The sequence below is a fragment of the Aegilops tauschii genome, chromosome 7 (assembly GCF_002575655.3).
Source record: "Aegilops tauschii subsp. strangulata cultivar AL8/78 chromosome 7, Aet v6.0, whole genome shotgun sequence".
Classification (NCBI taxonomy): Eukaryota; Viridiplantae; Streptophyta; class Magnoliopsida; order Poales; family Poaceae; genus Aegilops; species Aegilops tauschii.
Window position 1 is genome coordinate 21,161,668 of NC_053041.3, and position 71,155 is coordinate 21,232,822.

Below are 71,155 nucleotides of genomic sequence, written 5' to 3' on the forward strand. Positions count from 1 at the left end.
TTTTCAACCAACTTTGGTGCATGGGAGCATGTGCTTGTAGTTCAAATTTGAATTATGCACATTAAATGACCAAAAACTCAATTAATGAGTAAATAAGGCCAAACGAAGCCGGAATAATTCCAAAATTTAACAGGGCACTCATGTAGTTCTATGTTGCCTTTGTAAATAAACTCAAGAGGGACAACGTATATCGTTTCGCACTCAAAGGTGGCACGTTCCCTCTCAGAACCACGAGCCTTCTTGAGAGAAGCTTCGGTTTGCAAGAAGCTTATACCAAAATTTGTTCCTATTCGGCCAATTTTTTTACCACAACATGGTAGTACCATGACATGACATCCATGCCAAGTTTCATGATTTTCAGACGTGTTTTGGATTTACAAGAATTTTAAAACCAAGTTTCTCAATGTTCTCGGCCGAGCCACGATGCCCAGATGTTTTAATTTTATTCTCATTTCTTGCATGGGACCTAGAAATTCACCCGAGGACACAAATGTGATTTTTCAACCAACTTTGGTGCACGAGAGCATGTGCTTGTAGTTCAAATTTGACTTATGCACATTAAATGACCAGAAACTCAATTAATGTATAAAAACAACAAACGAACCCGGAATAATTCCAAAATTTAACAGGGCACTAATGTAGTTCTATGTTGCCTTTGTTAAGAAACTCAAGGGGGGGCAGCGTATATCGTTTCACACTCAAAGGTGGCATGTTCCCTCTTAGAACCACGAGCTTCCAAATCGGCCCAATTTTTTACCACAACATGTTAGTGTCATGACATGACACCATGCCAAGTTTCATGATTTCCAGGCGAGGTTTGGATTTACATGAATTTAAAATCAAAGTTTCTCGATGTTCTCGGCCGAGTCATGACGCCCAGATGTTTGAATTTCATTCTCATTTCTTCCATGGGACCTAGAAATTCAACCAAGGACACACATGTGATTTTTCAACCCACTTTGGTGCACCGGAGCATGTGCATGCAATTCATATTTAGATTATGCACATTAAAAGTCCAGAAACTCAATTAATGTATAAAAAGGCCAAATGAACCCGAAATAATTCCAAAATTTAACAGGGCACTCATATAGTTCTATGTTGCCTCTGTAAATAAAATCAGGGGGGAGGCAGCGTATATCGTTTCGCACACAAAGGTGACACGTTCCCTCTCGGAACCACGAGGTTTGTTGAGAGAATCTCCGGTTTTGCAAGAGGCTTATACCAAAACTGGTCCCAATTCAGCCAAAAATTATACGTATGAAAACAGGGTTTTGATTATCCCAAACATCTTGCTACCTAGACCAATAATGTACTATGATTTGAATTCAACATAAAATGGATACAAATATTTGAATTGGAGAGCGTATGGTACATGTAGTTCATAGTGAAATATGATTACTGCTATATGTATGTTTTTTGTTATCAAGATAATATTTAAATTATTGTATAACTTGACAACAATCATATTCAAATAAGGAAAATTGATTCAAATTTAGTCCATATGGTAGACGACAATATATATGTTCACATGGTGGAGTAAAATGTTCATATATGATGGAAGATCAAAATGTATGACTACATCAACTATAAACCGCAAGGTCACCTAACGATATATTCGAATTCAACATAACGTGGATTAAAAAATTGAAACTCGAGATCATGGCATCTGTAATCATATAAAAAGGGACATTACTCTTTCTTTGGTGGGAATTGATTTGTTTTTTGTTGTTGTTGAGCGAAGTGCGAATCGATTTGGTACTGTGCAGGGTAATCTTGTTCTCCCGATTTTTTTACATTTTTCTTGTAGTTTTTTCAATGGAATCTATAGCAATATAGTAAAAGGGGACATGACTCTCTTGTGTCTTGTATGAATTGTTTTTTTACACGTTAAGTTTGTTCTGCCGAACAAGGAATCCGCACCTTGTTATCCCGAAATTTTCAAGCTCGAGTATCTTTTGTCTCACCTGCTTTGAAACTCCCGCTTCTTCAACCCGCGCCGCGCCTTGTTATCCCGAAATTTGGATGCGCGCGAGAACTCCCTCCTCATCCGAAATCGCTCCCGCAGCCCAGACACGTGAAATCCCCCTTCTACCCCTCAGCCGGAAATGAAGCTCCACGTCGCGGTGTCTAAACCGGTGGGGGTACGCTGGTAACTTACCCTACATTTCGGACAAGCGCGTCCCTAAGCTTGGCTCCCCCTTCCCTCTTGCCCCCCCCATTCGTACACCGAGGCCGCCAAAACCCGCGAAACCCCACGCTCCTCCGTCGGCCTCCCGACCGCCGCCCAGCCGGAGACTCTTCCCCGACTACGGTCCACCGCAACAGCTCGCCGTCCCTCATCCACCGCACCGGATGAGGATCTGTTGTCGATCTCGTCGTCCCGCCGGATCAGCCGCCCCCTCCACCACCTCCAAGGAGCTTCCCCGACGTTCGCCTCGTCTATCATGCCACCTCAATCCCCACAGCGCCGTCTTGACCTGCCCCACCGGAACCGCAGCACCCTCACCAATTCCTCCAATGAAGCCGAGGCCAACTCGGCGCCACCAAGGAGGTTCTGCACTCACCGCTGCATTTTATCTTTTATTCGATCTCACGGGGCTGCCGGTGCTCGATACCGAGCAGACATGGCGTGTCTCCATCGACGGCGCCGTCGTCGGCCACATCATCCACGGCGTCTCTCCCCCATGTCGTTGCTTCCTCGGCGGCGACTTCCACAACGTCACTAGCTGCAGCTGCTCCGGCTCTCGCTCGCGTTGCGGCTCTGTTCTTGCTGTCGGTCGCGCTGCTGCACTGCTCCTGCTTTCGTTCGTGCTGCTGCTCTGCTCTTGCTCTCGCTTGCGCTGCTGCTGCTGCACGACCTCCGGCAGCTACAGGAGTTGCTGCTTTAGCACTCGCTCATGGTGCTACTGCACGACTTGCTCTCTGCTAGTGCGTTCCCTGCTCGAGCGTCTGCTGATTTAGATCACTGCTTCTCTGCTACTAGTGCTCGAACGCCCTAAACATCTATTGCAATGCTCTGTTACTAGTTCAATCAGTTTCGACAGTAAAATTCAGTTTCGACTGTGAAGTTCATTTTCTTCAGTTAAGTTCAGAGTGAACAGTACTTACAGCATCTGTCGGAGCGGCCGTGGCGCGGCTGATGCGTTTTACATCTAGCACCTTTTGGTGATGTATTTTACATCATCTATTGCAGATGATATTAGGGTCCCACTTCAGATTAACGTTGTCTGTCTTATCATGCTTCAGCCTTGTCACCGTACACCTTAGCGGAGCTGCTCCAACGACGGAACCGTCCATCACAGCGGAGCAGTACCCTCGGCACCGTTTCCAGAGGCCTCGGATCTTCTTCCCCGCCTCCGACAGTCACACCAGCATCATCACCATCCTCCACGTCCAACCCAATGATGCTGAGGTCCACAAGGTTATGCCAAAGAGGTTGTACACTCGTCGCATTAGTTTGTTTCTCCATTCCTCTGTTCTTCCAATTCATGTGAGCCAAACACCCAGGTTGACTGAAATCCTATGTTTCCAAATGCTCTGTTTTGCACGTGCATTCCTATCCTATTCCTGTGTTTTTCCTGTCCCTGCGTTTATAGAATCCTCCAATTCTAAAGAGCCCTTACAGATTTACTTCATTTTCAGATAGGCGTCAAAGAAAACTCTGTGTGTTATGTCCTGCTCCTGCCGTGCCGTCATCCACCCCACCTGAGGTGCACCATCGACAGAAGCGTTCACTGCAGCAGAGATCCCCCCTACAGACTTCCTTTCGCCGCCTCAGATCATCTTCCCCGTTGCCGACAGCCACGCCAACTGCATTACCATCATCGACTGAGCAGATGAACCTGAGGACTACACAGTTCCGGAAGAGAGGTCGCAGTCTTTCGTGTTTGCTTACGTTATACATCGGTTATTATTACCTGCTACTTTATCGTTCAATCTTGAGTTTTGAATTGCCCATGGGTCTCATATCAAGCCAGCAACGAATAGTATCTGTCTACTATCTGGTTCATCTGGGGTCTTCTATGTGGTTCATGTTGGGTGGGCAACAAACAATAGATGATCCATTGCGTATCTTTTTAAACTGAAGCTATATTCTACCTGCTATCATTAGTTTTGGATCCATCCACTCGTTTGCTACCATCAGTCTTGATTTTTGCATGCACCCCTTAGGCCTTACAAAATCTAACTTTTTTTTATTATGCATGTCAGATATTGTACACAATCGTACTAAACATGTAGAGAAAAAGAGAAGACCGTTGCGTGCGAATATAATGTCATGCAGACGCCGCTCCATGGTGGGCGAAGTGCCCCCCCCCCTCCTGCATTTCCAGATTGTATTCCAGAGGAAGATAACTGTTCAGATGGAGATTCAGAAGGAGCCGACCACGCCTGTTTACCACCTGAGGTGTTTGCTCTAACCTGGCATGCTGATGTTGGTCATATCATGCATATGGCGCCTTGCATTGCTTACATTATACATCTTATATGTCATCAGCTTAGTTTAGATTTGCTTTGTGTGAATACCACCTGTTTGGTTTCTATATCATACTCCCACCATTCCTAAATATTTGTCTTTTTAGAGATTTCAACAAGTGACTACATACGGAACAAAATGAGTGAATCTACACTCTAAAATATGTCTATATACATCCGTATGTGGTAGTCCATTTGAAATCTCTAAAAAGACAAATATTTAGGAACGGAGGGAGTATATGGGGATTATGCAATGCCATCTTCTTTAGCCAGGCATCATATACGTGAATCATGCAATGCCATCCTGTTTAGCCAGTCATCGTATATGTTAATTGTATTGTGCCATATTTTTTCCATAATGTATTCCATTTGTCAACAATGTTTATACATTCATCTACTCTTCCTATGCATCAGCCATTTGAGTCGGTCATGGGAAAATCTGGAGTGAAAACAAGGTCTTCTGAGCAGTTAGTGCTACCTGTCGATGCAGATTTCTTGCTGGTTACAGATAGCTCCTCAGAGGAGGATTCAGAGAGAGATGACCAGTCGTACCCCCCCCCCCCGAGGTGCATGCTGTAACTTGGCTGGGTTATATTTCTCATATCATGCATATGGTGTCTTGCATTGTCATGCCATCTACTTAGATTAGACATGCTTTGTGTGAATGCCTCATGTTTGCTTTCTATATCAGATATGTGAATTATGCAATGCCATGTTTTTCAGCCAGTTATCATATATGTGAATTATGCACCGCCATGGAGCCAGGCATCATATATGTGAATTATCTCATGCCATCTTTTTTTTCATTACGTATTCCATTTGTCGACAATATGTGTATATTGAACTACTCTTCATGTGTATCAGCCATTTGAGCCGGTTATGGAAAAATCTGGAGTGAAAACAAGGTCTTCGGAGCAGGCAATGGTACCTGTTGAAGCATATATCTCGATGGTTACAGGGAGCTCCTCAGAGGAGGATTCAGAGACAGATGACCAGTCCTATATCCCACCTTAGGTGTATGCTCTAAGTTGCAATGTTTATATTTCTCATATGATGCATATGGTGTCTTGCATTGCTTAGTTTAGACATCATATGCACAATATTGAATTCTATCTGCTTAGTTTAGAGATCATACATGCGAGTGCCAGCTGCTTAGTATATGAATCAATTATGTCAATTATATCATGCCATCATGTATACTTAGACAACAAGTATGTGAATTATTTCATCCCAACCTATTTTAGAAAGACATCATATAGTTTTGTCATGTCATCCTGTTTAGGTACTCATCATATGTTGAATTATGCCATTATATCCTGTTAAGTTATCCATCATATATCTGAAACTGTGTCATGCTATCCTGTTTAGTTAGGCATCATATATGTGAAATTGTGTCATGTTGTCCTGTTTGGTTAGACAACATATATGTGAATTACCACATCTGTCTATCATACAATGTCTGTACGTTCAATTTCTTTTCTTGTTTATCAGCCATTTGAATTGGAGGGGGTGATGGCAGTATCTAAGGGAGCAAAAACCCGTTCTTCACAAAAGACAGTGCTACCCCTCGATGCAAATAGAACCATGGTTGTACTGGCCCACAAACTAGCCCCACCACACATAATCGAGACTCTTCCAGATTGCACACTTACACCGTTGGGCAGAGAACCGGCTACAACCCATCTAACCGCAACCCCAGCGGATAGTAACCCACTTATAGTTGACAAAGCACCATGTCCACCACAGAGTACCCCCACACGAGCAGTTTGTAAAGCTACTGCAGTGCCCAAAGCATGAAGACCACCACAGCTAACCCAAACTCCACGTTTAAAGCAGAAGAGCAATTGTTCTCAGGTCAGATTCCGTAGCTATGGTCCATACTCCTTTGTTGTTGCATCACTGTATTTACTCATACCAACTACTTTCGAATTTGAAGGATCCAAATGAAACTTCAATGGCGCAACAGGTATGTTTTAAACCTATTTCTTTAACTGGATTGCTGTTCTAACTTCTTGCTCTATGTTGATTTCAGTTTAAGTTGTATAAACAGTTATGTTCTCATGTGATGCACATTACAAGTGCTGCCAATGCTGTGTAGTTTCTCACACTTATATTCTGTCTATGCTGCTGTGTCTTAAAAATATATGAGTTGAACTGTGTCTCTATCTTGATTAGGGAACATAAACTAGAATGATATGGACAATACAGTGACCATAGTACATAGATATATGTTTGTTTCATGTTGTTATCCTGTCCACCTTACTACTGAACCGGTTTACCAAAATGAGTTTCGTATACTACAAGTTAAACCTGTGATGTGTCTGCTTGTTTCTCTTGTAGTATGCAAACAGAATATTGGAGAAGAGCACCCCACTATGCAATGGTAGAGAAAGTAATGCAGATAAGGTTCAAGATAGTGAGATAACACTGTTGGTCTCCAAGAAAGGTGATAAAAACGATCTTGTAGACAGTGAGAAAACCCCACAGTCCTGCGTTGATGTAGTGTTCGAGTTACTGGCCAGTACCGCTGGCACAAGCTCTTCGAACTCGCTGCCTGAATCACTTCGGCTTCTTCAGTCTCAGCTACAAGCTGAAAGGCATCAGTCAGCTGTGCTGCGGCAAGAAGCCGAAGGACTGAGGAAGTCCCTGCAGAATTCAGATGCGTACTTTCTTGTGCAACAGCAAGCGCTGGAGGATTTAAGCGCCAAACAAGAGAAAGTTAATAAGCTTGCTAAGCATCTTGCCAGCATTATGGGTACCCAGGATATTGTTTCTTGAACTCTTCTGAAGTGGTTTCAGTTCTGGACTTGTTTTGCTGCGGCGTTTATATGCTGCTTTGTTCCCTATATTTGCACTGGTGGCGAACTTTGATGCCCAGTGGATGTAATATGTGTAATAGCCGTGATAGCCTAGCATAAGTTGCTTGCTTATTTATTTCTTTGTTGTCTTGTTTATTTGTTTGCTTGTAGTCAGTGCAGTTCTTTTTCCACGGTTTGCTGGTGGCTGCAATAACCTATTTTTTAAAACTAGGCCACAATAACCATGGGCTAATATTTACTGTAGTGACACTGGGCCTCCTACGGGCCGTAGAAACAGTGGGCCTTCTACGGGCCGTAGAAACAGTAGGCCTTCTACGGGTCGTAGAAACAATGGGCCTTCTACGGGCCGTAGAAACAATGGGCTTCTACGGGCCGTATCATCAATGGGCCTTATACGGGCCGTATGATCGATTGGTCAAACATGGGCCAATAACAGGCCGCATTATGGCCGTAAACGGGCTAGAGTTGGAATCGTCCGTTCATGGGCCGACCATCACGGGCCATCGTTAATAGGCCGTATTTGATGACGCTATGAAAACGGCCCAACGTATTAACGGACCACAAACGGGCCGACTGTAACCACGGGCTGAATTTGGCCCACAAGCAGAAAATGACAGTAACGGGCCGTAAGTAAACGAATGCTGGAAATGAGCCCAAGAATAAATGGGCTCTGAGAAGGCCGAAAGATAACATGGGCTGGAAACGGCCCAACGGAATAACGGGCCGTTAATGGGTATAAAGTGATACACTGTTCATTACGGGTCAGTTTCACCATGGGCCGTTAACAGGTATAAAGTGATACAATGTTCATTACGGGCCAGTTTCACCACGGGTCATTAATGGGTGTAAAGTGATACACTGTTCATTACGGGCCAGTTTCACCACGGGCCGTTAATAGGCCAAGAGTTACATAGGGCCTCATATGGGCCGAAAGACGTCATGGGCCATACATGGGCCAGAAGTGAAAACGGGCTGGAATCATATTGGATGGCCCAGATGACGCTACTGGGCCTAATTCGGATAGGGCGTAACGGGCCTTGGGTTAGCGGGCTGTAAATGGGCTATATGCGAACAGGCCGTTAACAGGCTTTCCATGGGCCGGCCCGCCACCTTTTGACCAAGTCAAACGGGGCGGCCTTTTCACAGGAATGGGCCTCTGTTGGGCCATGCCACGTGTCGACGTATCATAGGCGCCTTCCGTCCAATGAGTGGATGACATCTGTCCCAACTCCCAATGATGAGCCGACACGTGTTTCCTCCAGCCAATGATGATTTTACACGTGGAAAATCTCCATTGGTCGGGGCTGTTAACGGGTTATCGGATCCAAAACCCGACCCGATAGCTTAACGGCGTTCCGTTACGGTGGATGCCACGTGTCGGTCATCCTTGACGAAAGCACTTCTATGACGCGCGATTTATCGTCATGGAAGTGGACACTTCTGTGATGATAATTTTGGCAATGTTATGGAACACTTCTACGACAGCACAGGTATGACTATCTTGATTCTAACATAAATTTGTCATGATGTACATGCATGACAGAAAACGCGACCTACTGTGACAAACATGTATCATCACGGAAGTGTATTTTTTGTAGTGCATGTTTAATTTCTTGGGATTAACTCACCGATCCAGGTCCATGCCGATGCCAGGTAGCAATCCTCGTTTGGGTACGGTCACGAGGTCGAAAACGGCCGGGATTAACGAGGTCAGGGTACTTATTTCAAGGATTTAGACATGAGGATCCTTTTTTCGTCGAGCTCCACAATCTCAGGGTTTAAATCAAACTTCGCTCCATATCGGCTCGTGCCTGAGAGACCGGGACAGGCACGGCGTACCACGTGCGTACGTGGCTCTTCCATCTTGAGTGACTAAACATACGCCGACTAAATTATGCCAACTTTGATCTCTTGCACTACATTAGCACCATCTTCTTGCTGTACTTATGCTACTAATCAGAATATTTTTGAACCGGCCAGCTCTCAGATCGCCTACCTACCTTTTCGTTCGACCAATGGGATCCTAGCTAGCAGCTCATCACCACGATATCAGTTAATGTGCTCCAAAAGACAGTGGTTACGAGTTTATATTAGTATGGCATGTACACACACGCGTATACTCACTTTTATGAGCACATGCACGCACGTTCTTATCCCTGCGAGCTTATCTAAAAGCAGTGGCGGACCCAGAAAAAAATGAAGGGTGTGCACACTTTAAAAAAATCTGCCTAATCTAAGTGTCATATCATATATGGCAAAAGAATAACACAAATAGCTCAATAAATTAGAAAAAGCTCAATCAAATTTCGCAATATTATGTTTCAGAAAAATAATTACAAATTTGCGAAATTACAATACAAATAGTCGTACATGAAAGATACACAAGAATAACTTCGGTTTGCCCTTCAGCTGCAGCCTTCTTTATTTTGACCTCATGTTCTCAACAAAATGGACATAATATTACTAATCCTCTTTGTCTGTGAACGGATGCAGGAGAAAATTTGTGGGTCAGCGTTGAGAATATGACGTGGTAGATCGAAGTTGTCTCAAAAAATAACGTGGTAGATAGAAGAGTTCTTTTTTCTTTTTCTGTTTGCAATCCACGCGAGTTGCCGCTAGAGTTTCCGTCGAGTTGATCGATGGAATTGGTCTAGCTAGCTTCTACCGGGCTCATGTATATACTGGAGTCTTGGCTGGACACACACGTAGTGCTGCTAGTAGAAAAATCAGTCAAGCTACTTCTATGGTTTGCTAGGTTTGCATGCACGTGTACAGCTTCAGGTGACTGAGTTCTAGTACTGTAAAACCAACAAAATCAGAAGAAGATGACATGTAGTGAAAGAAATCTGCAAAATGCTGGGTGTGCCACGGCACACCCGGCACACCCTCTAGATCCGCCAATGTCTAAAAGAGTGAACCAGCGGGTCTTATAAGGTTGATAGGGTCATCACAGACGCTTCGCTCTAATATACTCTTATATATTCATTGTAATAACACCATATATTATGAGACGGAGGAAACAAAGTAGGTGCTTGCTATCAACTACTCGGATTATTTAGTCGTTTTTTATCTCGACTTGCCTCTCGCACTGGCTGGCCTCTCTTTTTTAGCAACTAAAACAAAAGATTTAACGTACGGACAGGGGCCGGTGTATGTACGTGTTGCTTCTTTCAGCAGTATATATACAGTAATAGTACAAAAAGCAGCAGTTCAATCTCGTCCTCCCGTTTGGTGGCCGCTTCGGTGGTGTCGAAAAAAAGGAACATGCGCTGGTATTTTGTTCCTATCTTTTTAGTCATGTATGATCGGTGATCTTTACTCTATATAAATGAGACACGCATTCTCGCCCGAGTGCACAATGAGACCAGGGCAGCCATGCACGTATGGCTACGGGTCAGGTATTGTCAACTTCTGCTGGCGGGATGACATCAAGCAACACGCGTGGCCATATGCATTGGTTGAGTAGTGAAGTTTTCTCTTGCTTGCTTGAGGGTATAGCCACTTTTGATTCCAAAGTGTTCCTCTTTATTCAAACGCAAAAATGCAGCACCTTTTCTGTAAAGATAGAGCAACTCGGAGTGCTGGTGGAACTGATTTCTCGGTAGTGCCCCACAAAACACAGCAGTTGCTAGAATGAGAAATCCCGCAGAAAAGAGCTAAGTCACGGCTCAGAAGTTTCGGGCGAAAGGAAGATGGAGGTACCGACCTTATGTTGTGACCAACAGAGAAGCAAACCGAGACGGTTGCCAAGTGCCGAATGAAATGTTATGCTCGGAAGTGCCGATGCAAAGAGGAGGTATGTCAAAGTGGAATATGTGGGTCGGCAACTCCGGAACAAATGGTGGTTCCGAACAGTTGAATTTGGTTTCGTCTCTGGATATGAATAACCCTAAGTAGCTCATTAGTACCGGTAGAAAATCATCAAAAGTACTGGGGCTTAGAAGATTTGGCTAGGCAGCAGATTTTTTTTTACAACTTTTACAAAAAGGAAAACCTTTTTTCGCACGGTGCAAAATTGCTAGTGCTCTGCAAATCTGTATTTTGTACGAGTGGTGGCATGGTTGTGGTGGTTCTATGCAATTGACTAGAGCCAGTAGAGGTTTTATTTAGAGGAGTTTCTTTGCAAGACATGCGACGTGGGAATAAATCTGCCTTGATTGAAGCCGTATAGTGCTCATCTAACATTTCAAAATGCAAGATCCCAAAAAATGGATTGGGTTCCACTATCAAACGATAATGAAACAGAAAAACAAAAGCATAGTGTCTTGTGATCACCTCACCATAAGCCGCTGCATCTAATGCTAACGACAAAAACTAGAGAAGCAACCATAAATAATAGTACATACTACATGAGGGGAAACAACACCCCAAAAAAACCAGCAGAACAAATGCCCCGGGGAAAAAGCATGTCTGCAGCAAAACATGGCTAGAGCAATTCCTATATAATTCGGAACTTAGTTCAATTAATGTGTAAATTAAATATTTGTGATGAATAACTAATGAACAGTTTAATGAAACTTAATATATAGATAGATAGATTCATTACATCAAGTATAACATTACTTCGAGATAACATTGGATAGGAGTGGAAAAGTCGATTAGCAACAGAGAGGCGACAGGGAGCACGTGGTGCTTGATATGAGCTGCGTGGGCGAGCCCTCGGCTGCTCATATGGGATATGCATCTACCTTTGCTAGATATCCCAAATAATGGAGTGTATACTGGGATTCCAATCCGGGCACATATCGAGGGAAGGATCCGCATGTGTAGTCTTCAGCGCATTATGACGATCCTCCTCCTTATTCTTGGTGATGAGGGAGGCCTCCTCCTCTTGCTCCTGGTCCACCATTCTCTCCTCCTCTGAGAGCGGAACCCAGTCCGACCAGAGGGGAAGCGACATGGCAACCTGGAGGGATAAAGTGGCTATGGGCAGCGGTGCTGGAAGTGGTTGTTGTGAGCTATTTGGCCATGGTGACGCCATTTCTATAGCCGCAGACGATGAATAATATGTGACAGGCACCAAGAAAATGTGGCGGGAGAGGCCGCAGACGGTTGGCACGCCACAACTGCCACTAACCAGCACATTTCCTGGTGTCATGGCCATTTGCGCCATTGGCAAGGAGAGGATTCCAAAGTGTTCCTCTTTATTCAAACGCAAAAATGCAGCACCTTTTCTGTAAAGATAGAGCAACTCGGAGTGCTGGTGGAACTGATTTCTCGGTAGTGCCCCACAAAACACAGCAGTTGCTAGAATGAGAAATCCCGCAGAAAAGAGCTAAGTCACGGCTCAGAAGTTTCGGGCGAAAGGAAGATGGAGGTACCGAACTTATGTTGTGACCAGCAGAGAAGCAAACCGAGACGGTTGCCAAGTGCCGAATGAAATGTTATGCTCGGAAGTGCCGATGCAAAGAGGAGGTATGTCAAAGTGGAATATGTGGGTCGGCAACTCCGGAACAAATGGTGGTTCCGAACAGTTGAATTTGGTTTCGTCTCTGGATATGAATAACCCTAAGTAGCTCATTAGTACCGGTAGAAAATCATCAAAAGTACTGGGGCTTAGAAGATTTGGCTAGGCAGCAGATTTTCTTTTATAACTTTTACAAAAAGGAAAACCTTTTTTCGCACGGTGCAAAATTGCTAGTGCTCTGCAAATCTGTATTTTGTACGAGTGGTGGCATGGTTGTGGTGGTTCTATGCAATTGACTAGAGCCAGTAGAGGTTTTATTTAGAGGAGTTTCTTTGCAAGACATGCGACGTGGGAATAAATCTGCCTTGATTGAAGCCGTATAGTGCTCATCTAACATTTCAAAATGCAAGATCCCAAAAAATGGATTGGGTTCCACTATCAAACGATAATGAAACAGAAAAACAAAAGCATAGTGTCTTGTGATCACCTCACCATAAGCCGCTGCATGTAATGCTAACGACAAAAACTAGAGAAGCAACCACAAATAATAGTACATACTACATGAGGGGAAACAACACCCCAAAAAAACCAGCAGAACAAATGCCCCGGGGAAAAAGCATGTCTGCAGCAAAACATGGCTAGAGCAATTCCTATATAATTCGGAACTTAGTTCAATTAATGTGTAAATTAAATATTTGTGATGAATAACTAATGAACAGTTTAATGAAACTCAAATATATAGATAGATAGATTCATTACATCAAGTATAACATTACTTCGAGATAACATTGGATAGGAGTGGAAAAGTCGATTAGCAACAGAGAGGCGACAGGGAGCACGTGGTGCTTGATATGAGCTGCGTGGGCGAGCCCTCGGCTGCTCATATGGGATATGCATCTACCTTTGCTAGATATCCCAAATAATGGAGTGTATACTGGGATTCCAATCCGGGCACATATCGAGGGAAGGATCCGCATGTGTAGTCTTCAGCGCATTATGACGATCCTCCTCCTTATTCTTGGTGATGAGGGAGGCCTCCTCCTCTTGCTCCTGGTCCACCATTCTCTCCTCCTCTGAGAGCGGAACCCAGTCCGACCAGAGGGGAAGCGACATGGCAACCTGGAGGGATAAAGTGGCTATGGGCAGCGGTGCTGGAAGTGGTTGTTGTGAGCTATTTGGCCATGGTGACGCCATTTCTATAGCCGCAGACGATGAATAATATGTGACAGGCACCAAGAAAATGTGGCGGGAGAGGCCGCAGACGGTTGGCACGCCACAACTGCCACTAACCAGCACATTTCCTGGTGTCATGGCCATTTGCGCCATTGGCAAGGAGAGGATTCCAAAGTGTTCCTCTTTATTCAAACGCAAAAATGCAGCACCTTTTCTGTAAAGATAGAGCAACTCGGAGTGCTGGTGGAACTGATTTCTCGGTAGTGCCCCACAAAACACAGCAGTTGCTAGAATGAGAAATCCCGCAGAAAAGAGCTAAGTCACGGCTCAGAAGTTTCGGGCGAAAGGAAGATGGAGGTACCGAACTTATGTTGTGACCAGCAGAGAAGCAAACCGAGACGGTTGCCAAGTGCCGAATGAAATGTTATGCTCGGAAGTGCCGATGCAAAGAGGAGGTATGTCAAAGTGGAATATGTGGGTCGGCAACTCCGGAACAAATGGTGGTTCCGAACAGTTGAATTTGGTTTCGTCTCTGGATATGAATAACCCTAAGTAGCTCATTAGTACCGGTAGAAAATCATCAAAAGTACTGGGGCTTAGAAGATTTGGCTAGGCAGCAGATTTTTTTTTATAACTTTTACAAAAAGGAAAACCTTTTTTCGCACGGTGCAAAATTGCTAGTGCTCTGCAAATCTGTATTTTGTACGAGTGGTGGCATGGTTGTGGTGGTTCTATGCAATTGACTAGAGCCAGTAGAGGTTTTATTTAGAGGAGTTTCTTTGCAAGACATGCGACGTGGGAATAAATCTGCCTTGATTGAAGCCGTATAGTGCTCATCTAACATTTCAAAATGCAAGATCCCAAAAAATGGATTGGGTTCCACTATCAAACGATAATGAAACAGAAAAACAAAAGCATAGTGTCTTGTGATCACCTCACCATAAGCCGCTGCATCTGATGCTAACGACAAAAACTAGAGAAGCAACCACAAATAATAGTACATACTACATGAGGGGAAACAACACCCCGAAAAAACCAGCAGAACAAATGCCCCGGGGAAAAAGCATGTCTGCAGCAAAACATGGCTAGAGCAATTCCTATATAATTCGGAACTTAGTTCAATTAATGTGTAAATTAAATATTTGTGATGAATAACTAATGAACAGTTTAATGAAACTCAAATATATAGATAGATAGATTCATTACATCAAGTATAACATTACTTCGAGATAACATTGGATAGGAGTGGAAAAGTCGATTAGCAACAGAGAGGCGACAGGGAGCACGTGGTGCTTGATATGAGCTGCGTGGGCGAGCCCTCGGCTGCTCATATGGGATATGCATCTACCTTTGCTAGATATCCCAAATAATGGAGTGTATACTGGGATTCCAATCCGGGCACATATCGAGGGAAGGATCCGCATGTGTAGTCTTCAGCGCATTATGACGATCCTCCTCCTTCTTCTTGGTGATGAGGGAGGCCTCCTCCTCTTGCTCCTGGTCCACCATTCTCTCCTCCTCTGAGAGCGGAACCCAGTCCGACCAGAGGGGAAGCGACATGGCAACCTGGAGGGATAAAGTGGCTATGGGCAGCGGTGCTGGAAGTGGTTGTTGTGAGCTATTTGGCCATGGTGACGCCATTTCTATAGCCGCAGACGATGAATAATATGTGACAGGCACCAAGAAAATGTGGCGGGAGAGGCCGCAGACGGTTGGCACGCCACAACTGCCACTAACCAGCACATTTCCTGGTGTCATGGCCATTTGCGCCATTGGCAAGGAGAGGAGATGGGTCGCGGGGAAGGTGGAGGAGGGTGGTCACCCCCCTCCCCCCCCCCCCCCCCCCCCCCCCCCCACTAGTAGAAAAAGGGCCTTTAGTCCCGGTTCATAAGGGCCTTTAGTCCCTGTTCTGGAATCGGGACTAAAGGGTCGTTACTAAAGCCACGAACCGGGACTAAAGGCCCTCCCACGTGGCCGCTGCCTGGAGGTCCACCTTTAGTCCCGGTTGGTAACACCAACCAGTACTAAAGAAATTTTATGATTTTTTTTAACTTTTTTGAATTTGTTTTGGATTTTTTTATTTTCAAATTTCTGAATTATTTTAACCTCTAATCTCTAATCACCCCTCATCACTGCTCAATTTAACCTCTAATCTCTAATCACCCCTCATCATTCTAAATCATCTAACTTCCCGGACGGTCACCCATCCTCTCACTACTCCAGCCTGAGCACGCTTAACTTCCGGGTTCTATTCTCCCTCGTTTCCAAGTCTGCACTTGTTGTTTTCCTGACAATAATAAGATGTCAATCCTATTAACCCTCAGGAATTTAGCTTGAGCATGAAGTCACACATTTCACTGTTTGAGTTTGAAACTATTGTTCTAAAAACAATAATTATTTAGTAACACTAATATTTCTTGAATAAGTAGTTTGACCATAGTTTGACCACAGTTTGACCATAGTTTGACCAGATTTGACCAAAATTCAAAAAACTGAAATAATTATTTAGTAACACTAATATTTCTTGAATAAGTAGTTTGACCATAGTTTGACCACAGTTTGACCATAGTTTGACCAGATTTGACCAAAATTCAAAAAACTGAAATAATTATTTAGTAACACTAATATTTCTTGAATAAGTAGTTTGACCATAGTTTGACCACAGTTTGACCATAGTTTGACCACAGTTTGACCATAGTTTGACCAGATTTGACCAAAATTCAAAAAACTGAAATAATTATTTAGTAACACTAATATTTCTTGAATAATTAGTTTGACCACAGTTTGACCAGATTTGACCAAAATTCAAAAAAACTAAAATAATTATACTTTTTTGTGCGGATTTTTGGTCAAATCTATAATTTTCGTGCTGAACATTTCTATATATTATACGTTTTTTCTGACATCGTATGCAAAAGTTATAGCCGTTTTACATTTTCCCTACACTTTTTGCAAAACATGTCCAAATTTAAGTTTTTAAATTTTCCTAACTAGTACATGTAGTAACATAACTACATCTGGAAGGATTTAAATTTTTGAAGTTTTTATCATTTTCTTTTGCTTTTTACAAAACTGAAAAGGCGATCCCGGGGGGGGTAGAGTTTGAAAATGGGACCTTTAGTACCGGTTCGTGCCATGAACCGGTAATAATTCCTCAAACCCCATTAGTACCGGTTGGTGGCTCGAACCGGGACTAAAGGTCTAACCTTTAGTACCGGTTGGTGCCACGAACCGGTACTAATGGGCATCGCACCCTTTAGTCCCGGTTCGTGGCACCAACCGGGACTAAAGGTCCCATTTGAACCGGGACTAATGCCTGTACGGTGCCCTAGCCGCTCGAACCGGGACTAATGCTCACATTAGTCCCGGTTCGTAATGCAACCGGGATTAATGCTCTTTTCTGGCCGAACCAAAGCCCTGTTTTCTACTAGTGCCCGCGCGCACTAGAGGTTGGCATATGGAGGACGCTCCAAACCAATGACCGGGCCTAAATATGGAGGCATATGGGCACCATATTGAGCGCCCTCCATAAATTATGGCGATCAAGGGCGGGATGGCGAACCGTAATTAGAGGAACTTTATGTTTTTATGCATAGACAATGACAAAAATGGAGCCCACTCATCAGTGTCATAAGCAATCCCATATTCTCCTCTTGTTTGTCACGAGCCATACAGTCAATGGTGGTGTGGAGGAGGGAGACGCTCCAGACGCACGTGACGATGGCCATGAAGGGTGGAGGAGGAGCACCGCCCGCGTCGTCTTCGACATGCCCTTCAGAGCTAGAGCGTGTGAAGTCGGCATGGGCTGCTGGAGTAGGTGTCCAGTGCTGAGCAGAGGAGGTAGGATGCTCATACACCGATGTTGCACAAATCGAAGATGACTCGGGGCTGCAAGGGGAGCTTAGTGGTGACCTGAAATGGGTCGGCGTGGGGTTGAGAGAGGCCATGCGATGACAAGGGATGGCCGAAGGTGGAGTGTCAATAAGTCGACGATGGTGTTGTGCATGCAGGAGAGAAAGCCGAAAGTTGAAATGTCCTAAAAAATGTAAGGTTCCATTCTCACTTTCCTTCCCACCAACCATTCATCCAACTTTCCTGTACGACCTTTTGAACCAATTCCACTTCAGTTCACTTACCAAATTTCTCATGAAGTGTAAATCACAAGTATTACAAAATCGCATTAATATGGGTAGGTAAGTCACAACCTAACATACTAGAATATCTATATCTCGTTGCAACGCACCTGCATGGTCCTAGTACCCGAAAAAGAAGTACAACTATAGGTTAAAAAAATCACAGGGAGTTTTTTTTACAATACGAGAGTCTATTTTAACTTGTTTTCTCTAATCTAAAAGGGAAATGTTTACCTTTAACCGACCGATTTTAGGCGAGCGTCCGCCGCCTCCTTGTCCATCGGATTGGTTTTTCATCCAACGTTCGGGAGTCAACCTCCACCTACTTCATATTCTTGCAACTCCACCCTTGTTTCAGAAAGCAGACTACAACCAGGCCTTTGTTGCAAAACGGACAAGGAGTTAGATCCTGCAGCGGCTGGGATTGGGAAGAGCAACGACAGCTGGATCCTGCAGCGCCGTCGTCGCAGGATTAACGGGACAAGCGGGTGTAGATCCCCTGCGGTGGTGACGACGACCAAGTCTCCGTTGGCGGTGACCTCCTGGACTCAACTAGTTACAGATCCAGAAACAATGGTTGCCATGGCCGACCTCCACCACCAGATTCCGCCATCGGTCGTCGGCCTCCACTGCGCCGCCACTAGGAACTCACCGCCTCCGCGCGCATCCCCTCGGTCCGGCATCCAGGAGCGCCGCGACCCCGCGCCGACCTCCGCCTAAAGCCCTCAACCGCCTCGGCCTCGTGCATGTGCTCGCCAGGCCGTGCGGCCACTGACCGACGAGTTTCTGCAACAACGATCATCATTGCAAATGGCGACGGCGGTGGTGTTGCGACATCATCTTTCATTGCAAAGTTTTTTGCAACATCGTCCTTGTTGCAAAAGGATTCCTGAAACGTTATCAATGTTGCAAAAAAAAGTGAATATATTTTCTTTCCGGACGCGGCTTTTTTGCTCCTAGGTGCATATGCACCCATTGTCGAAAACACACATTTTGAAAAGTTGAAAAATTCGGAACAAAAATCCCGCGTGTATATCCGGACATTTTATGTCCGTTCACAAGGTTTCGGTGAAAAACGACGTTTTTTGTGGCTTGTGTAAAAAAGATAAAGAAATGCCTCGTGAATAGTTAGAATGAAGCATCAGAAATTGTCTTTTTTACACAAGCCGCAAAAAACGTCGTTTTTCACCAAAACCTTGTGAACGGACATAAAATGTCCGGATATACACGCGAGATTTTTGTTCCGAATTTTTTAACTTTTCGAAATGTGTATTTCGACAATGGATGCATATGCACGTAGGAGCAAAAGGGAATATCCCTTTTCTTTCCACAACACAACCTTTGTTGCAAAGAAAAAATTCCCGTGACACAATCTATGTTTCAAAAAAAAATCCCATGACACAATCTATGTTGCAAAAAATAAAATCCGCAACACAACCATTTTGCAAATGTTTCCGCAACAAGGCGTTTGTTGCAAAGTAGAGCAAGACGTTCAACCGTAAAATTGTGTGGGATCTGATGGCTCGCGAGGCGGCGGATCCTCGGCCGACGCGTAGCAGCCCCCTAATAAAATATAAAGGCTGGAGAAAGCTCTTTTTTTTCCTTCACGGTGTAAAGGCCGGGAACTATGTTCAAGGGGCCCTTCAACCGGTGGGGCCACAGAAAGGATGGATCGTTGATTCCCCGTCACAGCAGAAAAGCTGCGATTTTTCCTCTGTCCGTCGACTAGCCTAGACAGCTACTGCATCTCGCTTTTTCTTCCCTCTCTGTCCATCTCGCGCCGCGGCGACGGCGGCGGCCAGATCGTGGAGCTCCGGCGACGGCAGGACGCAGGTGCGTGCGCCCGCCCTCGGCCCATTTCCCCCGCTCCCATTCCCTCTCCCGCCTCCGCCGCAACGGCGGCTTAGGGCCCGGCGCGGCGCGCGGGCTGGGCGATGCCCGGGGCGGCGGCCTGATGCACGCGGCCGCTGAGCACGGGGCTCTACTCTGATTGCATCAGCTTGGTACTGATCTATCTCCCTCACTTGTGTGACTGATTGCAGCGGCCGAGCAGCTCAGCAGGAGCAAGCAGCACAAGTCGTGTGATTTTTTCCCCCTTCAGTCGGAGGTATACAAACTCTTTGTTTCTACCTGCAGTCAGACGTACTATATATACGAAGAGTGTGTAGTGTTTGTATGCTGTGTGCTTGCTGTTCTTGTGTTTGGGAGCGGTACGGTGAGACCAAGTTTAGTTCAATTTTGCGAAATGATTATTGTTCATATTCATATCGGATTGCACGGCACTCTGTCAACGATCTAGTGATTATTTTCAGTTCAATCCCACTGACCACGGCGATCTCTCGGTGTGCCGGCACACCGAGAGATCTGCGCTCCGTCAGAGCAGAGCCAATTCCATAATACATATTGCTAGCTACCTGGGGTAGCTGATTCCTGTGGGTTCAGTAGTCCTCTTGGATTGATATCTGAACATTTTATGAGCTGATATCCTTGCCACATACTAATACTTAGTTTTGACCTTGTGACAGGCCCTTATCCCGTTTTATTATTTTCCGCAAACTCAAGGCGGGCCTGTGTCTGCAAAACTGACACTATCTCGTACTATAATTTAGTTGAATTTGACGAAATTTGGCATTTGGTATGCCCATACATGTCCGAGTTGTCTGCCCAGTCAGCTGTCCTGTCATGTCGTCCTGATGAATGGATCTAGCTTTTCAGTTTGTGGAAAATAATAAGATGGGGTAAAGTCGTCACATTGTCACAACAAAGGGGTGAAAATGGAATTTATTTATAAGCTAGATACATTGTCGTGCTCTGGTTTTTGTTGCTCATCTGGTTCTCTTTCATATTTGTCTATTTTAATCTTCTGTATTGCCTATTGCTTGTATCTCATATCAGTATCTTGTTTTTTATGCGACTTTCATGTGTAGGTAGCACACAAGGAATTATGAGTGCCGAGAACACTATAAATGATGTTCTTGCCAAAGAAAATTCCCTGTCTCCGGGAGATAGGATGAATGCAGTAGGAACCAACATGGAAAGTATTACAAGAGTAGAACTCGACCTTGCATTTGCCTCTGAGAAATTGCTAAATTTGGAGATGTTGGTGATGGAAATAGCTCGCCGAGCTACTGAGTTTGAGCCTCTTACCTTGGAAAGTGGATCTGTTTCATCTGAGACTGCTGAGGATGCCTTCGAGTTGGACACCTTGTATGGTATTCTCGATGCAGAAGTCCAAGAGTTAGATGACATGATCAGTTCTCTTCAGATTGATGCTAAAAATGTTGAGGACAAGGTTTATGACGAAGAATCTGGAGGCAAGGTTAAAGCTAAGCTGGATGCTGCTATGGCTTCTTTGAAACAGATGCAGGATCTAATTGCTGATATCAGAAAGGAGTCTGCAAAGTTTGAGAAACCCATTGAATTTTCCAGTGACCAAGCAGGTAAATGCTCACTTATCCCTATTATGCATCAACTGGATCCCTTTCTAACCGCTCTTGTACAGGAATTGCTGAACATGGTGTGTGTGAAAATGGTCATATGTCATCCGTCACTAGCATGCATACAGAAGATGAACGAAGAAATGTTCTGCAGATGTTAGAGCAATCCATAGCAAGTGAGCTAGATCTTGAAAAGAAGCTCTCTGATTCAAGATATGCTGTAGAAGAACTTAAAATGAAGCTTCGTCTCCAAACACAAGAAGCATCTTTTCTAGAGGAATTAACAGAAACAAATTCGGGGAGGTTGTTTGAAGCAGAAAATGCTTCTGAGATACTCCTGGGAACTTCCAGGGAACTTATAAATGAACTTAATACCATACAGGTCCATTTAAGTGCATCAAGATCTAGAGAAGATGATCTCAATTCAAAGTTAGAACGCAGCTTGATGGAACTGTCTTCTCTGAAATTAAACCAAGAGAAGATGCAAGAAGAGAGTAAAAAGGTTGAAACTGAAGAAGCTGTGCAGAATGAGGCACGATCAAACCTTGAATTGTTATCCTTGCAGCATCAGGTTGAAGAGCTAGAAAAACATTTCAATGAATCTAATTCACAGTTGTTGCTGGAGAAGGTATCATCAGAAGTAAGTCAGGAAAAAGAGAATGTGACGCTCACTGAGCTAAGCACACTGGAAAGTGTCATTAAGAATCTCAAAGCTGATGTCCTAAGAGCTGAAAATAGAGCGCAAAATGCCGAAGTAAGGTGCATGCAGTTAACAAAAGATAATGTAGAGCTCAGTGGGGAGTTAAGCTCTGTTAAAAGCCAGGGTCCGGATAAGGCCCGTCTTTTGGAGAGGGAATTGTCGGAGTCAAATGCCCAGTTGGAGCATGCCAAGGCATCAGTTGCTGCCTTTGCTGAACAGCAGGGTATGCTGAAATCTACAGTATCTGACATGGAACATATGATTGAAGATTTGAAAGGAAAGGTTTCAAAATCTGAAACCAGAGCCCTAAATGCTGAATCAAAGTGTGCATTATTAGCAGACACCAATTTAGAACTTAGTGAAGAGCTATCGTTTCTGAGAGGTCGAGTTGAACGCCTAGAGAGCTCGTTACATGAAGCTAACCATGTGAAAGTAGCAACCATCAAGGACATTAGTCTCAGAACTAAAGTTATTACTGAATTGGTCACGAAACTTGCAGTGGAAAGAGAACGGCTTCATCTCCAGGTATATGCATGATTCCATACACACCATTAATGTTTGCTTTTTATTAGCTCTTATTATTACTTTCTCATTCCTGTATGTTCATATGCTGGTTTGGCTCTTCGTGGTGGTTGCAGATTTCTACGTTAACAAAGAAGAACAAGATATTGACTCACAAGTGCAAAGGAACTAGTGTTAAGGATGGCACAAAGTTGTACAAAAATGCTACTGGTAAAGATGCTGAACTTCAGTTCGCTACACTGGCCGAGGAAATAGTTTCAGATTCTTCATCAGCACAGAATGTGGTGAGGTTTCTCTCTAATTTATTCGCGCCTCTTCTTTGAAGTAAAGTGCATGAGCATCCACATCCCATTGCATATAATGAGGTGCTACAGCGGACATACTCCAGCCCCTATAGATGCTACTAACGTCCTGTTCGGAGTCCCTCCACTCCGCCGCTCCGCTCCAGGAGCTGGCGGAGCTGTAGTTAAAAAGGATGGAGCTGTAGTCCCTCCACTCCGCAGCTCCTCGTATTTTTAGGAGCCGGCGGGTTGCCGAACAGACCCTAAGTTGACATGAAAACTTTAAATTTGACGTTTATAATAGAACTCATATAACTAAGCATCAGCAGCGAAGTTTAGCTTTGTTGCCAGTCTGCCCTTAGTCTGGATGCCTACAGTTGTCCTCTCCTTTACCCTCTCATTAGCATCATGGGGTGTGGATGCTCTGAAGTTAGTGCGGTGCGATTGGCTCCGGTAGAACTTGGGCTAGGCCAAAGCCATCGATAAAAAATATTTTGCTAAACCCCGGCCATTTTCCTAGCAAAATATCCGCACTTACACCGTGCAACATGCAGCATTACCTGCATACCTTGATCTTATTTTTTCCTAAGTTGTTCATACATACCCGCATAAGCGTTACAAAGATTGTACTCATCTGTAAACGTTGATCCATGATATGTTCGGCTCAGGTGGAGAAAGCCGCGGACCTTATCGACGGCAAGGTGGAAGCGGAGGGAAGCACTGGAGAGGAGGAGGAGGATTCGGCTGACGAGGGCACGCTGCGGACCATAAAGCCGTCGGCGGCGCTCAGCTGGAAGTACGTCGCCACGGCGCTCCTCGCCGTGGTGGGCGCTGTCGTCGTGTGCCACCTGCTGCTTGAGAACGGCTGGGAAGGGCGCATGGCCTGACGCTTCCTTTGATTTCTCGCCTGAATAATGCGCAGTTTTGGGCTGGACTGAATCGGCGCTGAATGTATACTCTGATGCTCTCACCCGGCCTGAGTGAGACCTTTGGGACGCCTCCTCGTGGAGGAAAATGGCGGGCTGATCTTGAGTGGGAATTTTGTATTACTAATATATGGGTTTTGTTAACCTCCTTGTGATTATGTATGCACGGTGTGCTGCAGCAACGTTCGAAGAAGAGTTCTGTGCTAGTGTTCATTGATTCTATTTCTGGGCTTGAGACTGGGCTCCTTGATGAGGCGGACGACGACCCCGCCTCTGCGACGTCGATCCTCAGCTGCCTCGCCATGGCTCGGGCCGGTGCCCTGATCTCGTCGGACGCCATGGCGTTCGTCGCTCGTATTTGAGGTGTGGTAAAGAGACGCTATTTGAACCATTTCCACCCCTGACCCATCGGTGATCTGAATTATCTTGCACTCAAACCACTCCTTGTCAGCCGTCGCAGAAATACCATCTTCAGAGAAAGAAGCTACAGTCGATGCTCTTCCAGTGGAATATCAGCGTGCTCAATGTCTTAATCAGCGCCGATGCTGCCAAGTCCAAGCGGTGCTACACGCCACGCCATTGACAGTTTGACTTAAGACAAAATTTGGGGAATGTTGACATGTTTGCCTATGAATTTGGTCAGACTTTATAAAGTTTGATTCAGTGCAAAACCACAAAGAAATAGAGGGAGTATTATGATGAAAACAAGAGGGCAACAAACGACCATGTTACTTCACATGCTTCGATGCTTCGGTGCCGTAGATACATTGAGCTGAAGTAGCAAGACGGGAGACATAAAGCTTAATACGAAGATTTTCCGAGAAATAAATAAAATTTGACGTTGTAGATGCTCCCATCATCAGTGGAACGTTTGTGCTAGCAGGTGAGTAAATCTCAGAGTGGCGTCGTGGAGATCGACGTGCAGCTAATGCTGCCTGAATTATCTCAGACTCAGAGCAGGTGGGAGGCAGCAGGGTCAACCCCGAGAAACGGAAAGGCGACGGTGTCGTCCTCCTCACTCAATTCATTCGCCGGCCGCTCGCTCTTACTTTTGTGTCCTCCTCTTGCCTCTCGTCCCGCCGTCGCCGCAGAGGAAGGCGGAGAGACCGCCGGAGGGAGGAGCGCCATGGCCGGCTCTGATCTCTCCCCTCCAGATCCAGCAGCCACAGGTCAGTTCACTACTGTCTATCTCTTCAGGAAATTGATTGGGGCAGAGCCGATCCGGTCGGCCTCCAGCTGCGAATTTCACTCCTTTAATCGCCGGTTGTGGTTGCAGGGGTGGCCATCGTGATCATGGGGGTCAGCGGCTGCGGCAAATCGTAAGATCTAATTTCTTTCAGCAATCAATCATCCCCTCTTACTCCTACTGCTTGCTCTCTCAAGACTCAACAACTCAAGAAGAGAACACGGGACGGGGAGCGGCAGCTGCCCTCCGCTCTGCCTCTGCTCTGATGCGAATTCTCTATTCTGCCGCAGGACCGTGGCGGCGATGCTCGCCGACGCGCTGGGCTGCGGCTTCGTCGAGGCGGACGACCACCACTCCCACGCCAACAAAGGTAGTACCACCAACCAACGTCTGTCTGTGTGGCCTCTGAAGCTTCACCTCAAAACAAACTCTCAACTTCTTCTCTGCTCCTTCCATGTCCATGTGTGTCCAACAAAACAGACAAGATGAGCAATGGCGTCCCGCTCACCGACGAGGACCGCCTCCCGTGGCTGGAGTCGCTGCGCGACACCATCCGGGAGCGGCTGGGCCGCGGCGAGGACGTCGCCGTCAGCTGCTCGGCGCTGCGGCTCAAGTACAGGGAGGTCCTCCGGCAAGGTGACGTCAGCTACAAGCCAGGGAGCTACGGGGCCTGCAGGGTGAAGTTCGTGTGCCTGGAAGCGTCGGCGGAGGTGATCGCCGAGCGGGTGCGGTGCAGGGCGGCGGAAGGGGGCCACTTCATGCCGGCGAGCCTGGTGCGGAGCCAGCTAGACCTGCTGGAGATCGACGCGGCGGAGGGGATCACCGTCATCGACGCCACGGTGCCCGCCCACGCCATCGTCCAAGCCACCGTCGCCCAGTTCAGGGACGAGCTGGCGTCGACGGCGCGCTGACAACCGAGAGTTTCTGCTGGTTCTTGTTTCTGAACCCAGCATCATTCATTTCGTCAGTGTGCTGGACTGGACAGACATTATTCAGTCCACATACAAATTGTAAAGAGGCTTGCAGACAAGCAAGATAGTATCATCAACCTTATCAAATTCATGATATGATGCAACCAATTCATTCAAAAGTCCGAACGGATGAAGAAGTGCGGACAGTATACTTCAACAAATCTCAACATTACCTAGTTCATTCAAAATAAAACATGCATCTATACCACTATATAGTGTGGGAATAACAATGAATGTGAGCCATTCGATCTACACATCCGATGGCCAGGATGTGGCAAATCCCTACAGCGTGAGCCGTTGATTTCGGCATCCAACGGCTGAAAATAGGCATGCCGCCACCATTCTCAAACAAAGAAAAAGACAGACTGAACCTTCCTCTTTTTTTTTTACTGAACCTAGTTTTTTTTTTTGACTGAACGTAGCTAATAACATTAATCGAACTGCTATTGTTTTAACCTGCAGGGCCATACCAACTTGCCAACATGGCGTTAATATGAAACCAATAATAGCAAAGCGACAGGCAAAAGCTCAACATGATAATTAATGTTGAACCCGACATATCTGTGCATATCTCCTAATTGAGCTCTCTCTTAGCTCTAGTCATTTATATCTTAGTTTGTAGAGATTTGGTAGGGTTAGTTGGTCGAAAACATTTCTTGTATATATTGTAAACGACTCTGATTAATACTCCATCCGTTTTTATTTACTCCGTATATTAGAGTTGAATGAAGTCAAACTTGGTAAACTTTGACTAAGTTTATAGAAAATAATATAAATATTTACTATATGACGTAAAAGTACATTCAATAATGTATCTAATGGTACTGATTTGTTATTGTACATATTAATATTTTTGTCTATAAACTTTGTCAAATTTTACAAAGCTTGACTTTGACCAAAGCTAATATGTGGAATAAATAAAAACGGAGGTGTTATCTGTACCTTGATACTTTATTATTTTAATAAATGGCTTGATGTAGAGGCCAGGGGAATCCTTGTTTCCGAAAAAAATATGGGGGAGAGGCTGGATGGGTTTATGTGTGTACCATATTCCCATGTTTTTTGATACAACACAGCCTTGGAGAAAATGAATAAAATTATGAGAAGATTCTTGTAGAAATATGGAAGCACTAAGAAGGTATGACATGGTCAAGTGGGATTTGAGGGGCAATATCCTTAACACCAGTCTCTTGTGCGAGTGGTTTGGCATGTTGTCCATGTGTTTTCGGGTGCGAGCCAAGCAAGGGAAGGGGCTTCCCTGCACGGCACCCTCATGCTTAATTTGTTTGCTCACCAACCTCTCCTGCTTTCCTCATTGACGTCCAATGTGATCTGCTGCTGTTGCCGTTGGTTACTCACCCAACCTGCAAACCAACTGAATCTACCATGGGACTCAGAAAAGAAGTTGTTATGTTATTTATATTTTTGACGTGACATGGCTGAATTTATGTAAAATTGTTTGGGCTGAATGTGAGAAGCTGGCCTAGCAGCAAGACGGCAAACGGCGCCAACCTCGAGGAACGAGGCAAACCAGAGCCGATCCAATCACAAACCTGCTAATCCCACCTCCACCTTGTCGAATCACCGTCGTCGTCGTCGACGGCCATCGTCGAAGCCACCATCGCCATGTTCAGGGACGAGCTGGCATCAACGGCATGCTGATCGCCGATCATTCAGTTGGATCAAGTTTCGTTTCATCATTTGCACTGGACAGATCATCCCATATGTCACGTACAACTTGTAATGGCTTGCAAGCAAGCAAGACACCAACAACTCCCAACATTACCCAGTTCATTCAAGTTCAAACATCCATACTGGCGTGCCGCCACCCTTCTCAAATCTCAAACAAAGAGAAAAGAAAGACTGAGCCTAGCTAATAACGGTAACCAAACTGCTGCTATTGTTCTAACCTGCAGGGCTATACAAACCAAACTCGCCAACATAGCCTTCATACGGGCCGTCGAAACGGCTTAGGTACGACTGCCGGTCGTAAGTATCCTCATGGGAGGCCCTTGAAACGGTTTACATATGGCTGCGATCATGGGAACTGCTGCCGGTTGTAGGTGTCCTCATGGACGAACACCGGCTCGCTGCTCTGCTGCGGGATCACGGGCTGGCCCATGGAGATGCCCTGGTTCTGCTGCGGGCCCCAGCTCGGCGGGCCTTTCGAAGACGTCAGGGCCACGTAGTAGACTATGGCCAGGGCCACGCTCGCGAGGGAGAGCACCGCCCCGCCGGAGAAGACCCCCGGCTTGACGACGTAGCAGAAGCTGCCGAAGTACATGTTCTCCTGGCCCCTTTGGTCGTTCAGTGCGGCTCCGGTAAGCAGGAGGAGGAATGCGATTATGAACGTGACCCTGCAGAATGCAACAATCCCCAGAATGATATTATGACAAATAGTTGATCGAGTCCTCGTAGCTAGCAACAAGGAGTTTGCACACTGATGAAATGTAGCATTCAAGTTGTTAATTTTTAAGCAGCTCAAAGTAGCAGAAGTGAGTGCTAAAATGTTCAGAGGAAAAGGCAGAATAGCCCACAATGTTGTAAGTGATATCTATCTAAAAATTTGTTTTCATATAGAGTCATCATATAGACAGTAACATCAGCCTGAAAGCAATGTGCAAACTCCTACATTGATGTATCGGTTTTAATATAGGGTGATGATCCAAGTGGTCAAATGTGCACGGTCTTTCTAATGAATGTATTCCTATTCCAAATATGAATGAGATAAAGGGATAACAATATGACACTCAAGAACCCATGATAATAATCAACATGAACAGAGCAACTAGGCTGGAAAGAAGGAAAAACATTGCACAGATTTAGGGTCCTTGTTTCTTTTAACATTGTTTCAACAAAATGTAACACTGTGTGTGGGTTCAACATAATATAGCAGCATTCAGAATTTCTAATAATTGTTAAGCTGAACTCAACGTTACATTGAATTCTTCAGAATATGTGAGGAAGGAACAAAACAGAAGGTAAACCTGTCGGGCAGAATATTACCAAGATACGATGAATGAGATCAGAGCCACACTCCAGTTAGTGTCTGAGGGAACCGGATGCCTCTTACAACAGATGCAACCAGCAACTGTATTGATAATGGCCTGTGCGACCATAAGGGCGACGGCAGACATCAACCCAAGGCCTAACGCCGGGCTTCTCGGGTATATGCATTCACCTGGAGAAGAATCTGTTTGCACATCCGAAACCTGCATGAATCAAGCAGTGCATTAATACTTGGGCATGGTAGTAAGGTGTTGCTTCAATAATACTGCGAGCCTACGACGTCGTTGCAACGAACTCTCCGTAGATCACCCACACTGTATCAGTTGATTCTTAGTGCCAAGTGTGCTCACCGCTCATTGTTTGCTGGTACAAATTCTTCTTTCATAAAGTAACTTCAAAACAAGAGAGTGTTATTGTGTATACTCTTCACAGGAACAGGGCAAATTGGCTTCCCTGATACTACTTAAAATATAGGGCATCCTATATTTCTATGTGATAGACGTGGCTACATAGAAACATGCCCAAGCCTCGAAGGGGCATAAGTTTGCGATGTGAGCATAAGCAGTAGGACTTGTGTGTTTGAAGTATTGACCAAATTTAAACCTAGAGCAAGTGATTCCTACTCATGCTTCCCTATTAACCTCATTAAAAGTGAAAGATAATCAGATTCAAATGTATCAAGCAAAGCGACCACAATGTAATACTATAATTGGGGAAAACAGCCACACCTTGTGACAGCCCATCATATCACTACTTGCAGTCCCACATGCATCCGTAATATAAACGGATAAACAGATTCGCAACTAGTACAATAAAGGGATATATTATATATATCAAGAAGTTATCGATCGCGACAAAATAGATTGGTACGAATGGCGTTTACGCACCGCCGCATCCATAATATCAATGGTTAAATAGATTCCCAAGTAGTACACTCAAGGGATATATGTACATATCGAGAACTTATCGATCCCAACAAAAAATATTGCCATGAATGTCGTGTATGCACCGCCAGATATAGCATACGTAACGTACAAGACAGATTGTATCACATTGTGCATTTGTCGGTCAGCTCCATGGAAAGCGACAACTTGGGCAAATCCTTGCCCAATCAACCAATCGCACTAGTTTAGCTACGAGGGACTGCCCAGTCAAATAATCTAGTACAATCAAAGGACATGTATATCGAGAACTTATTGATGACGACAGAATAGACCGCCATGAATGTCGTATACGCACGACCGCACGCAGCATACATACATACTAGACATTCTAGCGGTAGCTACTCAGCTGCATGGAATGGAAACAAGCTGGGCATCACCAACCACACTATCTTAGTTAGGAGGGAGGGATTGGGGCACCCAAACCCAATGTAGGCCAAGCATCCACCCCACTCCACTATGCCTCGCAAATGATCTTGGTTCAGGGCAAATTAGTGGGCCCTCGCAGCAGCAGCAGCAGCACGCTTGAGCTGAAAATCCCCACCGCGCAAATGCACAGCAGGGTCGATCCCATCCCAAGCTCCGAGATCGATACTAGTAACATCACCGCAGCAGCAGCAACAGGTGGCCAAGCTCTCCGCAGCCCGTTCGTTTCTTCTTGGTCGGTGGCGGGGTGGTGGGGGGGACGAGATCTAGCAGTAGCGCGTAACTTAACCGCAGCAGCAAGCAAAGCGAAGCAAAGGGGGGCGGTTTCCTCGTCCGCGGCGAGATGCGCTGGAAACTGACGGACGGGGACGGGGCGGTTTGTACCTTGACGCGGGTGCCCTCGGCGGCGAAGCCGAGCGCGGCGGAGAGGACGCCGAGGAATCCGACGAGCGCGCACACCACCACCGCCTTCCGCTCCATCCCCGCCAACCAACCCCTCACCAACCTTCTTGCAGGCACAAGCCGCGCCCCGCCCGCCGGATCTGCCCCCTGCCGCCTTCCTCCTCCCCGATCCGCCCCGGCTCGGCTCTCGTCTCCACCAGCACTCACCTGCAGCAGCAAGCAAGCAAGCCGAGCAACGGGGGAGGAAGACAAAAGAGGGCCGAGGACGAATTTCCCCCGTGATTTCTTTTCGTTTTCCCCCGCACACGCAGCGCTTTTTCTTGTTCGGTAGCGCGGCTTTTTATTTATTCTTTCGCTCTTTCTTTGCGCCTCACCGCCTTTCGTTCTTTCTTTCGCTTGCATGCGGGCCCAGGCATGAGGCGGGACGACGCGTCGGTGGGCGTGGCGTGGGAAGTGCAGGTTGGATGGAGGCGTGGGAAGCGCGCGCGGCTGGCCGGCTGGCAGGGAGTGGGGTTGGGGGCAGGGTCGGACCTGACTCGTCCTGGCGCGCGGTCTACGGTGGACCGGTGGACCGATGCGGGTGGGATATGGCGGAGGGCCCGCTGGCAGCGGGAGTGTGCGCCGTGGACGCGGTGCCTGCGAGAGGTAACTGACTAACAGACTCGGTGCGTAGCGGGCGTGGAGTCTGAACCAACTCGCTCCCCCTTTTCTCGTGCTCACTTCAAACGTGGCGAATGGAATCCACGACGCCGGACCAGAAGAAAGAAGAAGAGAACAAAAGCCGTCTCTTTTCATCTTTTTGAGCATACTGGCAAGATCAGTGGCGGAGCTAGCATTTGACAACTGGGTGGGCCGCTTCCAAAAATCTTTTTTTTGACAACAAATTTGACATGTGAACGATCTAACTAATTATCAATAAAACATAGAAATATATCAATATGGTCTTACAAACACACTAAAACTCCCAGTTCCGCATGAAAGAAGACTACATAGACATACTACATACCTTGACAAGTTTAAAGAAGACTATGTTTCCGGCCTACACTTCTGCATGACCATGAAAGTATCAATTATGTCATCTTCATTCACCTTAGAGAAAATATCCCGCTCAATGTATGTGACCAGGCAATCATCCAAAAGACTACCACCCATCTTATTTCTCAACTTGTTTTTGACTAAACTCATGGCAGAAAATGCTCTCTCAACATTTGTCGTTGCCACTGGTAGAATCAATACCAATTTTAGAAGCAAGTACACGAAATTATCAACTATATGCCTCCCTGTTTGAACAAGCTTAACTGAGAGATCAACAAGATTTCCAAGGCCTTGTTGAAAGTTCTCATCTTTTCTCATGTCACCAATATAGTTACCAAGTTGTAGTTCAAGGTGTATCAAGTCAGCACTTGAAAAGTCTTCTGGATAGAACTCAGCAAGTTTGCGTACCTTGTGTGCATCAAAAGCAGCAAATGAGTTGGCAGGATTCAAAGCAGACATACAAGATAGCAACTCCATATTGATCTCGTCAAACCGATTTTCAAGCTCTTGACTAATTTGATCAATTACTCCAAGAAATACTTCTCTTCTAAAGTGATCATCATTTGTTTGGGGTCGAACAAACCGTGTTGATCTTCCATAAGGCACATAATTATCCTCCATTGTAGGAACTTGAATGCTATGCTTGTTACAAAATAATGTGACTCTTTGAAGAAATGCATCCCACCCATTAGACCTCAGTTCTTGTATTCTATCTTTTGCCAATCTAACCATTGCCATTGCAGAAAGAATGTCTTGGTCTCTTCTTTGCAAACAATCAGACAAATCACTTGTGTATCCAAGAATGACAAGCATCAAGTGGGCATTGAAAATAAAGTCAAATGACTCGAACACTCCAACAATAGTATGGATTTTTGGCCAATCACTCCTTTGTGATGCATCTTGTCCAAGAGTGATGATTACATCACGAATTGTGGGGTACATAGCAATAATGTTGAGAACAGTTTTGTAATGAGAGCCCCACCTAGTATCAGCAGGCCTAGGTAACCCCATCTCTTGATTCAGACCACTCCCAGTTTGTAACTCACCACATTCAAGTAGTTTCATGATATTATGAAGTCTAGCATCTCTAAGCATGTCATGACGCTTACAAGAAACTCCAATAATGTTCAACAATAAAGACACTCGATCAAAAAACCATACACAGTCATCATTTCCCTTGGCAACAGCAACAAGAACTAGTTGGAGTTGATGTGCAAAACAATGGATGTAATAGGCAGAAGGTGACTCTTTCATGATCAATGTTTTCAGTCCTTTAATTTCTCCTCTCATGTTGCTAGCCCCATCACAACCTTGCCCACGAATTTGAGTTATAGTGAAACCATGATTGGCAAGTAAAGTTTGAATTGCTTCCTTAAGTGACAATGCAGTGGTGTCACTTACATGAACAACTCCAAGAAAGTGCTCACTTAGCCTTCCTACTTTATCAACAAAACGCAAACATAGAGCTAGTTGTTCTTTATGTGATACATCACTAGACTCATCAGCTAGAATAGCATAATGATCATCACCAACTTGTTCAATAATTTGATTTCTAGTATGTACTGCACAACATTGAATAATCTGATTTTGTATCTGGTGAGAAGTCAATTTGCAATTACCTGGTGCATTCTTCAAGACATACTTATTCACCTCCTCACTATTCGTTGCAAGCCACTTCAATAGCTCAATGAAGTTTCCCCTGTTGCTAGATTGTTCACTTTCATCATGCCCACGAAATGCCAATCCTTGATGAAGAAGAACTGCAAGCATCTAAGTGAATACTTCAACCTCATCCTATAAAGACGTAGATCCTCACTATCCACCCTCACAGGAAGATCATTAATTGTTGCACGGGGATTCACAAATAAGTCATATTTCTCTTGAGCTGCATTGTGCACACTTGTTACACCACCAACATGCTTATCAAGAGCATCATCTCTATTCCAATTTCTCCAACCACCATCAGTAAATGCATTAGTTCCCTTCCCACTAGTTTTTTTCTCTTTGAACAAGAAGCATACAAAGCAAAATGCAGCTTTCTCCTTGATACTATATTCAAGCCAACTATGTTTATGAAGCCAAAAAGGACTGAATGATTGAAATCTATTCCCAATTCTTCTTGCTTCAAAGTTATGTGCATAAGGTTTGAATGCAGCCTTAAGGATATATGCTCTCCGAACTGCGTCTTGATCATTGACAGGATAACTTGCAATGGGTGGCCTTTCCCCGGGATCATGTTTAAGACGGCTAAAATCATAAACCGGCGGTGGCGTTGAGACATCTTCAAGTCGAACCATTGGTTCCGGAGTTTGCTCAACCGTGACATTTGACATAGACACCACTGTTTCTTAAGTTTGCTCTTGAACCACAAATTCTCTGGTTTGCTCTTCGGCCACATCCGCGGTCCCATGCACATCTGGCGTACTAGCTTTCTTCCTTGTCTTCTGAGCATGTCTCGCAAAAAGGGAAGCAATGTTTCCTGCCCTCTTCATTCTTCAAAAATTCTGCAAAATTTATGTGTATGTGTTCATCAGTTCACCGTTAATCTACTAGTTTGTTAACAGACATTCCAAGTTTCCAACAACATACATGATACTGATACACTACTTTGTTAACATGAAAAAATTATGTCAGAGAGCATCTATGTAATATATAAGCATTGCATCTCCTTTCCATTCCCTATCAAACAAACAAACAAATTTAACTGAAATAGGCCGCTGGGGATTGAGGATTTGGGGCCAGTACCCCTCTCTCTCGGAAGGGAGTGCAGGAGAAGGGGACTGGGCGCCGTCGGCGACTGGCCGACTCCGGCTACTCGGCTAGCAGGGGCAGGGCGGCTGCGTAGTGGTTGCTCCTGGTCCGGGAGCGCTGATGCTCAGTGCGCTGCTGCGCAGGGCGACCGGGCGATGGGAGGAGCAGGCATGCCGCGGCCCGCAGCGGCGCAGCCGTCAGGGGCGGCTGGGCGAGGTGGTGCGCCGTGCGCCGTGTGCAGACAGCAGCTAGCCGGGGCGGGTGGGCGTCAGCCGTCAGGGAGGTCCGGGATCCAGCGGTGGGCCGGCGACGGCGAGGGGCGACTTGGCTGGCGGCGGATCGAACTCGACCAGATGTGGCGGCCGTGCGTGGTTGCAGAGGAGAGATGACTGAGAGGAGAGGATGTGCCCTGTTCGTCTGGTTTCAGCTCGCACTTGTTGATGGGCTTATTTTTTTTGACTCGGCCCGTCTCTGAAAATGCCATCCTATATAGGCCAGGCCGAAATCTCAGGATGGAGCGCGGCCCACCCTGTCCACCCTGTGGCTCCGCCACTGAGCAAGATGCCCCTGTGTTGCACGGAACATCAAGATGCATTTGTATGAGTAGTTTATTTTATGGGAGAAAATAATGAATGAGGGAAGGCCTTATCTGCAAATGTGGAGAGGAGTGCAGGTAAATTGTCATAGTTTCTTTCCTATCCTTTAGATATAGATCGGACGGCCTATATTGCAGGATAGCAGGCACACCATCATCACCAACTCTGGTTCTTATATCATCTTTTTGAGCATATAAAAGATACCCTCGCTTTTCATCTGCAAGGAAATTGCGTTCCCTTCTTCGAAACTACTGTACTTCCTTTATAGAGAAATATACAAGATCTAAACCGACGCTCTTACATTTCTTTACAGAGGGAGTATGTTTTTCTTTCGCGGGGTTAAGAGGATACCTTTTTTGAAACGCTCAAATTCATGGGGGAGTCGATCCGGGTACACGTACCAGCTTCCGCGTCACCAAAACAAGCCAAGCTGCGACTAACGGCATCTTGGAACCTGTTGATACGAGCGAGAAAATTACCCCTTTCAACCTACAAGTCTCCTCAGCTTATGCCTGGATGGCGATACATCTACAGCAGCTTGAATGTAGGAGCCATCGGCATTGAGTTTCACACGTCCTTCAGCTGGAGGTGACCACCCAGCAGGGGGCGGCTGGGTAGGCGCGACGTGCGATAATGTCGCCGGACCGCACCCAGAAGTGATCGCCATTTTACCTTCCACAAAATCACCCATTAGAAAACCGCTTGAAGCCGAGCAGGAATCGACCGGACGCTTCTACTGGCGTGGAGGATTTCATTCCGCACGTGCCAACTGCGCCAAAGAAACGTCGGGGACTAGCGTACGATCGTCATCTCCCAGCCCGTGCAGCACGTCAAACAGCCGTTCGACGTCCCATGCAAAGCAAGATGGAAATAGCTGCTGGCAGATTCCAACGTTCCGCCATGGCTTGCCATAGTGCAGCCGCCCCGTGAGGACCTACAGAAGACGTGGAGCGTGTCCTCTTTGTCCGCTTGGAAACTACCTAATCCTCTGCATGTTCTATCGATAGGAGGTTTCACAATCCACCCTCTCTTGCCCCCACGCGCGAAGCTGCCCGTCTCCTCCCACGGACGCAACCTCCATAGCCTCTGACGAGCTCCCCCTTAACACACTCCTCTCACCCCAACTCAGTGTTGCCGGTGGTGCTTCAGCTCCCTTCTTCCATTATAGAGCATTCCCGCGGGGGCTATCAACCTCGCGCTTGGTGCGGGAGGTGACACAGTTCATGCCAGATCAAGGGTCATGTCGGCCGACCCTCGTCTTTCCTTTTCAAACTTGTTGAAGAGTCCAACGCTACCCCCCTGCTCTCACACGGAGCTGATGTTGTTGCCTTGTGTCATGTGGCCATCCTCCTCCACAGCTAGGTAGGACGCGAAGATCAGGAAAACCAAAAAAGGACAACCTAATAACGAGAAGGTCCGTCACGGAAGAGAAAATATAAAGGATGTAGTTTAGGGAGTCTGATAAGGAAAGCATTGAAAGCCTCTAAAAGCTTTAGAGGGCCTCTAAAAACTTTAGGGAGTCTCATCTGGAGAGCGCTCAAAACCTCTAAAACCTTTTAAGGAATCCACTATAGTTTCTCTAAGAAGGCAGTCGGTATGCCATTAATCATAACTAGTGAAATCCCCCATAAAGATCATTATTGGATAAATATGGCATGTTTGGTCCAAAGAAAATTCATATAAATTTTGTAGAATTCTCCCTGGGAATTTTTCCAATATAGGAAGTTTGGTTTATAGGAATAAATATCATAGGAACTTTTCATATGGTCTACATGGCATGCAATCCCATAGGACAATTTATTTACATTGGGCATGACCTCATGTAAAAATTTCTTTGTTTCACTCACAACCATGACATATACCAAATCATTCACACAAAAACTACATTTTCCGGTGGTGTGCTGATACGTGTTAAATGTACTTATAATTTTAAAAATTTGATATTATTTCTCATTCAATTATGCATTGTTTTATATTTCGTTGAACTTGCCCATCAATAAACAGCTAGACGACCAGTTTATGTCAATGTGTCTATGGGTACAAATAAAACAAATGTGTCTATGGGTACGTGTATTTTCCATAATTCAAGAAAATAAGAGAACCATCAGCATATAGTTTCTCATAGGACCAGAGCCAAAAGGTGGACCCATGGGGCGGCCCACAGGGTCCACACGCACCCTTGGCAAAGTTAGCGAGAGGTATGTGCGTTGTGTCATGTGATTCGACCCACTTTGTGTTCCTGAGTTTTTTAGAGCAACTCTAGCAGAACCCCGTAAAACGCCGGTCCATAAAACACGTTTGCAGTTCGCGCAAAACCGCTTTTACGGGCCGGCGCGGGCTAGCACAGATGTAGACCCCCCAACGGACCCGTAAAAAAGTATATTCGCGAAATATGTTTTTTACGGGTCCGCTATGCGGGTTTTGCTCGGGCAACAGCGCAACGACTCGCAAACAGAAAAACTGCAAATCTGAAATTTGTCATAGGGTTTTACAAACAAGTTCAAATTCAATGACATACACAGTTTGCGCGCAAATAAAAGCGAAGTTCATTACGCAAAAGAGGGCATGCAAAGGTATGCGCCCATGTCCGGCATCATCTTGGGGATCGATCTTCACTCCGCGCCATGGAGTCCATCTTGAAGTTCATCGGCGCCACCGTAGCCACCGTAGCCACCTTTGTCGCTTGTTCCAACCCCCGCACCGAAATCATCCACATTGCCACCATATGAAGCAGAGAAAACATCACCGGAACTGCCAGACGGACCGGCCGAGGCGACCATTCTCCTCTTCAAGATCTCTCTCCTTGCCATATCATGCCATGTTTTGGTGACGTCGTCCATGTCATTGCAGTTCATTGACATGATCTTGTTATCTTCGGCGAGCAACAATGACAGCGATTTGTTTTCAGAGGCGCGTGCTTTTCTCTCCTCAATGGCAGCTTTGTGCAGCCCCTCTTCCTTGAGCATTTGCCATTTTTCTTGCTTTTCTTTTGCCTTCTTCTCGGCCAACTCTTTCTTGATCTCCAACGACTTCAACAACATCAACTCATTTGATTGCACCATGGCATCAATCTTCTCCCTCAAGCTCGATGCTTCTTGCTCTCTTTTTATCTTCTCTCTAGTCTTCTTGTCGCCATCGGGCTTGTTCAAATTTCTTGGGCCATCATCATCCTCATCTTCATCCATGTTTGTAAGTGAGCCTTTCTTTGGTGGGGATTCTTTGTCGATCAACTTCAACTTGTCGCACTTTTGGAGCAACTCCCAACAATGCTCTAATTTGAAGAATCTGCCTTCCGAAGCTTCCATGTCCTTGTATCTATGTTGAGCAATCTTGTCCTACACAATGTGAACAAAGTGATGCAATCATTTCTCATGATACATTATGATGATGCACAACTTGAACAAAGGCAAAGCAAACTCACATAGTCGGACTCCACGGTGCCACTTGGAGGTGCATTGCGTACTTGCTCCAAGCAAGCTGCCCAACGGCTGCACATAGGCTTGATGTTCTCCCAACGACCTTGAAGCGACCGAAATGTGCGTGGAGTCCTATTGGGGTAGTTTTTCATAATGCGGAAGTATTGATCTTCAATCCTTTGCCAATATCTCTTGGAGGTTTGATTAGTACCCGTGCATGCATCAAGAGACACTGCACTCCATGCTTTGATCAAAGCTTGATCTTCCAAGATCGTGTAGTTCTTCGATCTTTGGCTTTTCCCAGTTTTTGCTTGTGAATGCTCAAACGCTTACGCTTCGATCTCCTCCAACTCGTCCGCACAACCATGATCGTCCACGCCACCCTCCGTTTCATTGTGGTCGAATGGTTCGAAAGGGGCTTGATCAATGTCAACCGCGTTCGTGTCCAACAAGTTCACGAATTCGGTTGTTGCATTGTTCGAACCACCACTATAGCGAACAATAACAAGTCACGAGCTATCGAGAACAATGGCGAAAAATGAAAGAGAATAGCCGAAGACCGAAGAGATATACCTTCCGGCCATTTCGTCGAACACCTCGCTCGCGGTGGGAGCGGCACCGTTGAACGACATCGCCGGAGCACCTCCTTGCGGCGGCGGGGGGGGGGGGGGGGGGTGGCGTGAGAGGTTGAAGAAGATGGCTTCCTTGAAGCCGGAACCTTCCTCCGCTTTGCGCCCGCGGCCTTGCCGGCCTTCTCCGCCACCGCCCGGGATCGCACTGCGGCGTTGGCGCCCGGAGCGCGGGCCATCGCGGCGGGGGCAGCCGGATTCCCGCCCTGCACAACCACGTTGCCCTGCCGCTTGCGGGCAGGCGCGGCGTGTGCTTGGGCGACGGCGGCGGGGCCAACATGGCCGGCGACGATATCCGCCCGAGGGGAAGGGGCGTGCGCGACCTCGACGATGACGGGGGACAGCATGGGGTCGTCCATGGCGGTGAGGGACGGCCGGAGCTTGCGGAGGGGGGCAATGGTGGCGGAGGGTGCGGGGAGCGGGAAAGGGCGCGCGGAAATGTCCCTCCCGCCAAATCTCGCGCCGGATAGGGGTCGAGCTCGGGTCGGCCTCCCAGCCCGTGAAGATAGAGGTTGGGGGAGAAGATTTGCTGCGCCCCGCAAAAATTTTTACGGGCCGGCGCGGGATGCGGGTTCTGATCGTGCAGATTTTCTGACGCCGACCCGCAATTTGGCGGTTATTTTGCGGGCCGGGGCGTTTTACGGGGTCTGCTAGAGTTGCTCTTAGGGCATCTCCACTAGTCCCCCCAACAAGCCTCCCCAGGGCACTTTTTCATCGCCGGCGAGGAAAAATGCTCCCACTCGCACCCCCAGCCCCTTAGTTTTCGCCGGGTTCGACCAAAAACGACGCCGGCGTCCCCAATGCAATCCCAGGAAGCTGGGGGGCACCTGGGGGCTTAATCTCGCCGTTTGCAGGCGCTGGCCCGCCTGCCAGCATCTCTCTGTTGTTCTTGCTCCTCCCCTCAGCTGCCCCCACCGGTTGCCGCTCCCCCGCGGCCTCCAGTGCCCAGGCGCGAGCCCGGCCTTGAGCCGCATGAAGTCGGCGATCCCCTCGACGAGCCCCCCGTTCGCCGTGCCCTGCCCGTTCCACTGCCACACGTGTGTCGCCTCGTGGTACAGCACGCCGGTCACCTCCTTGACGTCGCCCGAGGTGTAGCCGCCGACGTAGCTGGTGCTGAGGTGGATGCCGTTGTCGCTGGTGTAGGCGATTCCGTCGAACTCCTCCACGACGAGGGTGGCGACGTCGCGAGGCCGGCGGCCTGGTCAAAGCGCTGGCCACCGGTGGTGTCCTATGGCCTGGTTGAAGCGCTGGCCGCCGGTGGTGTCCGACGCGTCGAACGTCACAGCCCGGGCCGGCGCGGCCATGGTCACCAAGAGGAAGATGGCTACCGTGGCTACCTGAAGTTTCACCAGGTCCAAACGGAGGGAGTGCGCCGGGAGCAGGGCCTGCATGCACCGGAGCAGCGCCTGGTGTACGTGGCGCTCGCCGCAGGCGAGCTCGTCGGGCGGCGGCGTCACGGCAGGGCGGCGCGCCGTGAGCGCTTCCACGGACAGCCCGTCTCCTCAAGCTTCTCCACCACCGCCCGTGTGCTCGACCCGAGGGCCGCCACGACGTCGTCTGTGACCTGCTCGACGAAATGCCGCTGCCTACTTGAGGCTCAACACTGCTCCTGGGGGGGGTGCAACGAGTGGAAACTTTTGCGCCCCCAGGCCAAAAAATTTCGCTGGCAGCCCCCCAAGCGGCGAAACAAATGCCTCCTGGGGGTGCCAACGAGTGGAGATGCTCTTAGACTCTATGCCATTGGGAACGGACACCTTCCCTGATTGGTGGCTTCGGAATAGAGTTAGCTTCCGGACGTCATAGAAAAGGGGATTTGATAGTCTCGTCATTTGCACGGCTTGGGCCTTATGGAAGCTACGAAATGCCCTGAGTTTTCAATAGACCGGAACAACAAAATGGTGCTGCTAGCCTTGCTAACGTGATCCGTGATGAACTTAGAGATTGGAAAGTTGCTCTCAATGGAGTAGGTGGTTTACAACGTTTTGTGAGAGAGATGCTAGCTAGTAGGGTTTGTGTGGGTGTACCTACCTTGATGTTCACCTACTTGGGGGAGCCACTAGCGCGGGCTTGGAGGTTCCGGGACCTACACTTGACGCTTTCCTGGAGGAGCAGGGGCAGTGGTGACGGGCGTCACTGCACAACCGACTTCCTCACTAAGGAGAGCGTGGACCGCTACTAGCCGGCACGGAGGTGGAGCTGCCCCGCCGGGCCACCGGGTCACGGACTGCGATGAGCTTCTGCTAATATCCATCCACGACCGACGGAGGGTGGCATGGATGGCCTACTCCTCGTCCGACTATCCTACAAGGGTGTCCCGGTCCACGTGGTCGAGTTCAGATGAGGAGCCGCTGCCGGATCTGGCGATATCCCCCCCCCCCCCCCCCCCCCCCGATCGATGGGTTGTGTTATCTATGTATGGATCGTTCATTGCTTCGAAAGACAGTGCGGGGTCTGGTATGATTCTACAAAACTGATCCGAAGATGTTATGTATGCATCTCGCCGTATTTTGTTCAACTGCGATGAGTTCACTCGTAGCTAAGCTTAGTGCTCTGATGGAAGGTGTTGCTTTGGCAGTTTAGCATATCAAGGCAGCAATGATCATCTAATCTGACTGCTCAATTGCATTGAATGTTATAACTAATCGCGGTCTTGATTCCTACTATGGACATCTTAGAGCATGGTTAATATTACAGCCAACAACCGGCTATATGAAGTTGCCACGTCACATATAACCACCTAATAGCCCACTTGTTAATGTTATTTATAAACATTTACTACTTTATCAGTGTTTGACCCACTATCTTGTGTCACCAGTTTTTTGGAGCTCGTTCTGCAGCTGGCTACTAATCTACAGTTTGCTTCTCTTCTCCAACTCAGCAAAATTATTATATTTAGATCCTTATATCCTGCTTACATCATATTATTACACTTGCTCTTATGAATGAAATTGTAGTTACTTTGGAAGGAGTTTGTCCTCCAAAAACTACATTGTGAGAAAATTAGGGTTGTCGTCTTCTTAGCGAATTATGGCAGAGCTAAGGGGGCAAACCGTGTGTTGGTTGCGTCACTCACCTATATTTATCTCAATGCTATTGCTAGCCGACTGTAACCTTGTTACTCCCATACAAAAATAAGACTATGTGCTTTCCCTCGTAAAAAAAACAAATGATAAAAGGGGATGTGATAAATGAAACTATTGATGGACACATAAATGATGAGATGCTCAACCGGGGAAGGAAATAGTGAGTGATCATGTATAAAAGATCACATTATTAGATGGATATGTGTGTGCTATGAGGATAGATTTAATAACATTCAAAGAAAGAAAGAAAATATCAATGCCCATGGCACTATATATAGACATAGTTGCTGTGGCTTATTGGCAAGAACAATAGCAGGACAAAGAAAAAAATCTACTCGAGTACTCCTTATGGCGCATATCAAGAAGAGCGTGCAGACTATGTGCCTGCTGGCTCTTGTTGTCATGTCTACCACTCTCTTGCCCTCTCATGTAGAAGGAATGATGATGGGTACATTCATTTTTTTTCTTTTCTATTAATATTTGCATAAGCTGTTGGATGTTATTAATTGGGAAGTTGTTGTTGTGTTCCCCATCCTCTACATGCAGATATGAAGGGCACGACGGTCCGCACGTCGTGTGTTGTTATGAAACACTGCACAATCGGTCAATGCCAGAAAAACTGTTCAACGCGTGGATATGATAAGGATAAAAGCAGTTGTGTATCCTTCGAAGATGACAACTGCTGCTGCTTCACGAAGGGAACACCGCCACCAAGATGATATAAAAACCATCCTTGCTAATGTGAAATAAGACTATTTGATGTAACTGATGTAGAAATAAACTTTAAACTTCACTCCATGAATGCAAGGATTAAAAGGGAACTCACCAATACTTATAATAGTTTATGCTCACTTAGTGATACACATGCATGTCTCGGCTTGCCATGAAGTCCTCTCTAGGAACCGTTGTCAACCTCCTCCCCTCCTTTATGAAGGAACACATCAACCATGGCTAGCAGGTCGCCTCCTCAATTGCCCTTCTTCTTAATGAATTCACACGCAATCTCTCAGGGTTGTGGCCCAGGCTGAAATCAGCAAACAAAATGTTGTTGTATACATGTTTGTTGATGATTTTTGACGCCCACATGGATGCTTGTTGATGATTGTTGTTATGTACATGTTTGTGATCTATTGAGAAAAGAAACGGTGCCATCCGCTTCCTATCTGCAATGTGGATTTTTTATATAGCATTCAAGTTCTATTGAACAAATTCCTCCATACAAAAATTGTGCCTATTGAGTTTTAAATTCCACCTATTAATCCAGTTAATAGGCCAACTCAACGATTAATCGCTACTCCCAAATCGAACGAACAGCTACCAGTTAAGGATTTCCTCAACATTAGTTGCTAGGAATGCAATTTAATGCATCTATAAAAGCAAATCCTTGGCCCGCTAGCACTTGGATATTGCGTTGTTGTCGGCTGCCACGTGCAGCTCCTTTTAAGAGGTTTTTGTGGTAGTTTGGTGGCTTCTATTTGTTGGAAGAGTTTGTTCCATTGATCACTCTGGTACTGCTCGTCCTCACAAAGACGCTTCATTCTTTTTTTCTAGAAGTATCAACTAGCCTTGGCCGCAACGCATCATGGTTAGGGCTATTGAGCGACTCGTCCAAGATGTCATCATCGTCAGGTTCGAGGCTGCTTCATGGCTTGTCGGTGTCGTTGTTGGGATTGGCGTTATTATCGTCGTTGTTATTTTCCCTCTGTTGTTGCCGCTGCCGCCCACCACAATTATTCGCCCTTTGTCATTATTGTCGTTACTGCCTCTGCCGTTGTTGGGGTTGCCGCCTCCGTTGTTGGGGGTGTCTACTATGTAGAAATCGTAGTGGAGGTTGCCGTCCACTTCCCCACGGGCATGGTGTCAGTTGGTGGGCTACCCGAGGACTCGCCGCCCCCCTCATCCATGCCATCGACTTCGCCAGAGGCACTTGCAGGGACTTCAGTGAGGTCCTCGATATTGCCCACTAGGTGGGTGGTGGGTGGCCAAAAATTCTAGCTTTTCTAGGAGACTCCTGGATTCGATAGTAAACCAAGGCCTGGTCATGGGATATTGTGATCCTCTGAATTAGATCTAATCTAATATCTCATTCAAGAGAGACTCCTTGCACTCCTCTTGGGTTCGGTCCGTCGACCAGACCGTTGGGATTTTTCCTAAGATCCAATCTGACATGGATCCAGGTTCTTTATTGCCGGCCAGATCGAGCGCCTAGCCTTGGGGCGATGTCATCGGATCATGACTCATGGTTCGGTCCGATGAGTTATCCTTGCTTTTATCCTGGTTCATATTTGGCATCGAAATAAGTGCTTCAGGCTAGTCCTCAGTCTGGTGTGACACCCAGCTTTAGCCGCCGTGACCCCCTTCTCCTCGGTGAAACACTTCGACTCGAGTCCGAGCCGCAATTTCTTTGCATTTTGGCACTGGCGGGCGTCCATCTTGCCCGAGGTCAAGGACCGGCGTAGAACACAACAGACGACCTTGTCCTCATCAGATTATGAGGGTTGGGGCACTGGTGCGGATCTGCAAGACCCGCAGACGGACCATCTAGATCCGTCCCTGGCCACTTGCCTCGCGCGACGAGCTGTGAGCGCCTCTGACACAGGGAGTCGTGGCAGGCTCAGTGGTGACAAGGACTAGCACCCATCGCCGGACGGGAGGAGCAGGGGCCGAAGCTGATGGGCGCCACTAGACGTCGACCGCCTCAGCAGGGAGTGCACGAACCGCGATGAGCTGGCTCGGTCGAGCGCAACGCTAGAGCTTCCCCGTCGGACCACCGAGGAGGGCACACACTCCAATGAGCTTCCACCCCAATCCACCCGTGAGACTACCCACGGTGGGAGTAACATAGGTGGTAACATCACATTTATCTAGGCAAAATAGATGGTGTGTCATGTAATTAATGAAGAAAGAGGGGCATGTGGTAACATAGCTAGTTACTGTAACATCACACATATCAAGAAAATATGAGTCTACAACGTAATAAATGAAGTCATGCATGACACAACACATATGTTACTACCCACTGTGGAGGTAGTAATATAGACTAGTAACATATGCATGCTACTACTCTAAGTTACTCCCCACTGTGACTAGTCTGATCGGTGGAGGGTGACGTGGATGGCCAGATCCTCGTCGGTGTCCTAATCCATGGGTTCGGACAAGGAGCCGCTGCTAGATCCGGCCCCTTGATGATGGTTTGGGTTATCTATGTATGGATTGTTCGCTGCTTGAGATGGTGGCAGTGAGGGTGGTATGATTCTACGGAACTGATCTGAAGATGTTACATGCACATCTTGCCGCATTTTGTTCAACCGCAATGAATCCACTCGTAGCTGAGATTAGCGCTCTGATGGAAGGTGTTGCTTTGACAGTTTAGCACATTAAGGCATCGTTGATTATCCAATCTAATTGCTCGGTTGCACTGAATGCTATGGTTGATCGCAGTCTTGATTCCTGCCATGGACATCTTATGAATGAAATTAAAGTTACTTTGGAAGCCTGTGAGTTTATCATCCAGAAATTAGATTGAGCAAATTAGGGTTGTTGTCTTCTTAACGAATTGTGGTAGAGCCGAGGGACGAACCATGTGTTTATTGCGTCACTCACCTGAATTTATCTCAAGGGTATTGTTGGTCGATTGTAACCATGTTATTGCTATACAGGAATAAAACTCAATGCTTTCCATCGCAAAAAAAGAGCAAACAAAAGGTAGAAAAGTGGATGTGATAAAGGAAACAATTAATGGGAACACAAAAATGGTCACCATTTATTGGATGGATATGTGTGCTAGTATTTAAGGATAGAGTTAACAACGTCCAAAGAAAGAAAAAGATAATCAATGCCCATGGAATACAAAAGATCACATTTATTGGATGGATATGTGTGCTATTTAAGGATAGAGTTTAAAAGATCACTTTTATTGGATGGATATGTGTGCTATTTAAGGATAGAGTTAATAACGTCCAAAGAAAGAAAAAAATAATAAATGCCCATCGAGTTATATAAACACTAGCATAGGGACATAGCTGCTACGACATATTGACAAGAACAGTAGCAGAACAACAAGAAAGCTAGCTACTCAAGTACTCCTAATGGCGCTTATCAAGAACATAGGGCAGGCTATGTGCCTGCTGGCTCTTGTTGTCATGTCTACCACTTGCCTGCCCTATCTTGTAGAAGGAAGGATCATGGGTACATTTCTTTCGTCTTCTTTTCTCTTAATATTTTCATACACATTTGGATGTTAGTAACTGGGAAGTTACTGTTGTGATCCCATGCGTGCAGATATGAAGGGCACAATGGTCGGCCAGCCGCCGTGCTTTGTTATGAAACGTTGCACACTCGATCTTTGCGAGAAACAATGCTTAGCACATGGATATCATAAGGGTCAAAGCGACTGCATATCTTTCACAAAAAACCAATGTTGCTGCAACCGGATATGATAAGGGTGAAAAACGAATGTCAAATAAGACTATTCGACGTGATTGATGAAGAAGATTCAATAAAATTTGAACTTTTATGTAGTAACTATTGGTTGATGTATAACTGCCAAGTGTGAGCAAGTGAATCGTTGTCTGTGGAGTGTAATCGTTCATTTATCTTTGCACATGGTCTCATTCTTCGATAAAGAGCTCTTTTATTAACTTAAAAACTTAGTATCAAATAGATACATAGCATAGCGAGTAATGTCTGACCTTTGCATAGCTAGGATACACACAACCAACACAGACAGTCTGACAAAAAAACTAACATGTTGGAACGAGTAAATTCATATAAGACTGACACTACGCCCATATTGAAGGAGGTGGTGGACCAATCCGATTATGTTGCCACCCTTTGTCCTTTATGAGGCGAGAATGTTTGATTGGCCCAAAATTTGGGGGGGGGGGGGGTAACCAGCACAACCCTTTGTCTTTCCTACAAGAAATTCTTCAGAACAAGTACTACTGTATGTGCGATTCAGTCACCCCTTAGTTTTTATTTCGAAATCTTTATGAGATTACTCATAATTCTAATAAGAGCTGCATCAACAATGATTAGTGGGAAATATCCAAAGCAACTCAAGGACTTTGGGGCTTAGGTGACAAGCATAGAATGAATAAATTAGCTAGGGAGTAGTACCAGATAAGTAGGATTTTTTAAAGAAAACCCGGATGGTCTTGGAGAACGGACTACAGAACATAGTTTAGCCCGTGAGTTATAAACAACTGAGTATCCTTTAGAGGAGTATATTTACTCCTCTAAAAATGTGTGGTTTCTAACCAAACCCTAAACTTAACTCCCTATATTTGGCTCATACATTTCATCGAACATTTGTTATGCGTCTCTGCGGTGATCGGCGGCCATGGTGACCACGTCGAGACGAGCAACACCGGCAAGGAAGACGCGTCATCGGCGACCCTAGAACGTGCGGCCATGTCCCTCTTCTTCCCCGACGTTAGCTTCTTCCGCCCAGGAGGCAACAATGCATAGGTCACCTCCTCTACCTCACCTTCGTCCGCTGCATCTCGAGCTCCGGCCACCGAAGCCTGCACCTTGATCTTGTTGTTGTTCCACTTCCCCAGCCCTCACCTAGCTCACCATGGAGCTCTCCAAGGTGAGCCATGTCTCTTCCCACCACTTTGTCTTTGTTTCATTTCATTTGTGCGCCGTGTAGCTCTAATTCACACATGGCTACCATAGCTCGAGCTTTGAAGCTCGATAGACGGGCGTCCCGCTCGACAGACCTTGGAATAGCTGATGTTATCTTGAACATCAAGATTTTTTGAGGTGATAATGGTGGGATAACACTGTTGCAATCTCACTATGTGGAGAAGGTCCCGAGTCGCTTTGGATATTTAGATTGTAAACCTTCTCCAACACCTTACAATCCGAGTGTGTTTTAAAAGAATTAAGGATAAACAAAGTATATATTGACATATTGTCAAAGCATTGGCTCGATCATGTACTTAGCTAGAGACCTGACATCTCATTTGCAATGAGCAAACCAAGTCATTTTGTGTCAAATTTGGGAGATGTTCAAGGACATGCTCTTGAAAGGATAATGCGCTATATGAAAGGTACTTCGAGTTATGGGCTTCGCTATAATGGGTACCCAAGGGTACAAGAGGGATATAGGGATGCAAATTGGATATCTGATGTTGATGAGTTTAAAGCTACAAGTGGTTATGTGCCACTTAGTGGTGGTACTATTTCCTAGAAGTCTAGCCAACAAACCATCTTAACGACGTCAATAATGGAAGGAAAACTCATAGCACTAGACACAACAACTGTTGATTCAGAGTGGCTTCGAGAACTCTTGATGGACTTGCCGGTGATTCAAATACCAATAACAACTATCCTAATGAACTATGATAATCAAACGGTGATAGTCAAGGTAAATGGTTATAAGAACAATAATAACTCATCAAGACATGTGGGAAGGAGAACGAAATCTGTCAGATTTATAAAAAAACTTTAAATTTATAGCTATAAAGTTATAAACACATCAAAGAATTTGGCGGATCCCCTCACAAAGGGTTTATCATGGAATATTGTATGCATAGAGGGAGATGGGATAGAGACCCACTACATAATTTGTTCATGGTGGTAACCCATTCTATGTGATCGGAGATCTCGTGAATTAGAATTGACGAGACAAGCTATTGGGTAAACGAGAGGAGAGTACTTACTTTTATCCACTCCGTTACGATGCTAATCTCTCGTAATCTATATGGCAGGTTAATATTTACCTTAACGTGTTCTGAATGGCTTGCCTAGGAAAAGATGTTGTCACACGGAACATCTTGAAAGAACGTACCTATATGAGTTAAGCTGTTAAACATTGCAGTCTATGAGAGTTGGATGCTCTCTAATAATATCATGAAGAGCCCCCCGGAGTATGATGTATATGCCCCTACATGCAGAAAAGCTTTTCAACGGTCTAGTATCGGTCAAGACTTTGCGTGAAACATGTTTAAATAAAACTTGCAGTTCAAGGGTAGTCCACTGTTCAGGTTGTGAATGAGCGTAGCATTGAGTTCTAGGTGGAATTTCATCTTAACAGTCCTCATCGAAATACTAATATATAAACATGTTGTGAAACCACAGGCAAACTTTATGTGCCTATGGGATCTGGTGGGAGATTATTGAAATTATTGGTCCCAACCCATTTAATAATTCAAAATTTTATCAAATATTTCTAGGAAATCCCAAAGGCCATGTGGTCCATTCATGACAAAGGGGTGTGGAAAGTTTAGTTTCAGCATGCTAGTGGAGGATGTGGTAGACCAACTTATAAGGTAAGTTGCTCCACGTAACAATAAGAGCTTGAGAAGAGGACACGCGCGCGCTCCTCCTTCTCTGTCCGCCTGCCACGTACCATGTCATGCCTTGCACGTGCGTCATGTTTCGTGATCGAGCCAAGCCGTGCCAGGACCTATGCCACGTGCGCATACTGCCTTATTTTTGTCACGCAAGAAAAAAATTGAAACTTTTTTTCTTCTAGTGGGAGACGAATCCGAACTGTCGCGGTGTATTGTTTCTCTTCCTCTCTCTAGTGGACATCCATTTATCTTCCACTACCGATGGGTCAGTTGCAACTTGCCTCGTCTATAAGAGGTCACTCCTCTTTCCAGATGAGACACACTTCTGTTCATTCTTTCAGAGCATCGCGCTTCCTACCTCTTTTCCATCTCGCTTCTCGGCATGCACCAAGGAGTGAGATAGCAGGCCTTTGAAATCCCGCCTCTTGCGATCATGTATGGGAGAGGGGCGATTATGTTTTTGAGCAGCGCTTCCGCACAACTGTTGGATCTTTTTCAACGTGGCTACAGATGATGAGTTCCCTGACGACTTCTTTCCCAACGTCGACCACCTTCTTCACAACATCACACTCGGTGATTATGCCGTTGCGATTGCAAATGCTTCTTCTTCTTCTTCTTCTTCAGTTGCGCTGTATGTTTTCTTATCCTCTTCGTTAGGGTTTGCGTTTGGTCTACTAGCAGAACAAATCGATATGGATATGATGCTTATCCTTTTTATTCTTTATTGCATGCCTAGATTCAATATCTGTTTCCTGTTCCGATTGCCATGTCTATCATATTTTATCTACTCTTTTTTGAATTAAACTTAATGAAAAATTATTCAATCGTTCAATAGTTTCCCCTACTGCTACCCATCGACGTCGCCGGTTTGCCTCGTCTTGTGTGGCTTTAGGGACATGGAACTGCGGTGGATCCTGGCCCTTTTCGGCGGGAGGGCATCATTTTTAGGAGTTTTTTTAGTTTTATTAGGGTTTGTGTTATGCTTAGGAAGGCAAGGCGGCGGTGGCTACCTGAAGATAAAATAAGATTCTTTCAACCTAACCTCCACCCAAATGTTGTTTACAGCATTGTCGAAGGGCGTGTGGAGATGTGTCTCCGGTGGATCTTTTGCGATTCTGTCCACGTTTGTCTTTGTTGGTTCTGCTTGGATCCGTTCTTTATTTGTTTGTGTTCGTGTGTTACAAGTTGGATCCTTTCAGCCTACGCTTCTCTTCGTTGTTGCTATTCTCGTGCGCTGATCTTATGGGGACTTAGAGCCCGTTCGGATCTTCTCCAGCTTCACGGAATAGCTAGCTTCCCGAGAAGCCAGTCATCGCTAGCTTCCAAGCGGACAAAGATGCGTTCGGCGGCACCGAGCAGCTCCTCTCGTCCAGAATGGGCTGACAACCCAGAAAGCGAGCCGAAGGTCCAGTTCGGTGGCTCATCAGAGAGGAAAACCGTACGAGGAGAAGAAAATGTTTCACCAATGCCACTTCGGAAGGGCATTCCAACGTAATTGAAAGCAACTTCCCCTTCTCGTTTACGCGAAGCTGCACCTCGGCTGCTCCAAAAATTTGCACTGCGGGTCGCTCGTTCTCCAGAAGTGGGATTCTAAGAGCTGTCCTGTTCGGGTGGCTTCTCGGGAAGCTGAATCGTGGAGAAGATCCGAATGGGGTCTTAGCATGATGACTTCGCGGCTGTCTAGTACACAAGATTTGCCCGGCTCCGACGAGGGAAGTGCGATGACGGTGGCGCGTCGTCGGCTCGCTACAGTATTTGTAGTCGTCGCTACGCAGTCTGCGGACCTAGATGTATTCTTTTTCTTATGTGTTCTTTGTATTACCTTGACAACTGATGAATAATAGATTGATTTTTTTTAAAACATCTTGAAGTTACAACCGAGTTTTTCCTAGGAATTTATTTTTCACACGAATCAAAGCCCTGAGAGTATATTCCTAGAAAAAAGACATTTTATACTAAATTTGTGTAAAGTTGAGTCATCTATTTTGGAATGGAGGGAGTATATCGTTGTATTCCCTGAAGAAACTTCAAAATCCAGCAAAAGAAAAGAAAACCATGAGAGTTCCCCCAAGCGATGGCGACCACTACGCCGCCGGCGGTGGCGATGGCGACTCCGCCCGCCGTCTTCGCAGCTCGTCGGGCCCCACTCCAGCTTTCTACGGGGGCAGCCGGCTCCCTTCCGTGCCGAAAGCCTTGCTCCAACAGTGGCCGCATCCGCATCGATGGATCCTCCCCTGCATCCGGCGGCTCGGCGGCGCAACGGCGGGTGAGTGACCGACCTTTCCCCACCAGCCATTGCTAGGTGTCTGATTCTTTGCCTTTTGTTCTGAAATTACTGACGCGGAAAGGGATCAACCATTGTCAGGTCTCGGGTCAGATCCCTTTCTTGCCACCCCGGACCAAAAAAGGCACCGAGGAGAAAGGAATAAACAGGGGCCATGGCCGTGGGTGGCTTTGCCGGCGACTCAAGCAAGGCACCGTCTTTCTTACACGACTTCTTCCGGTGCCCCCGCCGGCGAGCCCAAAGCTAAGCATCAGCCTGGCTTTGCAAGCCAGCAAAGCATCCAGATCCATCACCCACCAACAAGACAGAGCACCACATTTCAGCCTAATTGCTACCGTCCCCTTCAACATCTCCTAGCTAGCCTGGAAGCCAAACACACACACTCCGTTGATTACCAATTTCTTCACCGGTCTGTGGACAAAGAGAAATCAACCATGGCCATGGTGCTGGACGCATTTGCGTCCTACATCGCCGACACGATCAAGCAGATGGCGGCGGACGAGGTGGGGATGCCGCTCGGCGTCACCGGTGAGATCGACAACCTGAAGGACAAGCTGGAGAGCCTGAGGGACTACCTCGCCGATGCCGAGAGGAAGCACATCACTGACCGGAGGGTGCAGGGGTGGGTCACGAAGCTCAAGGGTGTCATGTACGAGGCGACCAAAATCCTCGACCTCTGCGAGCTCAAGGCCATGGGTCGGCGGGACGCAGCACCCTCACCCTGCTGCAACCCGCTGCTCTTCTGCTTGCGGCATCCCATGTCCGCTCACCACATTGGTAGCTACATCAGGAAGCTCAACAAGAGGCTGGACGATATCTGCAAGCTCGGTGCTGCCTTCAGCTTCATCAAGCTGGAGACCTACCAGGACTACAGGCCCGGACGGCCTTCTGCGGCTGACCGGAAGACGGATCCGGTGTTGGAGCGCTCGGCCGTGGTAGGGGAGAAGATTGAAGAGGATACAAGAGCGTTGGTGAAGGAGCTGACAAAGGATAATGATGGCATCGTGGTGCTCGCCATCGTGGGTGTTGGTGGGATCGGGAAGACCACCCTTGCCAAGAAGGTCTTCAATGATATGGAAATTCAACACAAATTTGAAAAGAAGATGTGGCTGAGCATCACACAAGACTTCAGCGAGGTTGAGCTGCTAAGGTTGGCCATCACCACCGCCGATGGAAAACTCCCTGCAACTGAAGACAAATCTATGCTTGTGCCGGCCCTTCTCAACGCTGTCAGAAATCAGAAGTTTCTTCTGGTTTTGGATGACATGTGGAGTGATAGAGCATGGACCTCATTACTCAATCGTCCCTTCAGCTACGGTGCCCCTGGTAGCCGGATTATTATCACCACGAGAAATGATACGGTTGCCCGAGGCACAAGAACCAGAGAGCCCTACCACCGCATCGACAAATTAGGGCCCCGGCAACAGCGCCAGAAAAGAGCTTAGTTGACGGGGTGTTAGTGCTGCTTACCTCGCCTCCCCGGCAACGGCGCGAGAAAAGAGCTTGATGTCTACTACACAACCTTCTTCTTGTAGACGTTGTTGGGCCTCCAAGTGCAGAGGTTGTCGGAAAGCAGGAAATTTCCCTCAAGTGGATGACCTAAGGTTTATCAATCCGTGGGAGGCGTAGGATGAAGATGGTCTCTCTCAAGCAACCCTGCAACCAAATAACAAAGAGTCTCTTGTGTCCCCAACGCACCCAATACAATGGTAAATTGTATAGGTGCACTAGTTCGGCGAAGAGATGGTGATACAAGTGCAATATGGATGGTAGATATGGGTATTTGTAATCTGAAAATATAAAAACAGCAAGGTAACTAATGATAAAAGTGAGCGTAAACTGTATTGCAATGCTAGGAAACAAGGCCTAAGGATACTTTCACTAGTGCAAGTTCTCTCAACAATAATAACATAACTGGATCATATAACTATCCCTCAACATGTAACAAAGAGTCACTCCAAAGTCACTAATAGCAGAGAACAAACGAAGAGATTATTGTAGGGTACGAAACCACCTCAAAGTTATTCTTTCTGATCGATCTATTCAAGAGTTCATACTAGAATAACACCTTAAGACACAAATCAACCAAAACCCTAATGTCACCTAGATACTTCAATGTCACCTCTAGTATCCGTGGGTATGATTATACGATATGGATCACGCAATCTCGGATTCATCTATTCAACTAACACAAAGAACTTCAAAGAGTGCCCCAAAGTTTCTATCGGAGAGTCAAGACGAAAACGTGTGCCAACCCCTATGCATAAGTTCACAAGGTCACTGAACCCGCAAGTTGATCACCAAAACATACATCAAGTAGATCACGTGAATATCCCATTGTGACCACAGATAAGGACATGCAAGACATACATCAAGTGTTCTCAAATCCTTAAAGACTTAATCCGATAAGATAACTTCAAAGGGAAAACTCAATCCATTACAAGAGAGTAGAGGGGGAGAAACATCATAAGATCCAACTATAATAGCAAAGCTCGCGGTGCATCAAGATCGTGTTGAATCAAGAACACGAGAGAGAGAGAGATATCAAACACATAGCTACTGGTACATACCCTCAGCCTCGAGTGTGAACTACTCCCTCCTCGTCATGGAGAGCGCCTGGATGATGACGATGGCCACCGATGAGGGATCCCCCCTCCGGCAGGGTGCCGGAACAGGGTCCCAATTGGTTTTTGGTGGCTACAGAGGCTTGCGGCGGCGGAACTCCTGATCTATGGTGCTCTCGGATGTTTTCAGGGTATATGGATATATATAGGCGAAAGCAGTCGGTCAGGGGAGCCACGAGGGGCCCTCGAGGGTGGGGGGGGGGCGCCCAGGGGGTTAGGGCGTGCCCCTGACCCTCGTGGCCACCTCGAAGCTTCCCTGACGTCTACTCCAAGTCTCCTGGATTGCTTCCGTTCCAAAAATAACTCTCCCGAAGGTTTCATTCCGTTTGGACTCCATTTGATATTCCTTTTCTTCGAAACACTGAAATAGGCAAGAAAACAACAATTTGGGCTGGGCCTCCTGTTAATAGGTTAGTCCCAAAAATAATACAAAAGTGTATAATAAAGCCCATAAACATCCAAAATGGGTAATATAATAGCATGAATACTTCATAAATTATAGATACGCTGGAGACGTATCACCCCTCACATTATCTTCGCGGCGTTCATCGTGGTCAGTGTCATGCGGCACATTCTCCATGTCATCATCGCCATCCTTGTCAAGACCAGCGTCAATGCCACCAAAACCATCCCCATCTAGATCACCTTGTGTGTCAGGAAGCTCCTGAGAGCTGTTGTAGTCATACCGGCCACGGCAACCAGTTGGACGATGTGTCCGTTCTCCAATGAATGATGTGAAGTTCCTCGCAACCACATCGCTATCAGAACCATTTAGCGATGTCCAACCCTCGACTAATTTCCCAAGCAAGCTGGTCATGCCAGAAACAAACTTCCTAACTTGGTGCTCAACAGGTGCCCTTGCCTGATCGGAAAACAAAAAGTAACAAACTACAAAACATATTAGAGACACATGATTAGGAAAAATAAGGCAGAACAACCATAAAAAAGCAATCAAAATGCAATATAAAATGTAATTTCAGAAAACAAATAAACATGCTTGACTACCTCAGCGGGACAAGATGGAGTTGAATGCACATCCATCCACTTGCCAAAGTTTTGTGGCCCACCAAACACACTGTAGTCTATAGCATGCTTGGCCATCAATTGGAAAAAATATCAAAAACAACTAAAGAAGTCAAAAATGAAAAATAAGAAGCAGTGACTATAATTATGGATTGCAAGGAAGAAAAAGGAGTTTCAACGGGTAACGGCAGAGCTGCCGTATCAAGACAATTATGGTTGCCATGTGCAGCCAACCATGGTTGGCAAGTTCTTTATGACTCGTTAGCCATGATGGAAGCGGTTAGGCGGTGTAAAAGATGACACAACTAACCTGCAGTTTCCTATATTTTGTATCAGAAGCCCTGTCTGCAGCAATTACAACCTTGACAGCATCATACGTCCACGCAGAGACGACAAACATATGTGCAGGTGGTGGGCCTCCTATCCCAGTAAAGTCGATAGTGGACAAATCAAGACTATCGACGTACATGAGCTGGTTTGCACAATAAAGCGAACAAGTAAATAAGAATATGACAATGATCAAATGTTGTCCAGAAAAAAGAAAACATATAGAAATGCGGGGAAAAAGGAAAAGGAAAATGACCACGGTTTAAACGTCATTGGTAGTACAATGCCCCTTGAGTCACAAGTTAAAAAAAAGTAAAACAAAGAGATTTGCCATCTACATATGTTCTTAGTTTTAGCCTACATATATTGTTAGTTGAAAGCATGTTATGTTACAGTTGCCATGTTATTATATTCTTAGTTGCCACCAGTTCAACACTGCAATTGCCATCCAGATTGTATAACTAGAAATGAACATAGGAAGTGGTTCACTATGTGTACTATAACTAGAAAAAATGAAATTGCCTTGAAAACACCAACTACAATTGCCATGTATCAATCAAACTTCAATTTGGCATGAAGAAGTCACAAAACAAAAAATAACAAACGGTTGCCACGCACGATCAACTATGATTGCCATAAAAAAATCAGATAAAAGCTCTATCAAGAACTATGGTTTGTTCAAACTATGGCCAAACAGAGATACTGAAATGCAAAAACAGTTCGGTTGCCACTTATTAACAGCTGCAAATGTTGATTTATGAAAAGAATGAACCGTGATAAGAACATTTGCATAAAGAGTAGGGGGGAAGATACCATTAGATGCAAGCGACATCCCTTTTGGTACATCTTATTTGAGAATGCATCATGCAGGAAGTCGGCAATGAATTTACACCAATTCATGTTTTTAACATCTTTCAGCTTCGCCTGCACAAACACAATTCGGGATAGAAAAGATGCCGCGTCGACATTCAATAAAAACATTAAAACTGGTAGTGACTAACTTCTGCATGACATCAAAAACAAAAAGATTGTATGTAGAAGAATAAAGAGAGTGAATTCACCAGGATAGGAAAGCACTTGTTGCTTGAGCGAAGAGATGTGGTAGGCGCAAATACAGCCGAGATCAAGTACATGAGCAACTTCATCTTAAAAACCTCGCCATGGCTTGTCATCTCCTCCAGCGAAGTTGCCAGAACAGTCATATTAGGCATGGAAGCCATTCCAGGAAACAAATGGGCAAACAAAGCTTCCTCAATCTTATTGTTCACTTCATAAGGGACTTTGATTTCTCCACGGGGGACACCCAAAGTGCAGAACACGGATTCCTCATTCAAAGGCAATCTTCTGCGTCCCGAAATCACGAATTCCCTAGAAGCAGGCTCATATATCTCGCGGAGCCAGTCACATACAAGATTTACTAGGTTCGTACACTGAACCATCATCAGAGCCTGCATACCCATCTCACCAACAAAGCTTCCTCAATCTTATTATTTAGTAACAGTAATATTTCTTGAATAAGTAGTTTGACCATAGTTTGACCAGATTTGGCCATAGTTTGACCAAAAGTCAAAAAAAGTAAAATAATTATTTATTAATACTAATATTTATTGAATAAGTAGTTTGACCATAGTTTGACCACAATTTGACCAGATTTAACGAAAAGTCAAAAAACTGAAATTTGAGCATATCTTTTTTTCCTTTTAGAATATGAGGATTCTAAAAATTTGCAAACAGGCGTACGACCATCAAAATCGGATGCGTATTTTCGTGCTGATTTTTTTGATATATTATGCATTTTTTTCAACATCGTATGCAAAAGATATGGCCGTTTTACTTTTTCATAACACTTTTTTGCAAAACATGTCCAAATTTAAGCTTTTAAATTTTCCTAACTAGATGATGTAGTAACTTAACTATATCTCGAAGGATTTTAATTTTTGAAGTTTTCATCATTTTCTTTTGTTTTTTACAAAACTGAAATGGCGATACACTGGGGCGGGGGGGTAGAGTTTGAAAATTGGGCTTTAGTCCCGGTTTGTGTCTCCAACCGGGACTAAAGGTTAGACCCCTTTAGTCCCAGTTTGTGACACCAGGACTATAGGTTAGACCTTTAGTACCGGTTCGTGTCACAAGCTGGGACTAAAGGGGCTCGTGGGGCCCCGGCCTGATGCCAGCCTGCCCCCACCCCTTTAGTACAGGTTCATGACACAAACCGGTAATAAAGGTTCAACACAAACCGGGACTAATGCATAGCCGTTCGAACCGGCACTAATGGTCACATTAGTGCCGGTTAATTTACAAACCGGGACTAAAGGGCTAAACATTAGGCCCTTTTTCTACTAGTGAGATGGGGCCAAGACATGTCATATAATGCTAGCGAGGACCAAATCTCCTAAACATAGCTAGTTTTGTCTGACAAATGAAGGATTAGGAGTACATATATGTGTACTATTGAGAACATAGGGGAGGCCAAAGCCCCTGCCAGCACCCCCTGCCTCCGCCACTGACTCTGCTTTGCTCTGCTCTGAATATGTATAGAATGAAGAATGTGCATGAGAAAATCATGAATAGCAGATGTGTGCCAGTCCACAACATGTAATGTGGCAAGTCACACATTGGCCTGGTGGAAAAAAGAGTTGCCATGTACTGCAGTCAAATATGTTGTGCTATCACAGAACAGTATGGCAACTAAGTGAGTACATGGTACATAAAAAACTACCATCACTCTACATATGACATGGCAACTGTCATACTTGATTTTCAGAATTAGTTGCCACTTAGAAGGATAGTTGATTCAGAAACACAACTATCACTCCTTGAATTTGGATCTCATGAAACTGCCATTATCCTACACAGGACATGGCAACTGATAGAGTTCATTCAGAAAATTAGTTGCCATCAACTGACAGAGTCCATTTGTTGAAATTGCCATGACTGCCATGATCCTATACATTGAAATGCACCTACCTAGATCTAGGGCTCATACTCAACTATCAAACCCCTCAATTCGACAGCAACATTAACCTGAAACAGTGAAGATCGTAGCCTTCGATACAAAAATCGCAACTAACAAATGGAAACGGAAACCCTCACGCATCTAATCGCATCAATCTAATTGCCACCCCGGGCGAGCCTCACCGGCTTGAGTACCACCGCGACGGCGACGGGGCTGCACAATGCCGCCGTAAAATAGCACACGCATGACTCCCCCGACGACGAGGACGCCGGAGCGGCCGCAAATCCGCCTGAATCTCTGGGGGAGGGGAGAGGGGGGCTCGAGAGAAGTGAGACCAAGGAGGAAGGGGGAGAGTACAAAAGCTTCCACGGTCTTACCTCCTCACTTCGGCTGCTCCAGCGACGCCGCTCTGGTCCGGCGAACACAAGCAACGGCCGTGAATGCTGTTGACTCTTCCGCCGGCGTCGCCGCCTCCTTTTCTCGTCTTCTCCTTCAATCGAGCAGAACTACTCTGTAATGTTGGTTGGGGGAAATGAATGAGACGGGCAGAGGCAATGAGGGGGGGAGTGGCCAGTCGAGGGAAACAGCGACAGAAGTCGTGCGCCACGCGTGCGGGCGCGACGACGGTTCCACCGCACGCCTCCAACTTGCAACCGTTGACGATGGAGTGGTAAACGCGTGCGGGCGAACTGCTGCATAGACCGCACGTCGCCCATGTCCTACGTGGCAACTAAAAATTGTGTCATCACGCCAAGATTCGTGCAGGTTACAATGGACGGCGATAAAGGCGTGTGGGCGGGTTGGAGAAGTGCTACACGTGTGGCAGTTAGTCTTTTCGTTATTGTTTCTAACCATAGCAGTGTCCTCGACTAATCTGATTGATCTTAAGCGTGTGCCCGCTCCTTGGCGAGGCGGCCGCAAGTCCTTGGCATTTTGCGGTGGCGGAGACAGTTATTTGTCTCGTCCGGGGTCAAGAATCGACGCAGGACACCGCAGACAGCCTCATGCGCGTCGGAGTCAGAGGGAAGGGGCACCAGTGCGGATCTGCATGACCCGCAAACGGACTGGCTAGATCCGGCCCGGGCCACTTGCCTTATGCGACGAGCTTCCCACACCTCCGGCTTGGGGGAGCCACGAGCGCGGCTTGGAGGTTCCGAGACCTACACCCGATGCCTGCCTGGAGGAGCAGGGGCAGTGGTGGCGGGCGTCACTGCACAACCGACTGCCTCACTGAGGAGAGCGTGGACCGCTACTAGCCGGCACGGAGGTGGAGCTGCCCCGCCGGGCCACCGGGGCATGAACTGCGATGAGCTTGCACCAATATCCATCCATGACCGACGGAGGGTGGCGTGGATGGCCTGCTCCTCGTCCGACTATCCTACGAGGGTGTCCCGGTCCATGGGGTCGAGTTCAGATGAGGAGCTGCTGCCGGATCCGGCGATGATGGCGATGGCGCCCCCCTGATCGATGGGTTGTGTTATCTATGTATGGATTGTTCATTTCTTCGAAAGACAATGCGGGGTCTGGTATGATTCTACCAAACTAACCCGAAGATGTTATGTATGCATCTCGCCGCATTTTGTTCAACTACGATGAGTTCACTCGTAGCTAAGCTTAGTGCTCTGATGGAAGTTGTTGCTTTGGCAGCTTAGCATATCAAGGCAGCAATGATCATCTAATCTGACTGCCCAGTTGCATCGAATGTTATAACTGATTGCGATCTTGATTCCTACTATGGACATCTTAGAGCATGGTTAATATTACAGCCAACAACCGGCTATATGAAGTTGCCATGTCACATATAGCCACCTAATACCCCACTTGTTAATGTTAGCGATAAACATTTACTACTTTATCACTGTTTGACCCACTATCTTGTGTCACCAGTTTTTTGGAGCTCATGCTGCAGCTGGCTACTAATCTACAGTCTGCTTCTCTTCTCCAACTCAGCAAAATTATAATATTCAGATCCTTATATCCTGCTTACATCATATTATTACACTTGCTCTTATGAATGAAATTCTAGTTACTTTGGAAGACCGTGAGTTTGTCCTCCAGAAAGTAGATTGTGAGAAAATTAGGGTTGTCGTCTTCTTAGCGAATTATGGCAGAGCTAAGGGGACGAGCCGTGTGTTGGTTGCGTCACTCACCTATATTTATCTCAATGCTATTGTTAGCCGACTGTAACCTTGTTACTCCCATGCAAGAATAAGACTATGTGCTTTCCCTCGCAAAAAAAAAACAAATGATAAAAGGGGATGTGATAAATGAAACTATTGATGGACACATAAATGGTGAGATGCTCAACCGGGGAAGGAAATAGTGAGTGATCATGTATAAAAGATCACATTTATTAGATGGATATGTGTGTGCTATGAGGATAGATTTAATAACATTAAGAAAGAAAGAAAATATCAATGCCCATGGCACTATATATAGACATAGTTGCTATGGCATATTGGCAGGAACAATAGTAGGACAAAGAAAAAAGTCTACTCGAGTACTTCTTATGGCGCATATCAAGAAGAGCGTGCAGGCTATGTGCCTGCTGGCTCTTGTTGTCATGTCTACCACTCTCTTGCCCTCTCATGTAGAAGGAATGATCATGGGTACATTCATTTTCTTTTCTTTTCTATTAATATTTGCATAAGCTGTTGGATGTTATCAATTGGGAAGTTATTCTTGTGATCCCCATCCTCTACGTGCAGATATGAAGGGCACGACGGTCCGCACATCGTGTGTTGTTATGAAACACTGCACAATCGGTCAATGCCAGAAAAACTGTTCAGCGCGTGGATATGATGAGGATAGAAGCACTTGTGTATCCTTCGAAGGTGACAACTGCTGCTGCTTCAAGAAGGGAACACCGCCACCAAGATGATATACAAACCATCCTTGCTAATGTCAAATAAGACTATTTGATGTAACTGATGTAGAAATAAACTTTAAACTTCACTCCATGAATGCAAGGATTAAAAGGGAACTCACCAATACATATAAAAGTTTATGCTCACTTAGTGATACACATGCATGTCTCGGCTTGCCACGAAGTCCTCTCTAGGAACCGTTGTCAACCTCCTCCCCTCCTTTATGAAGGAACACATCGACCATGGCTAGCAGGTCGCCTCTTCAACTACCCTTCTTCTTAATGAATTCACACGCAATCTCTCGGGGTTGTGGACCAGGCTGAAATCAGAAAACAAAATGTTGTTGTATGCATGTTTGTTGATGATTTTTGACGCCCACATGGATGCTTGTTGATGATTGTTGTTATGTACATGTTTGTGATGTATTGAGAAAAGAAACGGTGCCATCTGCTTCCTACTACAATGTAGATTTTTTATAGCATTCAAGTTCTATTGAACAAATTCCTCCATACAAAAATTATGCCTATTGAGTTTTAAATTCCACTGATTAATTCAATTAATAGGCCAACTCATCGATTAATCGCTACTCCCAAATCGAACGAGCAGCTACCAGTTAATGATTTCCTCAACATTAGTTGCAAGGAATGCAATTTAATGCATCAATAAAAGCAAATCCTTGGCCCACTAACACTTGGATATTGCGTTGTTGCCGGCTGCCACGTGCAGCTCCTTTTAAGAGGTTTTTGTGGTAGTTTGGTGGGGCCTTAGTAGCTTCTATTTGTTGGAAGAGTTTGTTCCATTGATCACTATGGTACTGCTCGTCCTCACAAAGACGCTTTTTCTCACTCTCTTTTTTCTGGAGGTATCGACTAGCCTTGGCCGCTGTGACCCCCTTCTCGGTGAAACACTTTGACTCCTCAAGTCCGAGCCGCAATTCCTTAGCGTTTTTGCAGCGGTGGGCGTCCATGTCGTTCGAGGTCAAGGACCAGCGTAGAACACAACAGACGGCCTTGTCCTCGTCAGATTCAGAGGGTTGGGGCACTGGTGCGGATCTGCAAGACCCGCAGACGGACCGTCTAGATCCGTCCCTGGCCACTTGCCTCGCGCGATGAGCTGTGAGTGCCTCTGACACAGGGAGTCGTGGTAGGCTCAGTGGTGACAAGGACTGGCACCCATCGCCGGACAGGAGGAGCAGGGGCCAAAGCTGACGGGCGCCACTAGAAGTTGACCGCCTCACCAGGGAGCGCACGAACCGCAATGAGCTGGCTTGGTCGAGCGCAACGCTAGAGCTTCCCCGTCAGACCATCGAGGAGGGCTCACACTCCAACGAGCTTCCACCCTAATCCACCCGTGATCGGTGGAGGGCGATGTGGATGGCCAGATCCTCGTCGGTGTCCCAATCCATGGGTTTGGACAAGGAGCCGCTTCTAGATCCGGCCCCATGATGATGGGTTGGGTTATCTATGTACGGATCGTTCGCTGCTTCAGACGGCAGTGAGGGTCTGGTATGATTCTACGTAACTGATCTGAAGATGTTATATACACATCTCGCCACATTTTGTTCAACCGCAATGAGTCCACTCGTAGCTTAGATTAGTGCTATGATGGAAGGTGTTGCTTTGACAGTTTAGCATATCAAGGCATCGTCGATTGTCCAATCTAATTGCTCGGTTGCACTGAATGCTATGGTTGATCACAGTCTTGATTCCTGCTATGGACATCTTATGAATGCAATAAAAGTTACTTTGGAAGACCGTGAGTTTATCATCCAGAAAATTAGATTGAGCAAATTAGGGTTGTCGTCTTGTTAGCGAATTGTGGTAGAGCTGAGGGGGACGAACCATGTGTTTGTTGCGTCACTCACCTGAATTTATCTCAAGGCTATTGCTAGTCGATTGTAACCATGTTACTGCCATACAGGAATAAAACTCAATGCTTTCCATCACAAAAAAGGCAAACAGTAGATAGAAAAGGAGATGTGATAAAGGAAACAATTAATGAGAACACATAAATGGTGAGATTCTGGATGGATATGTGTGATAGTATTTAAGGATAGAGTTAATAACGTCCAAAGAAAGAAAAAAACATCAATGCCCATGGAGTATAAAAGATCACATTTATTGGATGGATATGGAGTACTATGTGCTATTTAAGGATAGAGTTTAAAAGATCACTTTTATTGGATGGATATGTGTGCTATTTAAGAATAGAGTTTATAACGTCCAAAGAAAGAACAAATAATCAATGTCCATTGATGTCTACTACGCAACCTTCTTCTTGTAGACGTTGTTGGGCCTCCAAGTGCAGAGGTTTGTAGGACAGTAGCAAATTTCCCTCAAGTGGATGACCAAAGGTTTATCAATCCGTGGGAGGCGTAGGTTGAAGATGGTCTCTCTCAAACAACCCTGCAACCAAATAAGAAAGAGTCTCTTGTGTCCCCAACACACCCAATACAATGGTAAATTGTATAGGTGCACTAGTTCGGCGAAGAGATGGTGATACAAGTGCAATATGGATGGTAGATATAGGTTTTTGTAATCTGAAAATATAAAAACAGCAAGGTAACTAATAATAAAAGTGAGCGTAAACGGTATTGCATTGCGTTGAAACAAGGCCTAGGGTTCATACTTTCACTAGTGCAAGTTCTCTCAACAATAATAACATAATTGGATCATATAACTATCCCTCAACATGCAACAAAGAGTCACTCCAAAGTCACTAATAGCGGAGAACAAACGAAGAGATTATGGTAGGGTACGAAACCACCTCAAAGTTATTCTTTCCGATCAATCCATTGGGCTATTCCTATAAGTGTCACAAACAGCCCTAGAGTTCGTAGTAAAATAACACCTTAAGACACACATCAACCAAAACCCTAATGTCACCTAGATACTCCAATGTCACCTCAAGTATCCGTGGGTATGATTATACGATATGCATCACACAATCTCAGATTCATCTATTCAACCAACACATAGAACCTCAAAGAGTGCCCCAAAGTTTCTACCGGAGAGTCAAGACGAAAACGTGTGCCAACCCCTATGCATAAGTTCATGGGCGGAACCCGCAAGTTGATCACGAAAACATACATCAACTGAATCAATAGATTAACCCATTGTCACCACGGTTATCCCACGCAAGACATACATCAAGTGTTCTCAAATCATTAAAGACTCAAATCCGATAAGATAACTTCAAAGGGAAAACTCAATCCATTACAAGAGAGTAGAGGGGGAGAAACATCATAAGATCCAACTATAATAGCAAAGCTCGTGATATATCAAGATCGTGCCAAATCAAGAACACGAGAGAGAGAGATCAAACACATAGCTACTGGTACATACCCTCAGCCCTGAGGGTGAACTACTCCCTCCTCGTCATGGAGATCACCGGGATGATGAAGATGGCCACCGGTGAGGGATCCCCCTCCGGCAGGGTGCCGGAACAGGGTCCCGATTGGTTTTTGGTGGCTACAGAGGCTTGGGGCGGCGGAACTCCCGATCTATTCCATTCCCCGAAGGTTTTAGGGTATATTGGTATATATAGGAGGAAGAAATACGTCAGGGGAGGCACGAGGGGCCCACGAGGGTGGAGGGCGCGCCCAGGGGGGTGGGCGCGCCCCTTGCCTCGTGCCTTCCTCGTTGATTCCCTGACGTGCACTCCAAGTCCCCTGGATTGCTTCCATTCCAAAAATAACTTTTCCGAAGGTTTCATTCCTTTTGGACTCCGTTTGATATTCCTTTTCTGCGAAACACTGAAACAAGGGAAAAACAGAAACTGGCACTGGGCTATGGGTCAATAGGTTAGTCCCAAAAGTAATATAAAAGTGCATAGTAAAGCCCATAAAACATCCAAGATGGATAATATAATAGCATGAATACTTCATAAATTATAGATACGTTGGAGACGTATCAGCATCCCCAAGCTTAATTCCTGCTCGTCCTCGAGTAGGTAAATGATAAAAGAAATAATTTATGAAGTGTGAATGGTAGCAGGTGCATAAGTTTGATCAATGATAATTTCAATCACCTTTTCTAGCATCATTATATGTCATAACAGTAGCTCAACTCATAGAACTTTGAATGATCAAGTAACAAATTATTCACATGTTAAAGTATAGATCATAAACTTTCTTGAAAACTAACAAACCGTGTTATTAGTCATCAAACAATTACAATTCATCTTATTTTCAGGAAGAGTCCATGTCAGAGCTTTGATTTAGCAAACTCCACATACTCAACTATCATTTAGTCTTCCATGATTGCTACCACTCAAAGCATATTTTTAGAACAAATAGTATTCATCGAACACAGAGAAAGATAGGGGCTTAATATTTCGCCTCCCAACCTTTTACCTCAAGGGTAATGTCAACAGTAATAATTCATGATCAAATATATTTGAATGGGCATATATGCTTAGATCTTTCCATCATATGATGCTTGCCAACTAAAGAGTAGGTTGGAATGAGAAGGAATACTATTGACTCTTGCATAAAAGTAAAAGATAGGCCCTTCGCAGAGGGAAGCAGGGATTTGCAGAGGTGCCAGAGCTCGAAGCAAAAACAGAGATGAAAATAATTTTGAGACGTATGCTTTCATTGTCAACATAAAGACCAAGAGTTCCCAATATCTTCCATACTAGATACTGTTGGGGAACATAGCAGAAATTCAAAATTTTCTACGCATCACCAAGATCAATCTGTGGAGTTTACTAGCAACGAGAGGGAAGGAGTGCATCTACATACCCTTGTAGATCGCGAGCGGAAGCGTTCAAGAGAACGGGGTTGATGGAGTCGTACTCGTCGTGATCCAAATCACCAATGATCCTAGCGCCGAAAGAACGGCACCTCCGCGTTCAACACACGTACGGAGCAGCGACGTCTCCTCCTTCTTGATCCAGCAAGGGGGAGGAGAGGTTGATGGAGATCCAGCAGCACGACGGCGTGGTGGTGGAAGTAGCGGGATTCCAACAGGGCTTCGCCAAGCGCTGCGGGAGGAGGGAGATGTGTCACGGGAGGGAGAGGGAGGCGCCACGGCTTAGGTTGCTGCTGCCCTCCCTCCCCCCACTATATATAGGGCCAAGGGAGAGGGGGGGTGCAGCCTTGGCCCTTCCTCCAAGGAAGGGTGCGGCCAGGGAGGAGTCCATCCTCCCCAAGGCACCTCGGAGGTGCCTTCCCCCTTTAGGACTCTCCATTTATCTTATCTCTTGGCGCATGGGCCTCTTGGGGCTGGTTCCCTTGGCCCATATAGGCCAAGGCGCACCCCCCACAGCCCATGTGGCCCCCCCGGGGCTGGTGGACCCCTTGGTGGACCCCCAGACCCCTTTCGGCACTCCCGGTACAATACCGATAAAGTGCGAAACTTTTCCGGCGACCAAAATAAGACTTCCCATATATAAATCTTTACCTCCGGAACTCCTCGTGACGTCCGGGATCTCATCCGGGACTCCGAACAACTTTCGGGTTACCGCATACTAATATCTCTACAACCCTAGTGTCACCGAACCTTAAGTGTGTAGACCCTACGGGTTCGGGAGACATGCAGACATGACCGAGACGACTCTCCGGCCAATAACCAACAGCGGGATCTGGATACCCATGTTGGCTCCCATATGCTCCTCGATGATCTCATCGGATGAACCACGATGTCGAGGATTCAATCAATCCCGTATTCAATTCCCTTTGTCTATCGGTATGTTACTTGCCCGAGATTCGATCGTCGGTATCCCGATACCTTGTTCAATCTCGTTGCCAGCAAGTCTCTTTACTCGTTCCGTAACACATCATCCCGTGATCAACTCCTTGATCACATTGTGCACATTATGATGATGTCCTACCGAGTGGGCCCAGAGATACCTCTCCGTTTACACGGAGTGACAAATCCTATTCTCGATTCGTGCCAACCCAACAGACACTTTCGGAGATACCTGTAGTGCACCTTTATAGCCACCCAGTTACGTTGTGACGTTTGGTACACCCAAAGCATTCCTACGGTATCCGGGAGTTGCACAATATCATGGTCTAAGGAAATGATACTTGACATTAGAAAAGCTCTTAGCAAACGAACTACACGATCTTGTGCTAGGCTTAGGATTGGGTCTTGTCCATCACATCATTCTCCTAATGATGTGATCCCGTTATCAACGACATCCAATGTCCATGGTCAGGAAACCGTAACCATCTATTGATCAACGAGCTAGTCAACTAGAGGCTTACTAGGGACATGGTGTTGTCTGTGTATCCACACATGTATCTGAGTTTCCTATCAATACAATTCTAGCATGGATAATAAACGATTATCATGAACAAGGAAATATAATAATAACCAATTTATTATTGCCTCTAGGGCATATTTCCAACAGTCTCCCACTTGCACTAGAGTCAATAATCTAGTTCACATCACCATGTGATTAACACTCACAGGTCACATCACCATGTGACCAACATCTAAAGAGTTTACTAGAGTCAACAATCTAGTTCACATCACTATGTGATTAACACTCAATGAGTTCTGGTTTGATCATGTTATGCTTGTGAGAGAGGTTATTAGTCAACGGGTCTGAACCTTTCAGATCCGTGTGTGCTTTACGGATATCTATGTCATCTTGTGGATGCTACCACGCGCTACTTGGAGCCATTTCAAATAACTGCTCTACTATACGAATCCGGTTTACTACTCAGAGTCATCCGGATTAGTGTCAAAGTTCGCATCGACGTAACCCCTTTACGACGAACTCCTTTTCACCTCCATAATTGAGAAAATTCCTTAGTCCATTAGATACTAAGGATAAGTTCGACCGCTGTCATGTGATCCATTCCCGGATCACTATTGTACCCCTTGACCAACTCATGGCAGGGCACACTTCATGTGCGGTACACAGCATAGCATACTGTAGAGCCTACGTCTAAAGCATAGGGGACGACCTTCGTCCTTTCTCTCTCTTCTGCTGTGGTCAGGTCTTGAGTCTTACTAAATACTCACACCTTGTAACACAGCCAAGAACTCCTTCTTTGCTGATCTATTTTGAACTCTTTCAAAATCATGTCAAGGTGTGCGTTCTTTGAAAGTATCATCAGGCGTCTTGATCTATCTCCATAGATCTTGATGCCCAATATGTAAGCAGCTTTATCCAAGTCTTCCTTTGAAAAACTCCTTTCAAACAACCCTTTATGCTTTCCAGAAATTTTACATCATTTCGGATCAACAATATGTCATTCACATATACTTATCAGAAATGTTGTAGCGCTCCCACTCACTTTATTGTAAATACAAGTTTCTAACAAACTTTGTATAAACCCAAAAACTTTGATCACTCCATCAAAGCGTATATTCTGACTCCGAGATGCTTGCTCTAGTCCATGGAAGGATCGCTGGAGCTAGCATACCTTTTAGCATCCTTAGGATCGACAAAACCTTTCTGATTGTATCACATACAACCTTTCCTTACGAAAACTGGTAAGGAAACTTGTTTTTGACATCCATCTGCCAGATTTCATAAATGCAGCTAATGCTAACATGATTCCGACGGACTTAAGCATCGCTACGGATGAGAAAATCTCATCGTAGTCAACTCCTTGAACTTGTGGAAATACTCTTTGCCACAAGTCGAGCTTCATAGATGGTAACATTACCGTCCACGTCTGTCTTCTTCTCAAAGATCCATTTATCTTGGATTTCATGGCTTCTAACCATTTGTCGGAATATGGGCCCACCATCGCTTCACCATAGCTCGTAGGTTCAGTATTGTCCAACAACATGATATCTCAGACAGGATCACGTACCACTCTGAAGTAGCACGCATCCTCGTCGTCCTACGAGGTTTGGTGGTGACTTGATCCGAAGTTTCATGATCACTATCATAAGCTTCCACTTCAATTGGTATAGGTGCCACAGGAACAACTTCCTGTGCCCTGCTACACACTAGTTGAAGTGACGGTTCAATAACCTTATCAAGTCTCCACCATCCTCCCACTCAATTCTTTCGAGAGAAACTTTTCCTCGAGAAAGGAACCGTTTCTAGAAGCAATTACTTTTGCTTCCAGATCTGAAATAGGAGGTATACCCAACTATTTTGGGTATTCTTATGAAGATGCATTTATCCGCTTTGGGTTCGAGCTTATCAGCCTAAAACTTTTTCACATAAGCGTCACAGCCCCAAACTTTTAAGAAACGACAACTTAGGTTTCTCTAAACGGTGTCGTCTCAACGGAATTGCGTGGTGCCCTATTTAAAGTGAATGCGGTTGTCTCTAATGCCTAACCCATAAACGATAGTGGTAATTCGATAAGAGACATCATGGTATGCACCATATCCAATAGGGTGCAGTTATGATGTTCGGACACACCATCACACTATGGTGTTCCAGGCAGTATTAATTGTGAAACACTTTCCACAATGTCTTAATTGTGTGCTAAACTCGTAACTCAGATATCTCTATGATCATATCACAGACATTTTATCCTCTTGTCACGACGATCTTCAACTTCACTCTGAAATTACTTGAACCTTTCAATAATTCAGACTTGTGTTTCATCAAGTAAATATTCTCAGCATCTACTCAAATCATCTGTGAAGTAAGAACATAACGATATCCACTGCATGCCTCAGCATTCATTGGACTGCATACATCAAAATGTATTACTTCCAATAAATTGCTCTCTTGTTCCATCTTACTGAAAACGAGGCCTTTCAGTCATCTTGCCCATGTGGTATGATTTGCATGTCTCAAGTGATTCAAAATCAAGTGAGTACAAACGATCCATCTGCATGGAGTTTCTTCATGCATATATACCAATAGACATGGTTCGCATGTCTCAATCTTTTCAAAAACGAGTGAGTCCAAAGATCCATCTACATGGAGCTTCTTCATGCGTTTTATACTAATATGACTCAAATGGCAGTGCCACAAGTATGTGGTACTATCATTACTATTTTATATCTTTTGGCACGAACATGTGTATCACTGCGATCGAGATTCATTTTAGGTGCAAGACCATTGAAGGTATTATTCAAATAAACAGAGTAACCATTATTCTCCTTAAATGAATAACCGTATTGCGATAAACATAATCCAATCATGCTCAACGCAAACACCAAATCTCGATGGTAGAGGGAGCATGCGATACTTGATCACATCAACCTTGGAAACACTTCCAACACATATCGTCATCTCACCTTTAGCTAGTCTCCATTTATTCCGCAGCTTTTATTTCAAGTTACTAACACTTAGCAACCGAACCGGTATCTAATACCCTGGTGCTGCTAGGAGTACTAGTAAAGTACACATTCATATAATATATATCCAATATACTTCTGTCGACCTTGCCTGCCTTCTCATCTACCAAGTATCTAGGGTAGTTCCGCTTCAGTGACCGTTCCCCTCATTACAGAAGCACTTAGTCTCGGGTTTGGGTTCAACCTTGGGATTCTTCACTAGAGCAGCAAACGACTTACTGTTT

At 45.8% G+C, this 71,155-nt stretch overlaps 4 protein-coding genes, 1 long non-coding RNA gene and 1 pseudogene across 8 annotated transcripts; 4 read left to right on the plus strand and 2 right to left on the minus strand.

The window, feature by feature from the left end:
* Window positions 1-19,628: 19,628 nt before the first annotated feature.
* Window positions 19,629-24,064, plus strand: LOC109750936 (WPP domain-interacting tail-anchored protein 1). Of its 2 annotated transcripts, XM_020309856.4 has the most exons (6): window positions 19,629-19,838; window positions 20,048-20,112; window positions 20,933-21,445; window positions 21,508-22,667; window positions 22,781-22,948; window positions 23,614-24,064. In XM_020309856.4, the coding sequence occupies exons 3-6, from the start codon at window positions 20,950-20,952 to the stop codon at window positions 23,830-23,832; spliced, it is 2,043 nt and encodes a 680-aa protein (XP_020165445.1). In that variant the 5' UTR covers window positions 19,629-19,838; window positions 20,048-20,112; window positions 20,933-20,949; the 3' UTR covers window positions 23,833-24,064. The 2 variants fall into 2 exon arrangements, with proteins under 2 accessions (XP_020165445.1, XP_020165446.1); XM_020309857.3 differs by lacking the exons at window positions 19,629-19,838; window positions 20,048-20,112 and having other exon boundaries at window positions 20,901-21,445.
* Window positions 24,065-24,627: 563 nt separating this feature from the next.
* On the plus strand, window positions 24,628-26,147 carry LOC109750947 (gluconokinase). Its single transcript, XM_020309863.4, has 4 exons — window positions 24,628-25,040; window positions 25,148-25,190; window positions 25,348-25,427; window positions 25,538-26,147. The coding sequence occupies exons 1-4, from the start codon at window positions 24,800-24,802 to the stop codon at window positions 25,966-25,968; spliced, it is 795 nt and encodes a 264-aa protein (XP_020165452.1). The 5' UTR covers window positions 24,628-24,799; the 3' UTR covers window positions 25,969-26,147.
* Window positions 26,148-27,802: 1,655 nt separating this feature from the next.
* On the minus strand, window positions 27,803-35,029 carry LOC109750950 (protein DESIGUAL 2). Of its 3 annotated transcripts, XM_073505278.1 has the most exons (4): window positions 34,587-35,007; window positions 31,813-34,345; window positions 29,035-29,240; window positions 27,803-28,385 (listed from the first exon to the last, which is right to left on the minus strand). In XM_073505278.1, exons 3-4 carry the CDS (start codon window positions 29,163-29,165, stop codon window positions 28,067-28,069), a joined length of 450 nt encoding a protein of 149 aa, XP_073361379.1. In that variant the 5' UTR covers window positions 29,166-29,240; window positions 31,813-34,345; window positions 34,587-35,007; the 3' UTR covers window positions 27,803-28,066. The 3 variants fall into 3 exon arrangements, with proteins under 3 accessions (XP_073361379.1, XP_020165454.1, XP_045087024.1); XM_020309865.4 differs by lacking the exons at window positions 31,813-34,345; window positions 34,587-35,007 and adding an exon at window positions 30,789-31,133; XM_045231089.2 differs by lacking the exon at window positions 27,803-28,385 and having other exon boundaries at window positions 29,076-29,240; window positions 34,587-35,029.
* A 4,866-nt stretch (window positions 35,030-39,895) lies between these two features.
* Window positions 39,896-40,624, minus strand: LOC109750939 (uncharacterized; annotated as a pseudogene).
* Window positions 40,625-45,541: 4,917 nt separating this feature from the next.
* Window positions 45,542-46,900, plus strand: LOC120968375 (uncharacterized). The gene is made up of 2 exons (XR_005762797.2): window positions 45,542-46,504; window positions 46,598-46,900. It is a non-coding gene; the product is annotated as an uncharacterized lncRNA (long non-coding RNA).
* Window positions 46,901-52,238: 5,338 nt separating this feature from the next.
* On the plus strand, window positions 52,239-53,346 carry LOC109750940 (putative disease resistance protein RGA4). Its single transcript, XM_020309859.3, has one exon. It carries the CDS (start codon window positions 52,336-52,338, stop codon window positions 53,344-53,346), a length of 1,011 nt encoding a protein of 336 aa, XP_020165448.1. The 5' UTR covers window positions 52,239-52,335.
* Window positions 53,347-71,155: the final 17,809 nt, after the last annotated feature.

What these genes read in the sequence shown, in the direction of transcription:
- LOC109750950 (XM_045231089.2), bottom strand. Translation starts at nt 33,611, where the DNA reads ATGCTTGCAGTTCTTCTTCATCAAGGATTGGCATTTCGTGGGCATGAT.
- LOC109750940 (XM_020309859.3), top strand. Translation starts at nt 52,336, where the DNA reads ATGGCCATGGTGCTGGACGCATTTGCGTCCTACATCGCCGACACGATC.
- LOC109750936 (XM_020309857.3), top strand. Translation starts at nt 20,914, where the DNA reads ATGCGACTTTCATGTGTAGGTAGCACACAAGGAATTATGAGTGCCGAG. An exon ending in GAGAACGGCTTCATCTCCAG is followed by an intron (nt 22,668 to 22,780) that starts GTATATGCATGA and finishes TGGTGGTTGCAG; the next exon opens with ATTTCTACGTTAACAAAGAA. An exon ending in CTTCATCAGCACAGAATGTG is followed by an intron (nt 22,949 to 23,613) that starts GTGAGGTTTCTC and finishes TGTTCGGCTCAG; the next exon opens with GTGGAGAAAGCCGCGGACCT.
- LOC109750947 (XM_020309863.4), top strand. Translation starts at nt 24,800, where the DNA reads ATGCTGCCTGAATTATCTCAGACTCAGAGCAGGTGGGAGGCAGCAGGG. An exon ending in TCCAGATCCAGCAGCCACAG is followed by an intron (nt 25,041 to 25,147) that starts GTCAGTTCACTA and finishes TTGTGGTTGCAG; the next exon opens with GGGTGGCCATCGTGATCATG. An exon ending in CCACTCCCACGCCAACAAAG is followed by an intron (nt 25,428 to 25,537) that starts GTAGTACCACCA and finishes CCAACAAAACAG; the next exon opens with ACAAGATGAGCAATGGCGTC.